Source organism: Cibotium barometz, chromosome 47 (assembly GCF_041138505.1).
Source record: "Cibotium barometz isolate CiBa-2024 chromosome 47, ASM4113850v1, whole genome shotgun sequence".
In the NCBI taxonomy this organism is placed as follows: Eukaryota; Viridiplantae; Streptophyta; class Polypodiopsida; order Cyatheales; family Cibotiaceae; genus Cibotium; species Cibotium barometz.
The window spans coordinates 41,440,030-41,512,118 of NC_141092.1; the positions used below are offsets into that span (position 1 = coordinate 41,440,030).

A 72,089-nucleotide genomic window follows, 5' to 3' on the forward strand; every position below is an offset into this window, starting at 1 on the left:
AGAGATAAAAATATCCTATTATTTTTTAGTTTAAAACTCATCCACACATGTGAAATAGGCACCTCCTTGAAGGGCCCCCTTTTCCTTACCCATGTGTCAAAAATGAATGATTACTCTAAAATATCTCTTTTTTTTATTAATACTTCATAATTTTTAACTAATAAACCTAGTACTTAGTCAACTCTTCATCTTATGTGGGCATTTACTCATTTTTGGGTATTTTCTTTTATTCTTTGGATTTATCTTGTCCCAACACTTGGATTAATCTTACTGGTCCATAGGAACCTTAATCCAAAATTTTTAAAAAATCTTGACCCTTTGGATAAGGTCTTCTAAATCATTTTTAATTAATTCCAATTGTACCTTGGAAAATCTATTTTTATTTTCTGTTTCAAGAAAACATTTTTTTGATATCTGTAGAATTTATTTATCCAAAAATATCCCAATATTGATTTACCACTCTCTAGAAATTTTTATCTCACTAGGCCAAACAAGGAAAAATACTATTTTCTTGTATTGAGAAACATAGAATGATTACAAGGGATTGAAGTAGAGGCTTAATCAATATTCAGCCTGAGGAGGAATCTTACATCCTCTCCCACTTGAAAAATGTGAGATGTCCTCATCTCGCAAAGTGGGGGTAGTCCTTCGCCAACTCTTCTTCTTTCTCCGAGGTGGCGTCTTCGGGAAGAACTTCCACTTTACTAGGAATTCTTTGAGGACTCTGCTCCTGAGAATCTTCTCCCGAGGTTGGAGTACCATCTGGCCTTGAGTCGGAGAGATCAATTGTTCATCATCAAGCATGTGACTCGGGCTAGGTACATACTGACATGGAATATATCATGTACCTTGAGATGGGGAGGCAAAAGAAGTTTGTAGGCTAGATCACCCACTTTCTTTATGACAGCATACGGCCCACAGTATCTGGGAGAGAGCTTCTTGTACTTCCCTAAGGATAAGGAACTTCTTTTTGGTCGTACTCGAATGAAGACCATATCTGATTCTTCGAACTCTCTCTCAGATCTCTTTTTATCTGCATAATGCTTTTGTCTGTCTTGGGCTACCTTTATATCTTTACAGATTGATTGCATCTAGTGGTCCATGTCGTCAAGCATTTGTCTGGACATTTCGACTCTGATCAATGGATCAGACCAAGTCAATGGTGTAAGGCAATCTTGTCCATACAAAGCTTTGAAAGGACTCATCCCAATGCTCCGATGATAAGAAGCATTGTAAGCGAATTTGACCAAATGCAGATGACAACCACTTCTTGGGTTCCCTGCTACAGCATGACCGAAGGATATCTTCAATTACTTGATTCACCCTTTCCATCTGGCCACCATCAGTTTCGGGGTGATAGGTTGTGCTGAGATCCAAGAAAGTTCCTATTGCTTTAAAGAACGCAGTCCAGAATTTTGATGTGAATTTGGGATCTCTGTCACTTACTATCCTCCTGGGTAAACTATGCAATCTGAAGATCTCCTTAAGGAAAACTCTAGCAACATCCACTGCAGAGTATGTTTCTCTCACTGGAATCAGATGGGTAACTTTGGTTAGCCTGTCAACTACCACAAAAATGGAGTTGTAACCTGATTGCACTGAAGGTAATCTAGTGTGACAAAGTCCATACTGATGCATTTCCACTTCATTTGTGGAATGTCTAGAGGCTGCAGTTTCCCTGGCATCTTGACTCTTTTGCACATCAAGAATTTTCGCACATGATCAAGTACATCCTTTTTGAGTCCTGGCTAGAAGAAGCTTTTCTTCACAGACATATAGGTTTTTATGAACCCTGGATGTCCACCTATCAGGCTATCATGGGCTTCTATCGGAATTCTTCCCTTTATTTTCTCATCATTGGGGATACATAGCTGATTATTATAATACATGCATCCTCCATCCAATTTGTACCCAAGAACTCGACTCATTTCCTAAGGAGTCTTGTTTTCCTACATCAGAAGGGTAGCAATAGGAGCAAAGAATTTGTCCTGCATGAATTTCTCCTTTGCTTCATTGATCAATGGATTTGACACCACTGTAATTGCAAGCAAGGAGGCTTTTCTGCTGAGCGCATCTGCAACCACATTTTCTTTCCCCGGTCGATACTTTATTTCAAAATCAAATTCCTGCAGGGTCTGCATCCCATCTCCTTTAACGTATGTTGAGATCCCTTTGGGTGAAGATCCACTTCAGACTTTGATGATCTGTCATCAAGGTGAACCTTTGTCCCAAGAGATAATGTCTCCACAACTTCAGAGCATACACTACTAAGAGTAACTCCAAGTCATGGACGGCATAATTCCTCTCATGTGTTCTGAGTTTTCTGGATTCATAGGCCACTGCATAACCTTCCTGCATTAGAGCACCACCTAAGGCAAATCCACTGGCTACCTCAAAGGGTTTGGTAAAATCTGGCAATTTAAGAACAGGGTTGGTTATTACTAAGGCTATCTTTAGCTTGTCAAAGGCACTCTAACACATTGCAGTCCATTGAAAAAGTATACTTTTCTTGAGAAGGTTAGTCAAAGGGGACGCTATCTGAGAATACCTAGGTATAAAGATCCTATACCATCCGGTTAACCCTAGGAATCCTCTGACTTCCTTCACTGACTTGGGTTCTGGCCATTCAACTACTACTTGGATCTTTGTTGCGGGGTCAGGAGAAATCCCATCCTTTGACACTATGAATCCTAAGTATTTAACCTGGTCAACAGAGAAGGAACACTTGCTCTTCTTTGCAAAGAGTTGGTGTTTCCTTAGGATTTCCAGGACTTTGCGCACATGATCTTCATGGTCTACAGCATTCTTTGAGTATACTAAGATATCGTCAAAGAAGATAAGAACAAAATCATCCAAGTATTCTCTGAGAATATCCTGCATAAGACGATTGAATGTCACTAGGGCATTAGTCAATCCAAACGGCATGACTGTGAACTCATAATGCCCATAGCAAGTATTGAATGATGTCTTTGGGATGTCTTGCTCCTTGATTTTGATCTGGTAGTAACCGGATTTGAGATCTATCTTTGTGAACATTGGGGTCCCACTTAACCGATCTAGAAGTTCATCAATCCTAGGAATAGGATAATTATTCTTAATTGTTAATTGATTCAATCCTCTGTAGTCAATATAGAGTCTTAACGTTCCATCTTTCTTCTTTTGAAAGAGAATGGGCACCCCCAAAGGTGAGACACTGGGTCTAACGAATCCTTGCTCTAATAGTTATCTTAACTATTCCTTAAGTTCTATGGCTTCAGGGACTGGCATTTTGTATGCACGCTGGGCTACTAGTAGCTGAGCTCCGGGGGTTAATTCGATCTCATGATCTACTTCATGAGACGGAGGCATCTCAGTCAGCTCTTCAGGAAATACATCTGCATACTCACTTAACCACTCTGGTTCTTTAGCCTTGCATTTTATGTCTACCGGATTCATTTTAACGACATACACAGCTTGCCTCTTTCTGAGCCCTTTTAATAATTTGGAAGCCTTGACTAATTGCAGCACTAGGGATCCAAAAATTCCGATTCCTTGAACTTTATTCCCGTGAAGGTCAAGGAAAGAGATGGTTCCTTTGTGACAATGAATGTCAGCCTAAATTCGTTTGGAGCCAATCCATTCCAAGGATTCCATTATATATTCCTAGGGGTAGAACGCTTAACTGGCACTCTGTTACGTTCCCATCTAAGCTCAAGTGAATAAGGTCAGTCTCAAGGTGAGTGAAAAGAATCTTCCCACTGGCTAATTACACTTGAATAGGTTTCCCTGATTTTTGATTTGGGACTAATTTACGCAGACATCCTAGGGAAATAAAAGAATGAGTACTGCCTGAATCAATCAAAAGCTTGAATTTCTTACCCTGGTACTTTGCTGGAGTCTAGAGGACTGAGAATTGATGGTTATTCCCCTAATGCTCTATTGCTGCATAGATCTGTCCTTTCTCTTCCTCCACTTCCTCAGCTATTGTGACTGCTCTGGTTGCTACAGTCTGAGAGGTGGAACTCTCTCTCTTTGGTTATTCCAATTCTGGGAGGGAGTTTGAAAATTGCTTTGCATGGAGGCTGCAGACTGAGCTGGCACTCTTCTTGGGTTACCCTGATTCTAGCGTGGGGGACCCTGAGTGGGGACTGATATGAAGGAGTCGGTCTCTGAACTTTGGGACCCTGGCTTCCTTGGCCTACCAAAGGAGATGGGCAATCCTTGAGCTGGTGCCCAAGTCCCTGACATCCGAAGCATCTGTTCTTGCTTCAAAACTCTTCCCTTTGCATTCTGGAGAGAGGCAGAGTTCCTGAGAATGTACTTCGGCGGGGGGTCTTCCTTCGTTTCTGAAGCTTCCTATCTCCACATTCTGGTTAGGACCTTGGTGTCTCTTTGGAGGCGGAAAGTTGGAAGAACTTTTTGGTGTCTAAAATCTCTTGAAGGACGAGGGAGCTGGCTTTGGCAGAACTTTTACGATGAAGGCTTTAGCAAAGTCCTTCGCCATTTTGACAGCTTCAGCCATGGACACTGGCTTGGCATTTTTGACCAGTGTGTCCAAGGGTTCGTTCATTCCTCACATGAATCTGGCCACGAGTTTCTCTTCATCTAGAGGTGGTGAATATTTAAGTAGAAGAGCAAAGGCCTGGTGATATTCCTCGATGGTTTTGCTCCCCTACTTTAGCTCTAAGAATTTGTTCATTTTGGTTTCCAAAAACCCAGGGGGACAAAATCTCTTCCTCAAATAGGTTTTAAGGTCGTTCTAGGACTAAGTATTTCTATCTAGACGGTTGGTGTCACAATGGTTCCTCCATGCCACCCTGGCTATTTCAACTATCTTCAGCTTGGCAAGAGCCATTTTGCTTCGCTCATTGTAGCCGGTGACGTCAAAATATTCTTCCATGGCTTCCACCCATTTCTCCACAATCTCACCTAGGTTCTCCCCTTCTCCTTTGAAGGGTCCTGGCTGAGTTCTATGAAGAGCCTTGCGAACGTCAGGGTCAAGCTCATCATCTTCAGAGAGAGGGTCTGGCTGACGGCCACAGTTTCCTCGTCTCATGATTCTGCCAAAAATGATATATTATTAAATTTTTATTTTTGATATTGTCCACGAGATCCTAAGACTTAAGAGGTTAGGAAAACAATTTCTTAAACAAGATAAATGATCTTATTGGAGATCTATGACATATGTTCGGTAACAGATTCTTCTTTATCAGTTCTTCCATAAACAATCACTTATACAACAGGGAATTTTTCTCCAAAAAACATTTCTTTATTTATGTAAAAGTTACAATATGTACATAGAGTAGCTCGACTCCAAAAATCAAAATCTCCGGGAGACGTATAAGACGACGGTACTGGGCCATAGCCATGCCCTGATATAAACGTTCACTTACTGCCAAGGAAGCTATTATCTTCTCCTTATTTTAGGAATAAAGAGACTAAGGAGTCTATAGATTTGGCATGAGATTCTGAAATTCCGAGGCGTTGAATGATATAGAATGACACCATGTACCACTTTTAACTTTATCAGAATCATGGCCAATGAGAGGTTTTGCCTTAGCGTTGCACGCCGATCGCAAGAGGCATGGATATACTGCCCTGCAAACCACTTATGCTATCGTCTCTCCACTGGGTTAGGAAAATATAAATCCTCGAAATGGCGTGCAAGTCTGACTCGGCTTGTTCGAGTTGCAGCAGTGGAAGAGATGAGATGCTCAAAGGCGAATGCAGTCATGTCTTGCAATGGGTGAGGTCAGGAATACCAGATAAGTACGAAACTTCCATCTATAAAAATAATTTCTTTGATTAAAAATTTCTTCATTAAAGAAGCTTATGGAATGAAAATACATTATGAAAATGCTTTTTTTTTAGTTTTTATTATCAAATTTTGATAAGAATTCGTTTATCCTTATTAGCTTTCAACAAAGCTCTGATACCAGCTGTGAGGTCTCCCGCCCGCTCCGGGGCTCCTGCCGGTACGGCAGAAGTGGCGTCGACCTCCCGCACGAGGCAGGGTCCACACACTCAGGGCCTTGCCCGCGGATGTCCGGTATGAGAGGCTAGCCCGGGCGGCCCCTTCGAGACCAAGCCCGGAAGAATCCCCTCACCCGGAAGGCACGGGCGATTCCACCAATTGGGAAAAATCTCTAACGGGGAAATTACTCTAACGAGTCAAGTCTTAACTAGAAAAACTGATCTGACGAAACCTGAAGTCACATGATCAAGAAGAGACTTGCACTTGGTCCATGGAATCACCGCTTTTTTCCTCATTTATGAGACACAGCCTCGATGATCCCCTCCCACAGAACAAGGTCTTCTCAGGATTTAAAACTAAATAACATAACTGATCGTATCTAGTTGTTTCTCAAGAATCCTCTGATCCAGCCCATTCGGCCCACGGGTTAGCCAACCACCCGACCACTAAATTGGTGGGATTCCTTTATAAAGATTTGGTTGGATTTTTGCTCGGGTATCGAGGAAAACAGTTCCCAGGTCCCCTAGCCGGCGATTCATTCAAAAATCAAGGTAGACATACCACGTACACACCCAATATGAACTTGCCATTTATAATAGATTTGACTGGCTTTAAAAATAATCCTTCAATAGAAATCATAATATTTCTGATCATCATTTTCCAATATTCCGAGTCCATTGTATTACAAAAATTTATCCTCTGAACTCTCCGTTGAAGACCAGCTGGCCAACCAACGAGATCCAGTATCAAAATTTAGTTCCCAAAAATCTTTCCTTTTTGTCCATCCGAAATTTTCCTCGATGTACGCATGGGTGTCCTAGCAACCGCGAGCCCGTGCATCGCCTGGTCAAAAACCTCTAGGATCCTCCTTAGGTGTCCTAGCACTTCACTCAGGGACCGCTTCGTCGGTCCTCGCCCACGGAAGCATACCATTTTAACCATACCGAGGCTGGTCAAGACCTCGGCAGACATCGGCAGGCTTTGCCACGAGCAACATCCCTTGACGACTCCCCGCCAGCAGCTGTTCCAACAAACCTCCTCTTAGAAAAACATAAGCCAAATGCTTCCTCTAGAATTCTGGCATAAAATAGTCCTTTGAATGAAAAAAAACATAGGTTCCAATGCAAGTAAAATTCCAGTTTGAGATCGGTTCCGAAAACCCTTTTTCCATAATTCCCAGTTTCAATAATGAGGATCCTTGATCTCTCATGAGGGTAATCTACCCATCATTTTGTCCATTTGTCCAACTAGATTCTTGTTGAGTTTGGTCAAGGAAAAACTAGATTAGTTTCGGTAGTCTATTCTTTGGATTCCTAAGATCATGTCACACCCCAGAAGAGGCGAGACAATGAAATCTCGTTGGAATGAGGCTTTTTGAACTTCAAAGGAAAACTGCTGTGCCTTCTGAGATATGTGGGTGCGGAGACCAGGTGTGAACCTGTCCACATCCAAATGATATGGCACTAATGCATCTTGTTAGCCAACTGGGGAGAGATGGTGTCCTCAGAACTGCCCATGTCGAATAGGACTACAAACTGTCGGCCCTTGGTAAATCAATATTGGGATATTTTTGGATAAATAAATTCTATAGATATCAAAAAAATATTTTCCTGAAACAAAAAATCAAAATAGATTTTCCAAGGTGCAATTGGAATTAATTAAAAACGATTTAGAAGACCTTATCCTAAGGATCAAGATTTTTAAAAATTTTTGGATTAAGGTTCCTATGGACCAATAAGGATAATCCAAGTGTTGGGACAAGATAAATCCAAAGAATAAAAGAAAATACCCAAAAATGAGTAAATGCCCACATAAGATAAAGAGTTGACTAAGTATTAGGTTTATTAGTTAAAAATTATGAAGTATTAACAAAAAAATGAGATATTTTGGAGTAATCATTCATTTTTGACACATGGGTAAGGTTAAGGGGGCCCTTCAAGGAGGTGCCTATTTCACATGTGTGGATGAGTTTTAAACTAAAAAATAATAGGATATTTTTATCTCTCCTCTCTTACTTCATTGGAGTACATGGATTTCCATTGTCATGAGGATTACTCTTTTAACATAAAAATGGATTACTAGAAATTTCTCTTTTTTCTAATTAACTATTTATGCATAAACATAAAAATTAATTTTCCATGATCATTTAATTAATCTAGGATGATTAATCCTAGAATATGGTAAGAAGTCCACTTTTCAAAATATAAATGAAAATGATTTATGTGTATATTTTTTAAAAATTTTACCATAGCTACTATTACTGATAATTCTCAATAAATTTGAAAGAATAAAGTTTAGTATTATTCATGTGATTAGAATAACCACTAATTGGATCATTATCCAATTATGGATTGATTCTTAATTTTACCATAAGTTAAATAGCATAAAAGTATTAAAAAGCCATTACTTTGGCCTCCAATTAGACAAGCATAGAAGTTACTTTTAGATTAGAGAAATGCTTCATGAGAAGCTTCATTCGAATTGAGAATAGGTCATAGGAATGACCATTCTTTGGGGGGGAGAGAGAAATGCATAAAAACCATTATAAATAAAGCATAAATGGAAATTTATGTGTTTCTTCATTACAATACATTAAAGAACTTCAATAGTATTCAAAAGCCATTCAAATTAATGCTTCTCAAGCTTGAGAGGGGTTGAGAAGAGAAACATTTGGAGATTTAAGAAAAAGAAGACAATAATGCACACTTTACCTCCTAAATTACTTGATTCTTTGATCACAGTAGAGGCCCCCAACCAATCAATTGGTTTGGTATGTTGTTGGAGTCTCTAAGGAAGATATCTCTTTAATTTATAGAGGGTTTTTAGAGGATAATAGAAAATAAGCTTAATTTAGAGTAATACCGGCATAGTTTAGTTCACAGATGAGAATGAGGGTCTATTTATAGGTGAGGGAGGCCACTAACTGAGTGCAACTGAGTTCTAGACTTTTCCAATTTCAGTTTGGTTGAATTTGGACAAGTTTTGGACCAGTTTGTCTTCCTTTTTTATTTGTTTTGATTGATGCTAAAATAATGCATATTTTCTTTAAAAATTAAAGAACAATTTTAGTTAAATTTATCTTTTTGCATAGATAAATTTTAAATAATGAAAGAGGAATTCCCACTATATTGGAATTCAAATGTTTAAATGAGAAAAGCAAAATTTTTAGCTTAATGGAATTAATGGATATTTTATGTAATTTTTTAAGAAGAATTTTAAGTAGATTTAATTTATGGTAAAAGAGGAATTCCCATGATAATTGGATTGCACTCATTGAAATGAGAAAAAGAAGGATTTAAAGTTTATTCAAAAAAAAGGTATTGATATTGTAGTTAAAAAAAGAATTTTTATAAAATTTAAGAAAAGATGGATTTGAATTAAATTTTTATTTTGGCTACTAGGACTGCCAATTAAGCAGTTGTATCTCTATGCTTTGTCTCTTTGAAGTATTATATGATGCACGCTATGTGCATGTTGACGTTCACTTATCTATCACTCCTTCAATGTGCACACCAAAGCTTCTTTGTTATTCTTATTATACTTTAAAATTTCCTTAAAGCTGCTCAGAAACGGTTTCCTATTCTAACCTCAAGAATGAAAAAGAGGAAACAAGGTTAAACTAATCAAATGTTAATGGCATAATTAAAACCTAAAAATATGAAACCTTAATCTCAATATCTTGCTAAGAACTAGCCCTATGGGGCTCTGATACCAACTAGAAATTTAGCATTACTAGATGATTGCACTAATCAAGATCCTCAAATGAGCCAAGGATAACATGATTTTATAGCCATCAAAAAGCCCCTATCCACAGAATAAATGCACCCTTGTGCCATCCATATATCAATAAATGCTCTTTGTGTGCCACCTTGTGCTTTCCATGTGCTACCTTTTTGGCCATTGAATTCACCTTTTACAAGTGACCATACAAATCAACCTTTGATCTAGGACCCTTAGTCTTTCTATTTCCTTTCTAATGTGCATGCTCTCCCCCATTGCTTTACACTTGTTGCACTCTCACACACTACTATTTCAACAAATTATGATGAAGTTAACACCAATGATGAAGCCTCTTCCTCTACATCAAGGTCCAAATGGTTGGAAAGAAGCTTATTAAGAGCAATCAGAGCCACAAGATGCAATGGCTTAGTTGGCGAAGAAGCTCATGATGATGATGAAACAATAATAAAAGGTAAGTAGTGCTAACCCTACTATATCACAACCATAAAGAGATCTTTTATGGCATTCTATTTAAAATGGAAACCAATGAGTGTACATGTTCTAAGTCTCAAAGTTTCTATTGTTAAATGGGTGATAGAGTGGGAGCCACAAAACCTAGAATTGGATGCATAGGGTAATAAGGCTAGTTACAACCTTGTACTATAAGGGTCACAACACAAGTGCAACACCAAGTGTGTTTTTACAAACCCTTACCAAGATCTTGTGAAATCTATCCAAGGGGAATGTTACCAATTCATCAAAGAACCCCACTTTTTCTCCCTGTCTTCCTTCAAAAATTAAACATAGCTCTAGTAACCAATATGGTTGAGGAATTGGTGAGAGAAGGTTTTGAAGGGTAAGATTAGGAGGCCATCAGGTGGATGTTTCTTAGTGTATATGGCAACCATAGTACATAGCAAGGAAACCAATGGAATGCTTTAAGTGTCAAGGCAACCATCCCATAAACAAATGACCAAAAAAGATTAAGTAGGGTCAATTTATACCCCTATTCCTAGGCATGGTCACATACACATGAATTTTTCTTTAAGGAGTTAACATTGTCACCCTCCCCACATCCACTAGACCCTTCTATGTCACTTAACATGGTAGGAGTGGATGCCAAAGAGGCATCAAGGATACCTAGATAGAAGAGTCCACATAAGAGATAAAAGAGCCCATGGAAGAGAGAAGGGAGCCCAAGAAGAAGGAAGGGGAACCCAAGAAACAGGTATAGTGGTTTGGTAATGACTTCCTCCTTGGCATAACATTAAGAGCTAAGCAAGGAGCAACTTCAAGAAGGAGATGAGGTCTAAGTCAAGGAAGATAAAGTTTGAGTTTTAATTAAAAAGAAGGTTACAACACTTCTATAGAGGCAAAAAGAAGGCAAAGTAGGTTACAACACTTCTATAGAGGCAAAAAGAAGGCAAAGAAGGCAAAGAAGGTGTGCTAGGAGAGAACTCAAGGCCCAGCTTGGAGAAGCATGACTATCGAAAGTGGGCTTGAACAAGAGCTGCGCCCTTTTGGAGACAGTGAGTGATATTTCGTTCTTCCCAAAGAAAGGAATCCTTTTGATTATGCAAATATCATTCCAAAGAAACTCGAAGAGTATTCCAACCTAGTGTTGTAGAAGGAACAAATGAAAGAAGCCCAAGAGCGTGTGAGGAGGGTGCAAGGCCCATACCTAACCAAGTGGTTGAGTACGAATCGTTGACCCCTCCTAAGCATATCGTAGACCCTATACCTAAGCCAATCGTAGAACCTAGTCCCTAAGCACTTCAAAAAGTTCACTAAAGGGAGTGTCACCAGTCACACAATAGCATTACCAAAGCATAAATCAGACACTTGAGAAGACTTGAGATGCAATCTTTGATGGACCATGTAAATACTATTTTATATGAAATCAATGCAGCAAAACCATTAAACTAAAAATAATTGGGGACACCAAAAAATAGTACCAATCCTCATTAGGGAAAAAGGGAGCTCATTTTGGGGCCTTTTACGGTTTGGAAAAATAAGCTCTCAACCAATGAACAGAGGGCCAACGTAACGTTGGAAATTCACAAAAATAAAAGAAAATAGATAAAAGAAACAATATTTTATGTAGGTACAAGCGTGCTACATTAATGTGGAGATTGGTTTTTTATTCTCACAAGATCTTTGGACATGAAGATAGAATCTAGTCTGACATTTTCTCTGACAAGGGCCTTCCCGCTTCCACCTCCCTTTGAACTTTGAATTGTTGTGCTGCCTTTCCTTCGAAAGGTCTACCATTCTACACCACTGCCTCATTGTGCAGCAACCTCTTCTTTTCCAAAACTGCTCCCTTGATCCAGTTTGGCTTAGAGTAAGATGTTTCTTGTCAACTATCTGTCTGCCTACTTTCTCTTTCTTGAAACTTCACTTTGTTATCTTGTTTACATTACTTTGCTGTGGTTACAGATTCACAAGGTATCAATGGTGAATAAAAACTATGGTCGTTCTTGTGGAAGACGCTCTGTGGATGATAATGCTATGAAGGCAGAATTATACCACACATCCTTACCCCGTCGACCTGCTTCTTCTATTTCTTCGGTAGAGAATTCAAGTACAGTCAAAACGGAAGGAACTTGGGAAAGGTTTACTGTTTCGAAAGGAGCATGGGTGCTCATGCAACCTAGTAAAAGAAAGAGACCCCAGACAAAAAATATTTTCTTGGCATCATGGAAGGGAAGAGTACGAGATTTTAAAATCACCAGAGGAAAGATATCGGTGAAAGAAGTTTTGATTCAGCATGTGTACATGCATAAAGAACTTGTCTTGCGAGACTATCCAAATGATCTTCCGCAACACAAGCCTAATTGTATATTTTTCTATTGTGGTTTTGTTCTTTATGAGGTGCATGGATTTTTAAGACAAAGCTTTCTTTCTTTGCTTATTGATATTCTTGTGTTATTTTATTTCAGATTTATACCCTTCATCGTATGAGACATGGCAAAACATCGATTGTATTCTGGGATTTATAGATGTTTTGCATGGATCGATAGGAGAACAACAATACGAAGGTCGATGTGCAACAGAGCTAGCTCAATCCGGTATATTTTTTACTGATCATTTTTATCAGTTGCTGGACAATGCAAACACACATGGTGTGTTAAGAAAACAAGACCTTCCAGCATGGAATTCAGTGGATTGGCCTCTCCCACATTTTAATGTTACAGAGGCATATAGAGCCAAGCTTTTCAAAGAAGTACAGAAAGCTCTGAGGCCCAATATTGCCACAAGGATAATAAAAATTTCTTTGTGCATGCCTCTCACAGTTTTTGTAGACTTGTTTAATACCTTTCCAGTGAAGGTTTCAAAAACAATGTTCACAGTTAAAGCAACAAGTCTGGCATGCATGCCACAATTTTTGGATAAAGGTTGGGATAAGAAGACATGTAGTTCAGTGTTTTGTGAGGTTGTCCAACCTTCTATGCAACTGAAGTACATGGTTGCATCACAAAATTTCATTTTTTCTTTTTATTATAAGCGCAGTCGAATGCTAGGTACAAAACTAGTCCCAATGGATCAAGATGAAGATTCTTTTGGTGCAGAAAATAAACTTCTTGATATTGATGTTGTTGAGAATGGTGATGTGCTAGTCAATATCACATTAAGACAATGTTGCTCCCTAGCTCAATTGCGCAATGACATTCTATTTGAGACAGAAGGTTCTATTTCAAAGGACTTTTTATTTATCTACAACAATAAGAAGGTATACCATGTGACTTATCCTAGTCTCATTAAGCACTGCTATTAGTTTCCTTTACCCTATTGTTTCATATTGCTTTTTTGCAGGTGCTCAAAAGAAGAGAGAGATCAATAAAATGCAAAGACATTGAAAATTTAAAAATTGAGATAACACAGACTCCATAAACAAAGGTATTATATTCAGAAATGTAAAATTCTGTACAGAAGTGTTTAATTACATATGTAGAACATATTCTTGACAACAATTTTCTATTTATCTACAGGCTGATCTAGAGGCTGCTCTACATGGTCCAAGCTCACTGTATCATCTTTATTTGGAGAATCTACTTTCTGTTGCTCCATCTTGTCGTGTACAGTCTCTTGGTGCTGCTCCATTGTCTCCTCTACTGCCCCTGGAGCATCTGTTTGCTGCTGCTCCATCATTTCCTCAATAACATCAGCAGCAGGTCCTTGTTCTTGTGGCTTCTCCTCATCAGCACTAGGTCCTTGTTCTTGTGGCTTCTCCTCATCAGCAGCAGGTCCTTGTTCTTGTGGCTTCTCCTCATCAGCACTAGGTCCTTGTTCTTGTGGCACCACATCTGCATCATCTGTGTCATCAAGGTGTATGACACCTTCTCGGACTTTAGAGCTCTCACCTAACTCGACAGTAGCTGGTACAATAGGTTTGGGGAAGGCATACTTCAAAAACTTCCAAATTATATCAGCTCTGAAACTATACACATAGCTCGAGTTGAAGCTATCTTCTCTCATCTGCAATGAGATATGATGATTTAGAACACTTTGTACCAATATCAAATTTTTTGAAGCTAAATGAAAATTATTTTTTCTTACAAGCTCTGGCTGTCCTATCTCAAAATAGCTTGAAAGTATATATTTGGCACTAATCAGCACTCTCCAGCCACAGCTACTTGAATCATCTTGTTGTGGTGTCTGGATAGTTGGAAAGATATGTTAGAAACTGTTAATGTCTAAACAAAATAAAATTATTCAATAAGTTCAAAGGCATAGCATGAAATAGACATCAGTAGAGGGAACAACTTTCTACCTCTAAATCTATTGGCTCTATTGAATCCAAAAGATTGACATTAGAAGGACACTGATCCAATGCATCTAGAAGTCTTCTAATACAACTGCAATACATATAATTCAGTTAGTGTGCATTAAATCCAAATAATGAAGTTTAAAGTTAAAAATAGCACACAAACCACTTACAATTTAACCTCTCTGTGTGTGTTTCTAAGAGAGTTGAATAAAAAGCATTGCTTCTGCTGGATGTCAATAGAAGCAAAGCTCCAGTGGTCACTGCATAAGGAAAAAAGTATTAAGAAATCAAAGGCTACAAGAGTACTCAATCTTGAAGGAAAATCCCAAAAGAAGCAGCCACACACATACTTGTTATGGTATGGAAGTAGCAAAATATCAACATGATCAAAATCACAGTGTCTGAACCAATTGGAAATATCCATGGGAGTTTCCTTTGGATCTCTTAACTTGAAGGAAATTGCAGGATCAATAATATAAACTGTATGCTGTACAGCATGGTTCAGCCAGCTTCTCATCATGCTACATTGGACAAAGCAATAATTAAGGTAAGGTGTAAGGGAGGAGGTACAATAAGGATTGTTTTGCAAACAAATGTAAAATAAAAGACACTTACTAGAGCATTGCAAGAATGATAGTATCTGAGCAATACTCATTCTTATGAGCCAATGCTGCCAAGCATGCTTTTGTCAAGTCAAAATTATTCTCTGAAAAATCATCTTCAATATGGACAACTATGTTAGGGCCCAGCTCCTGCAACCTTCTCTATATCTGTAGATCCATCTGTACAGTCTCCACATCTATAGCAGATTTGGATTCTTCTATTTGCTGCTTCAGTGACTCCTCATAAGCAGCTTTCCCTCTGGTGCTCATTGAGTGGGTCACTTCAACAACCTTCACCTTGTCTGCCTTCAATTTCCTTGTAGGTGGAATTAATAATATATCTCTCGTTTTAATGTCCTGCCATTCCACAGGATGGACCAGCTTGTCATACCTCCACCTCACTCTAGACAATGTGTTGAAGTCCTTGGCCATCAGAGTTACCCTGTGAGCATGGGCTGCTACAAGCATTGCATCTTCAAAGTACTTCTCCAAGTAATCCTCTGCCATTTCCTATAAGGAAAGAATGGCAGTCCTGTTCCACCTGAAACCAAGGTGCCAGCTATCACAAATTTCTCTCACTAGCCTCTGAAAAGGTGCCTTGGGGATTGCAAAGCCTATAGCTTTTTGCTGTTTCCTGATCTCCTTTAGCACACCAGCAGAATGCTTTAACCTCTTGGACTTTTGCTGCAGCATGCTCATTGGCTTCCCCTTCCTGCCATGTGCAACTCTTCCTTTTGGAGGCACATTAGATTCCTTGACATCAGCCCCAGCTGCTGCTGCTGCAAGCCCTGGCCCCTTGCCAGACCTCCTTGCAGTTGCCTTGGTTCTTGCCATCACTCTGAAAAGGTCAATACAAAGTAATAGAAAAAGATTAGAAACATGGAGAACATAGAATGATAAAAGAAGGTGATGACAAAATGGATAAAGCAAAAATAAAAAATTTGCAACAAAACGCGATTATGATGATTTGAAATTTTTAACAGCTCAAAATCGCGTTTTTCTGCAAATATTTGAAACAACATGATATTGCATCCCTATAATGAATTCTCTATCTTTTCAACTATAAACAATATGTATTGAGTTTATAGAAGAACTATGCAGCCTTGAATAGCCTAGAAACTTACAAAATCACAATGAAATGGGTAGATGAAGAAGCATTTTAAAATTTGCAACAAAATGCGATTTGGACTATTTTGAGATTTCTAAAATCCTCTCCTCGCGTTTTGCTGCAAATTCTAGAGACAGCATACTTCAGCATGCCTTTAGTCATTTCAGTGTGTATACAACTTGGTGCAACATGGATTGAGCCTATGGACATCAAGAAGAGATCAAACTCTCATTCAACAGGCCCAAATAAAAAGTCTTCCTGCTTCTACATGCAGTGGAGAAAATCTAAAAAATGCATATAATATTTATCATAATATGTAACCTACATCACATCAATCAGTTCCTTACCCTAATATACTATTAAACAAGAAGGAAAGGAAAAAGATTTTCTTACTAACCTGGAAGCTATCTGCAAGTGTGCTGTGCTGATGATGAGTATCCTGTGCTGGGTATGAACCTCTGCTGCTGGTCTGGATGCTGATGGTGTAGAGTAGGGAGGTAGAGATGCAAGAGAACTGAGTTAGGAGAGTAGATTATTACAAAATACAAATAAAGGAGTTATTAAATACCACACGTGTGAAATATAGTCGTTTTTTAACACGTGTGGGTCCCACCAGATCTTTTGGAATTTGAAATTTGTGGGTCACTTTTTGCCTTGGAAATTGTGCCAATCATGATTTCATAATTAGATCCATTAACACTTTTCCCTCCCCGTATTCCATCCCTGCCAGCACCCTCCCATCATCCTTTTCTTTCCCACTTTGATCACTTTCTACCTAACACACTCCATCCACTCTGCAACCTGTCTGAAGACTACTACCATTACCAGATCTCCAGGTTACCAGTGCTACAGCTCAGTTTTGGAAGAGAGCAGGAGAATCTCTAGGGCTATTCCAACAGTATGGAAGAGGAAAAGAAAGGTCAGAGATCTATACCTTTTCTAATGTTCTCTGATATATATTTATTACATCTGTAGAATTCTTGAATCTCAGTGCCTAGAAATCTAGCAGATCACCCTAGGATTTGATTAGAGATGGATGTGAGTAGGATTTAGAATTTTGCAACAAAATGCGATTATAGTGGTTTACATTTTCCAAAAGCTATAAATCGCGTTTTCCTGCAAATTCTGATATTTGTTCTAGTTTTCATTTTTTCCTCCTTCTTTTAATCTCTTTTGCCCTGGGGAATTCCTCCTGGTATCATTTACTGTCCTGAACATTGTGAGATATCCCTAGCATTTGATTGGAAATGGATATCAATAGAAAGTTAGAATTTGCAACAAAATGCGAGGAGAGCACTTGACATTTTTCAAATGGATCTGCATCGCGTTTTGTTGCAAAGTCTTGTGTCTCTTTTGGTTTTTACTGTTTGCTCATTGTTTTGCTTTCTATGTCCATGGGGATGTCTTTCTTGATGATGAGAAAGGTTTTTGCTTTGGAACAGTTGATCCTCAGGCCCCTCCTTTCAAGAGGAAGCTGGACTTTTCTGCTGCTATACTCAGACCACAGCAATCACCAGGTGATTCATGTGTGCTTATGAAGAGTTTTGTTTGGTGATATCCTATACATTATCTGATTGCATATGTGAGCATATAGAATTCATGTTATATAAATTTTGGTTCAGGCAAAAGCAAGAGACTAGAGCAGAAAGGTGAGTCTTCCCTTTCAAAACAAAGGGAACCAGAAGAGGACAAATCTCCAGATTTGCTCCTATTTGACTTTCTTCACAAGTGCAAGGCTCAGAGGAACTTCCACATATACCACAGTATTTTCAACAGGGAGTTCACTATGAGCTCTCTTTTGGACCATCACAGAGATTTCCTTTCAGACCATTGGGATACCTTCAAACAACTGACAGAGGCAGGAAGGATTGTGGAAGGTGAAAAGGTTTTTGTGCATTTAAATCATATTGTCTCCATTGACAAGCTGAGGTACCATGTGAATAGAAGGTTTGACAGCCTGCCTGAGGAATATAAATTCAGCTGTAACTTGCACACCAGAAAGTGTAGAGTGCTTGAGGAAAACATGGCATTCCTTATGTACATTGTCTTTCAACAGCAATCTCTAGAAGAGCAAGGACAGGAGACTGAAGAAGAAGATATGTCTGTAGCGGAGGTAAAAGAGGATATTCCTATGGCAACAGATATGGCAGAGCAGGAAGAAGATATCAACCTCGAGGATGAGGGGCTGCAAGTGGCTGCTCTTGACCTTGTTCAACTGAGGACTGAAACTCTTAGGGCAGCACAGCCAGTTGAAGATTTTGATGTTCAGAGCAGCAACTATGCAGTGCCCATGCTTCCAGGTGTCTTGATTGGTGGTAAAGATTATGTTTTCCTCCATGATATAGAGTGTATGTTCAATTTGAGGGAGGACTATGCCATTTCCCTTATTGCCCAGGCTTCAAGGCTTGACAAGGAGGTTGGCATAGAGGATGACCATTCACTGCTAGCTTTGGAAACAACCTTTGATCCTGCAGAGGCCCTTACTATTTGTTTCAAAGAGGCTGAAAGTTTCCAAGAGCCAGATGAAGCTGCCTTCCAGCTCACCCAGGAAGCTATGAATCTCTCATCACTTCATAAGGAAAAACTTAAAGAAGAGGCTGGACTGGAGGGGAGAGGAATAAATCTTTGGAAAGATGAACTTCTTGTTGCTGATGAAAATGAGAGGGTATGATATTATTACTTCAAATCAAATACTTTATCTTGTGTTTAAATGTTTTGTAGTTATGTATCATTGTCTCACTATAATCTTTTGATACATGGCAGCTACAGATTGAGGATGACACATTCCTCCAGAGATCAAGTGGAAGCAGGCCGGCTGGGTTTGGCAAAATGTCAAGCCTAGCTCATTATATTCATGATCTAGGCAGTGCTAAGATCTTGATTTACCATAGGCAGTTGAGCAACAATGGAGAAGCCATTGTTTACTTCTTTAAATGTTTGTCTAGGGTTTTAGGTGGACATGATCTTCCATGGCAAAAGGAAAAGATCATTTTAATAGAGAGGTTGTCCGCCATAGATATATTTGGGGATTATGTGAATAAGTAGGCCTCTAGGACCTCTTACTTTTTGTCTTACACTTCTTATGCATTAGCATGTGGTGTTAAGGAGCCCAAATGTCTAGAGGGCTATGGAAAACACAAGCTCATAAGGTTTCGAGAGCCACCCATGATTGCATCAGGCCACACAATCCAAGAAGAAGAACACGCGGAGATAGCTGAAGACAAGGATACCCCTCTCAGACAAGCAACAGAGGCAAGCATTGATAAACAGAAAGTCGACATCAAGCCAATAAGGAAGAAAAAGAGTCCAATCAAGTTCAAAAAGAGAGTTCCGACTCGAAAGCCTTGGGAGTAATAGGATTTAGTCATCAAATATAGCACAAACATTATGTTGAAGTTGAACTGATTTGTACAAAGTCTTTGATCCTCATCAGTTCCTTGTCCGTACGGACGATCAGTACCCTTTTGCATTTGTCCCATCACCGTACGACACTTCAGTACTCTTCCCACACTCAAAAGCTTCTAAAAGTGTTTGACACTCAGTACTTTATTGGTAAGGATCAACAGTATGTCTAGCATAATTAAGTAGTATTGATTGAATTTTTTGTGTGTTATTATATGGATGTATTGATGCTTGTTAATATAGATCACATGTTTCACAAAAGAAATACTTTTGATGGAGTCTCAAAACATATAGGCATTACACCAAGAGTCACTTGTTCCACAGAATAAAAATCTATTGATTGAGTTTGAAAACATGTGGACATAACACCAATAAGTTACAAACTGCTATTCATGTTTACTTGTCCATTTATGGTTTCTAAATATCTTCGAATCCCTCCACTGTCTATGTCTCTCTGCTGCCATTGAATTGTCCAAAGTTTGTCTTCGTCTTTGCTTTTGGGCTAGAATAAAAGCAAGCTTGACTTTGGAGCTAGCAACTTTTCTTTTAGCATGCAGCCTTTGTAGAATGCCTCGGTAAAACCATTGGAAGACTTCCTTCAGACTATTTGCCTTTTGACTCCCTCCATAGTGTTGTGTGTGTCTGAAAAATGCATTACGTGCCATGTAGTGAGACTTCTCCATGCCTTGGGTAGACCAAATTGCTGGGCATCCATACTTTTTGACAAAATAGGGAAGGTGGTTGTAGATGATATGCTGTTTTCACAAAGACATAAGAATGCATAGTAAGTTATAAAAGAAAAGAGGATCACACTTAAGTAAAAGAAGAAGACATCACTTTACCATGTAGTGAGTTATATTGCAGGCTGTCCATGCGTCTTTCATTGACTTCCCAAAATGTTTTATTGCCTCTTCAAAGTTCTTGTAATCACTCTTTGTCCATGTTACATTGTCACAGAACATGAAGAGTTGATCAAGAGACCTCCACACCTCTGCCTTCACATTTCGTGCTTTCCCATCTGCCTCATGATCTTTCACGGCATTATGGACTTGCTTCCACAATCCATAACTAATCCTTGAAACTGTTCTACCTTGCCTTACTTGCTTACTATTGTGTTTGGGTCGAGACAAGAATCTTCTTGCCTTAACACCACCAATAGAGGGCTTGATTGGTACCTCCTTGCCATTGGTAGACTTTTTAAAATCCTTTGTGATATGAACATCACCTCCATGCAGACCTATATCGGATAACACTTTTTCCAATGCATGAAGAGCATCCTTTCTATTTCTTTCAGGACGGAGTTTCCAAGCAAATCCAATATACAAAAATACCAATTTCTCAATAATTCGACATAGAGCATGCAATGTGCATATGTGAACATTACATAGTGGAATGTCAAGAATGGCCTTGAAGTCAGGGTCAACTTTATCTCTATTAGGTGCTCTCTTCCACCATTTAGAATCCATTACTTGCGCTGATTCTTTGCAGTAAAGACAAGGAGACTTTGAGTTACCTCCTTTACTAACGTTATACATGCACTTAAGTGTTTTAAGATCCCCCGCCATGTGCCACTCTACTTGAAAATCACCTTTTCCTGCAACATGGAGATTCTCTCCTTGCACTTGTCTTTTAATTATTCTTGGTATTTTCGTGTGGTGAAACACCCAATCTAGTGTTTCATGGTCTTCTGTCTTTATCTGTGATTATACAAAACAAAAGTCTTACTATAAAAGATTTGAAAACATTGACTAAAATCAAGTACGAAATAAAAAAAGGGATAATACCTGGAATGAGCCCAACCACCATATGTGTTTCTCCGACTACACACTAAAATACTTCGAACTCGCTTCATTCAATGATGTATCAAGTGCTCCATTCATCAATGTGATAGTAATCCTTTCCATTTTCTTTTCCTTTACAACCTCACACTCATCCAGTTTGATAACAAATTTCAAAGTCCTCTACAACATTGCGTTTGATTGTTTTGTATTTTTTTTCTTCAATCAAACCTTTTGCTACACCACAAGAAAGCAATCCTTTCATTTGTTTAACTGGAAGAAGGTTGGGATCCATATTTTCTTTTGCAAGCTCCAATAATTTCTTATAGTAACAATATAGTAACAACACAATATGCCTATATTATTCAACACTTCCAATCCTGTTTTGCATTACTGGACAAAATAGATATAGTCATTTGAGAGCATTTTTGAGTTTAAAAAATAAAAAATTACAAACTAACCTTGCTTCCTGAATTCTTCGCTTGCATCCACCAGTCCCAGCCTTCAAATTTGCAATGTTTTTAATCTTCCTACTTCGTTGTCTGTCTCCAAGTATGGTTCTCTTCCTTCTTGATCTTGTTAACTCTTTTTTACTCTTTGAATGCTCCTCAATTTCATTCTGCAACTGCTGCTCCAATTTTGCACGAATAGCTATCTCTTGAATCCTGGCTCCCTTTTCTTGTAGGTACATTGTTTTATATGTTTCTGCAAATGCAGACTGTGCTGAAATATAACCAAGAAGTCCATTTTGTCCATCACCTGCAAACCTCAACAGTGTGGTTGGATTGACAAATGGAGGTGTAGAGTTTTGTACTAGACATTTTGGATATATACTTCCATCACACCATAAGTCAATATGTTGGAGCCCTTCTCTTCTCATATTTTCCCGTTGTTGAGCATTTAGCACCGTATCCTTTCGTCTTTTTTGTGCTGGAGCATATTGTTCTTCTAAGTCGATGTGAAGATGATATAATCGCTTCTTCTGAGATTGTAACTCACTAGTATCGGCCATTTTTGTGCTTCTGAGGTTGCAAAGTTGGCTTGTCAATCTCATAGTCTTTTTGTAAAATGAATTGTGGAAGTGTGGCGGTATCCATACAATCATTAAGTTCAGTGATGGATTCTTTATGAGAGGCATGCACACGTCGTCAAAAGAGATGCGAAATCTTCGAGAAACAAAAAAAATTAAGGAGATATTTAATGCAAAATCGTGTTAGTTAGACAAAAGATTATCTTATTCTTTTCTGAACTGACAGTTCAGTGGTCCTTACTGACAGTTCTGAGCCACGTTTCTATATTTTATTATTTTTGAGATCTTTTTGGAGAAAAATAAATCAAAAAATAGTGAATTTCTTACAGGGCCCCAAAATGAGCTCCGTTTTTTCCTAATGTTGAGTGTCCAGCTTAAAGGCAGGACAATAAGATTAAATTTTGCCCCCCATTGTTTTTGCCTGAAAGCTGAGTGTTCGATATGGCGTCCGCGTTTGCGAGGAGAGGCTTCGCCACGACGCGGGAGAGCTCAGCGAGTCTGCAAGAGGCGGAGCATCGCGCCATGTCCTTCTTCAAGGAGTGCTGCAGGGCGCTCCCCACTATCATGGACATCTACATCCTGCACGAGACCATATCCCTCGCCGAGTTGCGCTCCAAAGTTTCTGCCGAATTCCGCAAGCACCAACACGTCCAGAACCCCAAGGTACTCCCTCCATCCCCATCAGATCTCCACATTGTAAACCCTGCCCACCCCACCCCACCCCACCTCACCTACCCATACACATGCTTGACCTCTGCAGTTTGCTTGGATTTCGTCATAACAGGACATCATGTAAAACCATCAGGTGCATTGATGACTGCATGATGAGGCGGCCATAGGTGCTTAGGAATCGAAGTACCATTACGAGTATTCCACAAATTTTTTAGTTTTGGCATGACAAATCATTTTCTTTCAGGGCTTCCAAGGTAGGTGATCAGGCTTGTGTGTTTAAAGTGTAGAGTTGCGACTCTCCAAGGTTGCCTTGTGAGGTATGGAGGCTAGCAGCCTCATGATATGCATTGGGTTTTTTCATGTTGCTGGCCCCCCCAGCCATCACATTGTAGAGCTCTGCTAGGGTTTGGGCATGACAGGGCATTGTGTAAAGCTATCATTATATGAGTGGTGCGTAGGAATCAAAGTAGCAGATTATTTTAGAGTTGTGAGTCTCTAAAGTTGCTGTAGCAGATCTGGCGAGGTGTGACTTGGGGTTTCAAGTTTGGAGGAAGTTGGGCAGCATCTTAAGACTGTTATAAAGTCACATGATATGTATCTATAAGGGTTTTTTTCATGTTGCAGGCTGCCTGTAGAGCAAATTGGAAAGGGCTTTTCACAGAAATGGATACAATCCCTCCGCTTCAATTCTGCCTTTCACTACTTATCTCAAATCCTAGTTTTCTCTTATTCCCGAATTTGTCCCATTACTCGCAATTTCCTCAATTCCCAAGTTTCTCCAATCATTAATTGTCCCAATTTTTTTGATTTCTCCTGATTTTGCCTAATTACACAAGTCTGTTGAATTCTCCTGATTTTACCTAATTACACAAGTCTGTCGAATTTCTCATTTTCAGTTTTCCCAGTTTTATTAAGGAATAACGAGTGTGGAAGTTTGAGGTGATGTTCCTTTTTCTTGATATTTGTAACTTGCGGTCTTGTATCTTATGCAAGATCATATATTCATAATAATTGTTGGTCGTACATCCCTAAAGTTGTTATTGGGGATTAGCAGTCATATGTAGGAGGGAGAGCACTTTATTATTCCATGAAGATGCTGGGCTAATAATAGGGAAAATCACTACATAAGTGAACCAAGAGGCTCATAACCAGTGACATATGTCCTGTGTGCGGCCTAGGACCTAAAGGTCTAGCCTAGAGGCGGGTCAATGTTCATGAGTTGCTTGAGGCCTTTGGGATGGAGAACTGCAAGCCTATTACTTCGCCGATGGACCCGAACACTAAGTTAACTGTTAATGATCCTTGTGAGCCAGTTGATGCCTTGCTGTATCGGAAGTTGGTTGGTTCATTGATCTGGTTGCTGAACACCAGATTGGACTTGAGCTTCTCCGTGGGGCTGTTGAGCTCTTTTATGCAGACGCCATTGAAGTCTCATTGGGATGTAGGATTGCGGATCTTCCGGTATCTGCAGAGTACGAAGGATCTAGGACTCGAGGAGGGGATGGAGTCAGACTCCAAGGTTGGAGTGACTCAGATTGGGGAGGAGATCAAGACACGAGGAGATCCACTTTAGGTTACAGTTTTACCCTCGGCTCAGGAGCAGTTTCTTGGAGCAGTAAGAGGCAGCCAACTATTGCCCTATCTTCGACAGAGGCAGAGTACTGGGCTGCTTGTGGTGCTGCTTGCGAGGTTGTGTAGCTACGGAGGTTGCTAGGTGAGATTGGGTTTCCACAGAAGGAGCCCACAATCATCCAGTGTGATAACCAAAGTTGTATAGCTATTGCTCGGAACCCATGCCCGGACCAAGCACATAGAGATACAGTATCACTTTGTACGTGAGAAGATCTTGGCTGGTGACATCTTGCTACTTTATTGTTCGACGGAGGACAATGCGGTGGACCTCTTCACGAAGTCTCTACCTCAGGCTACGCTCAGGCGGCACTCCAGCTTCCTAGGGTTGATTTCACAGCCAGGAGCTGAGAGGGGGTGTTAGAAGTCATCTCCAGTCTTTATCAGACACCAGGGCCTCTGTTGTGGGTGTGCCCGCCCTTTGTAGGTGTTATCATTTTTCCTCATTTTTCCCTATTTTCCAGGGTGTGGGAGGCAGTGTAGGACCTGTCGTCTGTACCAGATGCTGGCCGACTGGTCACAGGCAGTCCCAGTTGCTCTCTACTGCTGGCTGACTCCACACGTGTGAGGGCCGACTCATGATATGCTAGCCGACTGATGTTTTTCTGGTCATGGGCATTTTCATGTCCTGTCGGCTGTCCATCTACTGGCCGACTGCACTCATGGGGCCATATAAAATGGCCCCATGGCCCCCCTCTTATTGTATCTTGTTTTCACTGCGGGATCTTGTGTATAGAGAAGAGTTACACGCCTATCTCTCTCCTTCTCTTGTGCTGTCTATTTTCTGCACTCTACTTGCTCTTGTGATCTCAGATTTTGTTATCATCTCCGCTGCGTATTTTGACACTGTGGAGATACTGGGGCACGTGTGAGTGTTAGCACAGTTTCTGCCCATTTCTTGTGTCCTTTTGGTCCCATTTGTATGGCCGTTGATTGTGGGCTGGCCACCCCTATTTTACATATTTTTTTGGGATTTTTCCCAGCCCTTTTGGTATTTTACCAGTCGGCCAGCTCCTCTGCTCCAGTCGGCCAGCTTATTGAGCTCTAGTCGGTCAGCCCTCCTAACCTATAAATAGGTGGGGCTAGCCTCTCATTATTCATTCAGTCTTGTACATATTTTGCTCCCTCACTTATGAGACTTGTAGTGTCTCTTGCTTGGGACTGTTTTGCTTTAGTATATTCAGCATAGTTCTCTCCATATCTCTCTCTCTCTTGCACTCTCTGTTCAGCACATTCTAGTGCCACTTTGCTTCCGCTCTGTGCACTCTTTCATCGTATCATCGCTCCCGGTTTAGCAACCTCTTTGCTGCCCCAGATTCAGCTCTGTTTTCAGCACCTCCTTCTCTGCGTTGTCCTTCAGATCTGCAGCTCTTTCATGCTGCGTTTTCTGGACTGAACCTGGTCACTTTGCCTCTGCGTTTTTCTTTCAGATCTGGAGCTTCCTTTGCTGCGTTTTCTGGACTGAACCTGCTGGTTGCTGCGCCCTTCAGTTTGGCTTCATCAATTCAGCCTTCAGGTACTGTTTGACCAGTTTTCTTCTATTTCACATGGAGTTTGGGACATAGGCGGCTTGTTTTCTTCAGGACAGCAGCTTCCTTTGCTGCGTTTTTCCTCTCCCGTGGGTTTACTCCTTTGCAGAGGGGGCTTGTGGTGTTGTAGGCTTTGGTGGCACTCTTGGTACCTGTGGAGGACACTTCTTTTTCAGAGATTGTGCGTTTTCTTGAGGAGAGCCCAAGCTACTGTCCTTGTTGTTGCCTTTCCCTCTTACAGCATATTCTCGGGTGCTGTCTAGCCTCTTAGGGCTGCGTTTTGGTGGGAGGAAAGACCCTATATCAGCGTTTTTTTATTTGGACAGTTTATCTTATGAGGGTTGGTTCTCTTGATAGGATCAATGATGAGAGCTTCAGATTTGGCTCCCGTACCACTCTCTTGTATCCTTGATGAGGCAGACAAGTTGGATGGTGGTAACTTTCAGTCATGGAAGTTGCAGGCTACTTCTATTCTCAAGGAGTATGGTTTGATGGAGTTTCTCTCGTTCAAGAATCGGTGGGTGCCGGACCTTGCCTCTGCAGAGGATGTGTGTCGGTGGAGGAAGACTGACGGACAGATCTTTGGCTTTCTCCTCCTGAATTGTCAGGATTCGGTTCTTCGACACTTCATCTATGCTCCTGATGATGCTTCTGCCTTCTCTGTGTGGCAGTTACTTTGTGACCTGTATGGTGATGCTAGTGATCGACAAACGGTTGCATTTGAGGAGTTTGTTTCTCCTGTTGCCTTGCCTTCAGTTTTTGTGCATACTTCTCCCTGCCAGGATAATATATCTGGTAATGTTTTTGAGGATGACTGTGGGCTATCTTTGCTCACAGCTTTTGAGGGGTATTTTTCTCCTATTGCTTCGCCTCAGATTCTTTCTTCGACACCCAGTGACCGGGATGTGTTGCTGGTCCCTTTGCCTTCTATGGAGGAGCCTGCTTCTAGGCTGTGTTATGCTATTGATGATGCTACTACTACTTCAGTTACCACTACAGTGAATGTTCCTCTTCTCCTTACTCTGTGTGAGGATTCTGGATTGTGGTCAGGTGTGTCGGTGATCGTGCCTGGGGCACAGTATTACTTCTAGGGATTGAAGGATTGGGATCTGGATTTGGATTTGGATTTGGATTTGGTTGGGCCTGTGGAGTCTCGACATCAGCTTTCAGAGAGGGAGTTGAGTTCTTACATCTGGCAATGCCGACCTTCGAGGAGGGTGCTATTATACAGCATTTGGCTACTTTGGGTGTTTATATTTGGGTTTGGCACCGATATTTGGAGCAGCATGACGCAACCTACATGGTTGTTCTCTTCTAGAAGAGCAGTGTACCTTGCAGCTTGTTCTGTTACTTTTGTAGCTGAGTTGCTGTGGAGATTGCTTGTGAAGCTTTCTTGGTACCTGTTGTTGCTGCTTTCTTTTGTCTTTGACAGAGGATGACTTCTTCGGCTTCTCAGAGTTATGTTCAGCATCTGGTGTTGAGAGGGGGTGTTAGCACATTCATCCCCAGTTTCTGCCCATTTCTGGTGTCCTTTTGGTCCCATTTGTATGGCCCTTGATTGTGGGCTGGCCACTCCTATTTTACATATTTTTCTAGGATTTTTCCCAGCCCTTTTGGTATTTTACAGTCGGCCAGCTCCTGTGCTCCAGTCAGCCAGCTTATTGAGCTCCAGTTGGCCAGCCCTTCTCACCTATAAATAGGTGGGGCTGGCCTCTCATTATTCATTCAGTCTTGTACATATTTTGCTCCCTCACTTATGAGACTTGTAGTGTCTCTTGCTTGGGACTGTTTTGCTTCAGTATATTCAGCATAGTTCTCTTCATATCTCTCTCTCTCTCTCTCTTGCACTCTTTGTTCAGCACATTCTAGTGCCATTTTGCTTCCGCTCTGTGCACTCTTTCAGTGAGGAGAGATCGAAAAAAGTCCGTGGCGATGGCTCTCACTTGGGAGGGATCTGAAACAATAGCTCCATCCCGACCACGCAACCTGCGAATACCGTCTCTCCTCCTATGGGGGCCAGCTATCTCAAAGAAATCCCCTCTGACTTTGTCGCCGGCCTGAGTCCAGAAAGAGGCCCTGGCGTGATACATGTACTCCATCCTCCTCTCCTCTATGGATCTGATCTCTGTGCGAGCGGCAGCAAGCTAACTCTCGATCCACTGGCTATCAAGGGACCTCTCCTGTAGCCGCTGTAGAGAGGCAAGATGACTCCTCAGATTCCGCTCCTGCTCCCGGAAACCCTCCAATTGGCTTTGGGCTGCCTCCTGCAAGAAATTGTTGATCTCCCCTAATCCCTCATGAATACGAAAAGGAGCACCTCCAAGCTGGAGACTACCATCTCCCCGTCCTGGCCTCGATGGGCAGAGCCTCCAAGGTCCATCCTAGCCAAAGGCCAAAAATGGTTGAGAATGTTGGTGATGCGGAGATCGTGGGAGAGCTCGACTGCCTAACCCTGGATGGCAGTTGCCACCAAATCGGGATCCCACTCTGTCCCCGGGCTGCACTGAAGGGGAAAGAGAAGATCATCGTGCCATAATCTGGCGTAGAGGGCCTGGAGTGGTGAAAAACCACACTGACCCGAACAGGGGCTACTGTTCCTCAAACATATCGGTCCCTTTCGTCGGTAGACATCGGAAGAAAATGTAGTCCATAGGATGTCCCAGGATCTTGGGGACTCTGGGCAGGAGAGCCCTCACCGGGGAGGCAGCAATGGTCATCGCAACCGGCTCAGAAAATCGGTGAATCAAGTGGCGGATTGATCCGGCCGGCTGCCTCCGCTCTGGATCAGGGGCTGCTGGGGGGCGACGAGAGTGCTCAGGAGAGGTAGACGCGCGCGCGCGCCGGGGGGGGGGGGGGTGCAGAGTGAACTGCGGCGGGGGGCAGAGTGAACTGCGGCGAGTAATGTCGGTGTTGAAGCTCGGGGAGGAGAGGGGGGACAGAGGGGACGGAGGGCGGAGAGGCCGGGGAGGGGTGCTGCTGTGAGAGATCCATCGGAGAGGAAAGCTGTGGGGAGGGGGCTCTGCCGGGGGAGCAGAGAGGTCGGCCGATCTCTCAAAACACTGGGGGTCTCTCAGAACACTGGGGGTCGGGGGGGGGGGGGGGGGATCATGACGAGGGATCGAACACCATATTGGTGGGGCTGGAGGGGCCCGCTTCAAGGCTGGAGAGGGCTCATCACCAACGAGAACATGCTGAGATAAATGCTCATAACGGTCCTCTGATAGAACCGAATCCTCTTGAGATCTGCCAACCTGGCGCGCGCAGCGGTGGCGCTTGGCCCTGGTGGTTGTCTAGCGGCCCGGGCGCGGGCCAACCGCCCGCCACTCGCCGGCAGAGCTGGGTCATCTGGAAGCCTGATGCTCTGTTGCTTGAGGGCCTCTCTCTCTCCCTGCCCCTTGGGGAGGGGGTGTCTTGGCTTGCCGCCCAGGGCAAGCTCTGGCTAAGTGACCCATCTGCCTGCAAATGAAATACTGGCTTGGAAGGTCTGAATACTCCATGCGCTGCTTTATGGGGTCGCTTTGGAGGTCAGGAATAGATATACAATGTGGTACAGACTCCGGTGAGGCCACATAAATGCGGAGGGATGGAATCCCAGCTGCTCACGCGAGGGCCGAGGTGGTAGGGGGGTGGGGGTGGGGGTGGGGGTTCATAACTCTCCTGATGGCACTACCTATCATCGGGAGAAGAGGAAGCTACTCCTTCCTGAGGTCTAGGAAGCAGACTATCATTGGGAAGCCCGAAACGCCAGCCACTGGGTCAAACGTCGGATCGAAGCCGTGTTGCCACCGTGCAAAGAAAAACTGCGCCGTACGCAATGCAAGGGGACCCAGCTGCATGACTCGGTCTGACGCCAATGGCGAGTCGAACTCCACCTGGTAGTGTCCGTGTCCCAGAGAGTGAATATTAGTGATCTTTGCAGGGTCACCAATGAGGCTGGCCTGTAAAAGATCCCTGAGCTGTCCACGCGCAGGGCAGCTACCAACAATTTTGCAGACCAGGGTGGAGGCCTGGAGTGAGGCAACAGTCGGGGCGAGAACCTGAAGATCTGCTTCGGAGAAGGATATGCAAGCTGCGGCGGCCTCGGTCGGGGATGACGGAGCTGGAGTCCTCCTGAGGGCGAAGACCAGAATAGGTTGAAGCTTGCCGAATAAAGTAAAAACCCGAGAAGCCTGGAAACACCAACCTGCACGGGAGGGGAGAAAGGAGAGAGGCGGAGATGACAGAGAGGGGGGCGGAAAAAGGAAAAAGGAAAAAAGGAGAAAAAAAGGGGGAAAGGGGGGGCGGCTCTGAAGGGCGACGGGAGGGGGCGCTGAGGGAGGAGGGGGCAAGTTGGGGGGGGGGGGGGTGGGGGTGCGAAGAGACCAATAGGGGCGAAGGAGGTCTAAGGGAGGGGGGGTGGCGCTGGGCAGCGAAGAAGAGGGGGGGAGCGAAACCAGATGGGGGGAGGGGCGGAATTGTGTGAAGCGAGGGAGGGAGGGGGCAGGCGCAGCGGCGCGAAGAGAGGGGGGGAGGAAGCAGGCACAAGCAAAGGGGAGAGAAGGTGTCATGGCCCTGTGAAAATGGAGCAGGACAAGTGTGGGCATGGTGGTTGCAGAGTCAGAATATTCTATGATTCACATGGAGGGTGCCCGGACAGAGTTTAAGATGTGTGGACATCCCTAGGTGTGAAGGGGGGAACTAGAAACATTAAATTTTAATGTTTATAAAAGTTGCCCCTAGGCCTTAGTGGCCCTAGGAACTTATTAAAGTTGGGATTAATTTGGGGGAGGAGTGTTTCTCTCTCCTCTCTCTCTCTCTCTTCCCTTTTTGGGGAGTCGTGTAGCAAAAGTGGAGAGTTTCTCAAGCGCATGTACACAAGCGTGGAGAAGCTGAAGAGCAAGTCGACTGCTGATTTCTGGAGGGCTGTTGCTGTTTTTCTGAGTGGAATCAGCCGTACAGCACTGTACGGCCACAACTGTGCAAGTACTCTCTCTCTTTCTCCTCTGTTGCTGGCTGCGCATAGAAGCTGCTGCAAGGATTCCCTGCGCACAGGCCCTGTACAGGCTGTACCAGCAAGTACACAGCCAGTACAGCACTGTACGGCTGCCGTACAGTGTACGGACAGCTAGGTACAGCAAGTACAGTTGCTGCAGGCTGCTGCAGGTGGCGCAAACAGGTGCTGGACAGACTGTATACTCTGATTCAGGCAGGTACAAGAGTGGACAGCTGTGCAAGTACAACTCCTGGCACGTATCCCGAGGCGGTACAGACGGGTACAGTGCTGATTTTCAGATCTGTATTTTCAAGGACAGCATAAGAGTGAACATCAGGAGGAGGATACAGGCAAGTACAAGCACATGTGTGAAGCAGGGTTGTGAATACAAGTGCCTGCAAGTACAAATTGGTGCTGTTGCTTCCTCCAGTGCTGTTTCACGAGCTGAACTTGGTAAGCTCTGTTTCTGTTCATCTATCTCTCTTTTTACTGCTTGATGTCTGTTGCAGATATGTATTATCTGGCCCCTTGTGAGAGGAGGGGTATGGCAGATTGACAAGGGTTGAGACAGAGTTTGGACAGCACATGTATGTTTGAGCTGAGAAGATGTATCATGCACTTGAGTTATGCCAGATGTATGCCCATGGCTGGCCTGCTTTGTGATCTTGGCTGATCAGAGGGAGGCACAGTGTGTTGCTTGAGGACACAGATCTGTGTGCATAGATCCTCTGTGCTGAGAAGGATTTGTGGGCCGTCAGATTGGACTTACAGGTGTAAACTCTTGGCTGGTCTTTGTGTTGTACTCAGCCATTCATTTTATTATAATTGAATAAAGAAATACCGCAAGGGGCGCCAAGCTTTGGGGCCAACAGGTGTCACTGTGTTTTCAGATTTGGGCACTCTAGCTCCAATCTGTGTTTTGTTTCACATCTAGACTACAAGTGGACGGGTGATTGCTAATCTACCGCACTCTGGTTTTTCTATCAGAGGCCGGTTTCAAGGTTCCGTCGCCGGGACCAATCATCAACTTTCTGAAGGGGGTGAGCTCGTGGTTGCTTTGAAGAAAGCCATCGCTGAAAATTCAGCAATCATGTCTGATACAGAGGATGAGTACTTCTATCATGAAGAAGAAGAGCAAGAGACTTCTCCTGAAAGAGATGTATCTGAGGATATTTTTGCAGGAGAACAGGCTGCAGATGTTGAGCCTTATGAGGATGTAACACAGCCAGAAGATGTGCATGGTAAAGAGGATGATGATGCTCGGTTCAAAGATCGCTTGGCTAGTGTTATGGATACTTTTATGCAGCTCACACAGAGCGAGAGATTTGCTGAATTTATGAGATCTCGCACAGAGCCCCAGAAAAAGAAGGAGGAGGTTCGTTCGAAGAATCTTCCTCAAGGTCATAGTGGTGCCATCCCACAGGAACCATCTTTTGGCCAGTTTTCGAATATGCAGCATGCTTATGGTGCAAACTCTCAGAGTTCCTTCTATGGACAGCCACCTATTCCTCAGCAGAATATGCATCCAGGTTATTTTGGTGGTGGCTCGGTGTTTCAATCCATGACTGGGGGTTATCCTCAGGGAGGCATGGGTATGTATGGGCCTTTTGGAGCCAATTTTTAGCCTGGCATGCAAGGGAATATGTATGGTGGTATGCAGTCCGGTATGGCTGGAAATATGTTTGCAGGCATGCAACCTGGGATGCAAGGCAATATGTTTGGTGGCATGCAGCCAGGTATGCATAATGGAATGTATGGAAACATGGCTGGAATGTATGGTATGCCTGGCATGGGAATGGGAAATGTTGACCCAATGATGGGTATGAATGTTGGGGGTAGCAATCTTGCGAAGCCACTTCCATATGACAATCTAACGCCTATGGGAAAGGCGAAGGATTACAAGGAAGGGGGAGCTGCAGTGAAGTTTGACACTTTCAGTGGGGCCAAGGATAAATTGAAGGCACTTACCTTCTTACAGCAGTTTGATGCTGCTTTTTCTGGTGGGAATTACACAGAGTCCTCTAAGGTGAGGAAAGCTGCCACTTTTCTCAAGGGCAATGCTTTGCAGTGGTGGTCTACTCTTCTTTTGCAGGGCATAGCACCCACCACATGGGTCCAATTCAAACAGGTTTTCTCTTCCGTATGGCTCACATCTACATTTGAGGTGGATATTATGACCGCATGGCACAAGCTGGATGCTTCAAAGTGTGATAGTTTGGAGGATTATAACAAGAAGTTTTGGAAAGCTCTACTCCCAGTGACTTCTTATCGTGCCGTGCCATTATCTGAGCAGGTAGAGAAGTATTGTTGTGGGCTGCCCAAGGAGGTACGAGATTATTGTATAAAGACAAGAGTAACGAACATGTCACAGATGATTGAAAATGCTATGACAGCTAATGCGTTACTCACGGGTGGTTCATCTGGATTTAAAGGCAGTAAGAAATTGAGCAAGAAAGCTGAAAAATTTGGGCATGCTTCTCGTGATGCTAAAGGGTCTACAGAGACAAAGTATAAGAAGTTGCCAATGCCCAAGAGGACTTCTGAGGAAAGACAGGCTTTGAGAGATGCTCAAAAGTGTTTTTACTGTACTGAAGAGGGGCATATGTCATTCAATTGTCCCAAAAGAACGTCCAAAAAGGACCCTGACAATAAAGGAGAGCCCAAGCCAAAGAAACCAAAGCCTTCTGCAGGCTTAGTTCCTGATCTTGTGGGAGAGCAGCTAGGTGGTGAAGCTATAGAGTTGTGCAGGGCATGGGGCAAAGTGAGAGATCAGAATGCTTTGATCTTCTTTGACACAAGTGCTAGAGCCCACTTCATTTCACCAGATTTGGCTGGCCGATTGGGGATTCGCGCAGAGGAGATGGGGCCGTTACATGAGGCTAATATGGCTTGTCCAGGGTATGCAGAACCCGTTACTCCTATCATTGGGAATCTTCGGCTTCATATGCAGGGTTATGTGGACAGCGAAGAGTTCTTCATCATGCCTTTGGATGGCTGTGATGTTTTGTTGGGGATGCCATGGTGCCACAGGGTACATGCGGTGGTAGATACTTACAATAGGAAAATCACTTTGACTCATAGAGGGAAAGAGCATGTATTGGATGTAAAACTCAAAGGGGAATCTGTTCCTATTGTATCCGCTTCGGCGATTTCATCAGTAATGAAGAAGCATCTTTCCGCGTACTTGATTTATGTAAAGGATGCACAGCATGATGAGTCTAAGTCTAATTTGTCAATGTTAGATAAGGACAGGGCTGATTTCTTAAGTGGGTTTCAAGACTGTTTTTCCGAGTCATTGCCAGGAGAATTACCTCCTGAGAGGCCAGAAGATCATGCCATAGATCTGATTCCTGGTAGTACTCCACCGAATAGACCGCCGTATCGTGTTAGTGCAGCCCAACAGGAAGAGATTATGAGTCAGGTGCAGGAGCTAGTGAATAAGGGGTTGATTCAGCCTAGCTCATCACCCTTTTGCTCACCTGTGCTCTTAGTGCAGAAGAAGGATGGTTCTTGGCGCATGTGTATTGATTACAGGGCGCTGAATAAGAATACCATCAAGAATCGATTCCCCATACCGAGGATCGATGACATATTGGACCGCTTACAGGGCTCCACAGTTTTTAGTCGTATTGACTTGAAAAGCGGGTATCATCAGATACGCATTAGACCCGAGGATGTGCATAAGACAGCATTCCGAACCACGTTTGGGTTGTATGAGTTCTTGGTTATGCCCTTTGGTTTGACAAATGCGCCTGCCACTTTTAATAGAATGATGGACAGGATTTTCAGGCCTCATAGAGAGTTTGTGGGCACATTCTTTGATGATATGATTGTGCATTCACGAACTGAGGAAGAGCATAGAAGGCATTTGGCCATTGTGTTTGCAGAACTCAGAAACCATAGGTTGGTGGTTAATGGCAAGAAGAGTGAGTTCTTTTTGCAGGAGATACATTTTTTGGGGCATATTGTGTCTGGTCATGGAGTCCGTATGGATCCAGCCAAGGTGGAAGCAATACTTAATTGGCCAGCTTTGAGGACCGTGCATGATGTACGCAGCTTTCTAGGAATGTGTTCCTATTACAGGCGTTACATACGGCACTTTGCTGAAATTGCTTTGCCTCTTCATGCTTTGACGAAGAAAGCAACTCCGTTTAGATGGGCTGATCGGGAAATTACAGCATTCAAAAAGCTCAAAGAAAAGCTTACTTCGGACCCAGTATTGGTGTTACCGGACCTCCGAAAGGCTTTTGTTGTCCAGTGTGATGCATGTGGAAGTAGCATTGGTGCAGTTCTCATGCAAGAGGGACATGTGATAGCCTATGAGAGTAGAGTTTTGCAAGATGCCGAGAAGCATATGCGTTGGGCAAGCTTTTTGTCAATGTTTCACTTCCAGATTGTGCATGTGGAAGGCAAAAAGAATGTAGTGGCAGATGCTTTGTCACGCAAGCCACAGGTCTTTGCAATTTCACTTGCTTATCATCATGAGCTTGATGAAATGAAAGAGCAGTATGCCCATGATGAGGACTTTGAAAGGTTGTATGATCAGATGTCTGAGGGTCAGCGGCATGAGCATTACACTCTCAGAGATGGGTTTTTATTGATGCATGGCAGACTGTGTGTTACCAGGCCATTGCGACTCAAGGTTATGATTGAAAGTCATGCTCCACCGTATGCAGGTCATAGAGGTATTGACGCCACGGTAAAAGCAGTGGAGACTTTCTTTTATTGGCCAACCTTGAGAAGAGATGTTGATGCCTTTGTGAGGCAATGCATCGTATGTCAGAAGGTAAAGTTTGACCGTCAGAAGACACCAGGGTTATTACAGCCTTTACCTATTCCGGATAGACCTTGGGAGAGCATTGCCATGGATTTTGTATTCGATCTTCCACGGACACAAACGGGAAATGATGGCATCTGGACTATCATATGCAGGTTCAGTAAGCAGGCACATTTCATTCCCGTTCGGAAGACAATTAAAGTGGATCATATGGTGAAGTTGTTCATGGCGAACATCTTCAAGTATCATGGCTTGCCTACGTCTATCATTAGTGACCGTGATCCACGGATGACGAGTTTGTTTTGGAGAGGGTTGTTTGACAACATGGGTACAACTCTCAAGTTTTCATCGTCATTTCATCCACAGACAGATGGTCAGTCAGAAGAGGCTAACTCTACAATGTTGGATCTTCTCAAGTGTTATGTGTCAGAGCACAAGCAACAATGGGAAAAGTATCTTCCTTTGGTGGAGTTTGCATATAACAACACTGTACATAGCTCGACAGGCAAGGCGCCTTTTGAGATTGTAGAAGGAGGGAAGAAGGTACCACCCATTTTGCATACAAAGGATAAGATCTTTGAGGCTGATCAGTATGTGGAGAGCTTGGATGAAGCTTATCGGAGAGTTAAGTTGGCCCTCTAGAAAACTCAGCAAAAGCAAAAGAAAGCCGCAGACCGTCACACAGACGTGATTTACAGTTTGCATTGGGTGATTGGGTTCTTTTGCGCTTTGAAAAGGCTAGACTCAAGAAGATGAAGGGTAAAGAGCGCTTATTCCCTAAGTTGAGCATGCGATATTATGGGCCTTTTCAGGTTTTGGAAAAGATTGGTGAGGTAACCTATGGTTTGAAGTTACCAGATCACTGGAGGATTCACAATGCTTTTCACGTGAGTCTACTTAGACCTTTCCGTGGGGATGTGCCTGAGGATGTATCAGATGAGGCTCAGCCGGAAGTTGAGGAACTTGATGAGGTTCTGATTCCAGAGCAGATACTGGCACATAAAGAAAGGAAGGTACGAGGTAAAGTTTCCCGTCGCTATCTTGTGAAGTTCAAGAACTATTCACCGATGGATGCGAAGTGGATGGAGGAAGGTGACTTAACAGATTCACCTCAGGTTTTGCAGCTTTATCTCGATGCCTTTGAGTTAGAGCCGACTCTTATTGTGGCTCATTCAGGTTCAGCAGAGCATGGGTCTGGAGCATTACCTGATGCTCAAGAGGGGGGTAGCACCTCCACTCCCTTGATACAGACAGGCTCAGATGACATCTAGAGGTCGCTTGGTGCAGTTTTTCACTCACCCGAAGGTATTGAGGCTGACAGTACATCTGTTTATGGGACTTCTATGATATATGTGTACTAGTCACATGGAGATTTTTGTGGATATGTATGGTTCACAGTGGTATACAACTTGGACTATTACTATGCCATTGGTTTGCAGTGAATGATGATACATGTGTATGGCTTAGAGAGATTGGGACGCTGATCTTGCCATATTGTATATTTCACTTTGGATATTTTGATGCATCACCAGAATGCAATCGAGGACGCTTGCCATTTTTCAAGAGGGGGGTATGTCATGGCCCTGTGAAAATGGAGCAGGACAAGTGTGGGCATGGTGGTTGCAGAGTCAGAATATTCTATGATTCACATGGAGGGTGCCCGGACAGAGTTTAAGATGTGTGGACATCCCTAGGTGTGAAGGGGGGAACTAGAAACATTAAATTTTAATGTTTATAAAAGTTGCCCCTAGGCCTTAGTGGCCCTAGGAACTTATTAAAGTTTGGGGCCCTAGGGATTAATTTGGGGGAGGAGTGTTTCTCTCTCCTCTCTCTCTCTCTCTCTTCCCTTTTTGGGGAGTCGTGTAGCAAAAGTGGAGAGTTTCTCAAGCGCATGTACACAAGCGTGGAGAAGCTGAAGAGCAAGTCGACTGCTGATTTCTGGAGGGCTGTTGCTGTTTTTCTGAGTGGAATCAGCCGTACAGCACTGTACGGCCACAACTGTGCAAGTACTCTCTCTCTTTCTCCTCTGTTGCTGGCTGCACATAGAAGCTGCTGCAAGGATTCCCTGCGCACAGGCCCTGTATAGGCTGTACCAGCAAGTACACAGCCAGTACAGCATTGTACGGCTGCCGTACAGTGTACGGACAGCCAGGTACAGCAAGTACAATTGCTGCAGGCTGCTGCAGGTGGTGCAAACAGGTGCTGGACAGACTGTATACTCTGATTCAGGCAGGTACAAGAGTGGACAGCTGTGCAAGTACAACTCCTGGCACGTATCCCGAGGCGGTACAGACGGGTACAGTGCTGATTTTCAGATCTGTATTTTCAAGGACAGCATAAGAGTGAACATCAGGAGGAGGATACAGGCAAGTACAAGCACATGTGTGAAGCAGGGTTGTGAATACAAGTGCCTGCAAGTACAAATTGGTGCTGTTGCTTCCTCCAGTGCTGTTTCACGAGCTGAACTTGGTAAGCTCTGTTTCTGTTCATCTATCTCTCTTTTTACTGCTTGATGTCTGCTGCAGATATGTATTATCTGGCCCCTTGTGAGAGGAGGGGTATGGCAGATTGACAAGGGTTGAGACAGAGTTTGGACAGCACATGTATGTTTGAGCTGAGAAGATGTATCATGCACTTGAGTTATGCCAGATGTATGCCCATGGCTGGCCTGCTTTGTGATCTTGGCTGATCAGGGGGAGGCACAGTGTGTTGCTTGAGGACACAGATCTGTGTGCATAGATCCTTTGTGCTGAGAAGGATTTGTGGGCCGTCAGATTGGACTTACAGGTGTAAACTCTTGGCTGGCCTTTGTGTTGTACTCAGCCATTCATTTTATTATAATTGAATAAAGAAATACCGCAAGGGGCGCCAAGCTTTGGGGCCAACAGGTGTCACTGTGTTTTCAGATTTGGGCACTCTAGCTCCAATCTGTGTTTTGTTTCACATCTAGACTACAAGTGGACGGGTGATTGCTAATCTACCGCACTTTGGTTTTTCTATCAGAGGCCGGTTTCAGAAGGGCGCAGACAGAGAGAGCCAGACGGGGCGGCGGGCGGGGGGGGGGGGGTGGTGCGCACGAAGCCCTTTTGACAAACTAATCTGTTATATAGGCTCTGTAACCCCAACTGATGACATCGTTGATGATTGCATCACTGGTGACATCATAGATCAGTACGGCACTGACAACAGCATATGCACCTCCTAGGGGTGCATTCACACAGTGCAGCTTCTAAGGATACGTTCACGTGATAATGTCTACACCTATATTTTGATTACCTATTTTAATAAAAGTCACTAAAAGCAAGTCTATGATGGTCAAACATTGATAAAACACTTATAAAACATGGTTAAGCAAAGTTGAGCGCTTGTTATTACATGGTCAAAACCTGAGCAGACTGGTCAACGCTGATCAACCCTGTTAACTCAGTCAAAATGTACACTGAAACCGTCAAAAGCAGTGATAGCTAGTCCAAAATAATAGGAAACAGATGGATGTACTTTTATGGCTGTACATCTTTGATCACAGCTATTGAAGACTATGCTAGATGGGCGTTCTTTGTGTGTGTGCAGGTTATAGATATGCTTGTGTTTAAGGGACAGGAGGAATTTCAAAACATCTTGACGCAGTCAAAGCAACGGCATCATATTCTTTCGCAATATGTGGTGGGAGCAGAAGGCATGGTACAACCTTTAAAGTTGGGAATTGCAGATCATGGTGAATCTGAGTTCCTGAAGAAGTTTTACATAAGCAATAGCACATAGGCCTACTGCACAATGTCAAGTTAAGCATTGCTCTTCAAACTCCTTTTTTGTGTTTGACTCAAGCTCTGTGTCAAAGAGTCCATGTAACTGGCTTGTTTCAGATGCTCAGTTAAGGGTGTTTATCTTTCTTGAGTAAGACATGCCCAAATAATGTAACGTGAAGAGAACAAGGTGCTGGTAATTGTCTGTTCACAGGCAAATAAGTTAGCCAGGCACGTTGTCTAGATTTGAAGGGGGTTGCACTTTGTTTTTTAGAAACAAGAATGGCATGGACTTTCTGTTGGTTGATACGTGTGCGCGGTGCCTTCGCTTGCATAGTGCATCATACCTGAATGCCATGCCAGAAATGCCCTTTTGAGTTGATTTGTCATCTTCTGAGGAGATCATTTTATGAAGCTGCTTGTGATGATCAATTTGTGACATACCTTTGGAAGTGATTGTTGGAAACTTGCTTTTGATCAACACTCTTAAGCATTGTGGCTCATTTATGACATGCTTTTTCAGTTGATACTACCATGTGCATGATGCATGGGGATGGTAGCTGAACTAATATGACCAACTTCTAAATCATTTCTTGTCACCTGTAACACATGCATCATAGCTTTTATTATTATTATTATTTTTTTTTGGGAGGCGAGGGGCGGCAACAACAGCTGTATTGGGAGCTGAGCTGCTACAAAGACGAGGGCTACACAGGATCAGCTAGTTTCGCTACAAATGTAAAGTCAAGAAAGAGACCAAGATACACCTAGGCGCTACCTGCAAGAAAAAAAGCGTAGAGGCTGGCCTGTGCAAACACAAAAGCTGACCTGGCCCAATGAAGCTTTCAAAAGACATCCAATACCAGCTCTATCCGGCGCAATCTCACCAACCCTCTCAGCAGCTTGTACTTCTTAAAAGTGATTCCTGTAGTTTTTTTTGCAGAGAATTTGAGACACCTAGTAGTTTTTTTTGCAGAGAATTTGAGACACCTAGTAGTTTCTCTACAATAAAAAAGGCTCTCAAGGTAGCCTTGCTTTTGATAGGCCTTCTACTAAAATTTCTAGTTCATGGTATCTCTGTTGCTATTATAGACTGGCTTTACATAAATGTCACGCTCTAATGGCTGCCTGGTAGGTATTGTCAATTCAGCTATATTGTGTAGTGAACTGTGGAATCATGTATCAGCAAAACCAAAGATCATGAAGACTCGGCAACTTTACTTAAAAGTGCACAATCATTCTATATGCTATTAAAAGCACTATAATTTGGATATCCAAGTAAGTGCAAAAACTCAATACACAGACCTTGTATGAATGTATGCTCTTATGCGTGTGTATGGGTGCGTGTGGGGTGTGTGTGGGGGAGCATATATTGATACCAAGTTCTACACTCACTATGGGGCACTGCGTTAGTGGGAATGTCGTAGTATCTAGTCCATACTATGCATTATGGAGTTGATGGTTTATTATCTTGTGGACGACTACCATGGGGTTATAAATTGCACTTTCTTATAAGGTGAATTTGGGCATGTTCTTGGATTCATCTCGGTATATATATAAATCATTTTATATGTTATTAGAAGCACTAGATGTTGCATATCAATGCTCCACCCTCATGTCGTAGTGGATGTAATGTCTAGGTACGAGCTAGCTCATTTGTAAAGTTTCCCATATGTTGACCAATTGCATCAAAGGTGCCTTGGCATGAGACTTGGATTATTAAGGAGTAGCCATGGTTGTGTAGCGTAGGTCTCAGACATTCCTATACTCACATGATAGGGGCGTAAGAGATCAGATGGTGTAATATAGCTTAGATAAAATTTGGCACATGCCATATATGCTACATGCTAGAGCGAATTGTTATTCTCTAGGACGCTTTGTCCTAAGTTTGTGATGCCCAAGATGAGCCCAAAATGACACGAGTTGTGCACTATTAGTTGCTCCTCCACACAATTCATCAATTATTGTAAGTTTACTTCCTAGCTTCTATTACGATTTAGTCTCCATGTCATCATATTGAAGCTCCCTTCACACGAGCACATGGGTGTGGGGCTTTGCTATCAATATTCTTCTCTATCTCTATTATTGTGCAAGTGAGTTTGAAGTTTTGTGTTGTGAAAGATTCTACTTCTTGTGAGTGTTGCTTGCATACACTATTCACTATGTGCTTATACGCAAGAGGATAAAGCAAACCTTGCTATAAAAGAGATGACCAATGTATATGGTAGTGTCAATGAAGAACTTGAACAATCTAATAATACATAGACATCTGGTACTATTTTTTATGGTCAAACTACTCTCAGATAGAATTTGATAAATGCACTTTTTGCTTTGTCCAACTCTTTGGTTCGAGCTAAAGTTGTTAATGTTTGCATCATAAGGGACACACGAACAGACACACGAACATATACATATGAAAGGCTAGGGATCAAAATAGGGAGATTTGAATGCAAAACGTTAGGAGCCCAAATCGACCTCAACTATGGATCAAAATAGGGAGCTTCGAATGCAAAACATTAGGAACCCAACATCTCAAAGGAAAAACTTTGAAAGATGAGATGTTGCTTGCATTAAAGTGAGGGCCATGTTAAACGGGACTTGAAAATAATTTCCTTCAAGGTTAAACTTCAGATATGTATGTTTCTCAAGGTCAAAGCACTTTATTTTCCAAACATCTAGTGTAAAAGGCTAGTTTATGTGGGAGGCTCGAGCAAGGGCATCCTCATATGGCATGAACAAAAATTGTTGCTCTAGTTTTAGTGTTATCAGTCTTCGTGATGTATGAAGTGCAATAGTAGGCATTTGTGAAAGTTCAAAAATAACTTGAATGTCATTATTTACATATCATGGTATCAATGTCTTTAGATTCACCTTTTAAGAACATTGTTGATTTTTTTTTAATTTATGTTTTTTGACGTGATGGTATCACCATGAATTGTCATGTTTTTATAAGTCAACTATAAGAAGAAGGTGAGCATAGTTCTCCAACTTAAAAAATCTAGCTGAAACTTTATTGTTTTGGTAAAGAGTTTATATTGTTTTTTTCCTTTATAGCAAAACTTTTTTTTTTTTTTTTTTTTTGCTTCTAAAGGTGCTCCTAAGTTTGTGTATGGCATGGGTGGCTTTGAAGATCCATGTAAGAAGATACAACTTGTGGTGTATGCAAGACAATATTGTGGCAATGTGTGCTCTTTCTTTGAAAAAAAAAACTGAAATTGCACATTAGTAGAGCATGAGAATGTAATTGTGTTATTGATTCTTTTGAGAAAACACATGCTTTAAACTCTACACCTAGGTGCTATTGTGAAAGAAACTTTTGATGTTTGGATTGGAATCATTAGAAGGAAGGTTGTATATTAGGAGGAAGTTAGGGTGAAATACATAAATGGGTTGAGGCACCAAGCTATCTAAATAGCTTGTTTGCATGGCACGGCTTAGTGTGTGAGCCATTCTAAGTCATCTTCATACCATTTTGCCTTAATACAACACCATTTAGTGTTCAAAACTACGATGGGAGAGGGGTCCTCATCTGCGTATGCTCTCACCTCCACCCTTCCTTGGAGAGAGAGAGAGAGAGAGAGAGAGAGAGAGAGAGAGAGAGAGAGTATTAATGTGTATGGCCTCCTCATAAACTATGTACTTAGTCTCGCATTTGGAGCTGGTGAGTGGAGGGTTTGGGTCATTGGGATCGGAAGCATCTAGCTCTCTTGAGAAATTGTGCTCTCGCTCGGAGTACTCCTCGGTCATGTGGTGGTCTGAGGGGTGCTCACTCAATGGGGATGTCTAGCTTTGTCCTTGTCCATCTGTCTCAGTCGATCTTGTATGGGCAAAGTACCAATCGAAGCTCTCTTGTAGGAGTCAAAGAAGATATTTGTGTAGTATCGCATGTTCGGGTGTCCGATTGACAAAAGGAGTCCCTGCTCCAAAAAGATGCCATACACATACTCGAGCACCTGTACAACAGCTGCATAAGGACTAAAGGCCGACCGCCCTAGTGTACGGTTCCCACTGGCCGCCATGTGGACACGTATATGACCACTGACCCAAAAGGTACATGCGTACTTACCCACGTACACGGACCGTCTCTTTTCCTAGACTCATGCAGCCACATACTGATGTACTTTCATCGTACACTGTCCTTTGCACCCCACTTTGCACTCCCTTTCCCTATACCCATACCCACTAGGCCCTATATAAACCCCTCAACTCTCCTCATGGCCAGTAACTCGACTCCCTACATTGCTTGTACCCGATACTATGTGCAGAGATTGTACTTGACACTCTATGCGGGATTGTACTCGATAGCCCTCTTTAGCCCCTCTCCCAACAACAACAAGCCCTTTTCAGTCCATCTCCAAGTAGGCTCTGCATTTTCTTTTTTCAACAATCTCACCCTTGTGTTGAGGAGAGGGTGTTCTTAGTTGCTCTTCTCTCTCCCCGTGTGAATAGACTTAAGGGAGGACTCCCCTTCTCTCTCTCTAGGTGTAGGCTTTTGTTGAAAATTCCAGTTTAAGAACACCTTCCCTCCCATTAGCGATGACTTTAGTAAGCACACTTTGGCTCTTAGAGGTGGTTTCCACATAAGAGTTTGATGCTCTTAAAGTGAGCAAACGAACTTCAATTCGCGATCTAACTTAAGCATTGAGTTCGCGACGGTGGCGTGGGCTACGAAAAGGTGGAAAGAATGGCACATCCACCAAGAAGATGCCAAAATATTACCTCGGGAAACGTGCATAATAACGACCCTAGAGGAAATTTCTCAGATGCGGTCCCAACTCTCCCCTTGGAAATCCCACAAGGAACTAATGGCCAAGTTAGCTTAATATTCGTTTGAAAAGAGGTTTTTTGATTTACTTTTAATGTTAGCATTAATTAAGCAAGAAAGAAGGTGCTACTTTTCTTTGCTTTGAAATACCAAAATTCTTGTAAAATTGTTGCTTTCTCGAGAAGATGATGTTGTTCTCATATCCTATGGTTTAATTAATTAAGCAATTGTATTGTTATCTTGATTAAGTTAAAGTACATGTACATCTTCTCCCTGCCTTGATTCTAATCCGGTTTTCGTGCTTGTGTAGCCAGGCAGTGACGTTAGCGACACTTGGAGTCGGCCCAAGGTATCCCTCCTACCATTGGGAAGATGAGACTCGCTAGTTTAGGCGAGTGTTATGAATGCTGCATAGTTCTACGTACCTACGCTAGTGCGGTGAATAAGTCCACCCTAGCATGTAGACATTCCTCCGAGAAACGGGAGGATCAAGCGATGGAGCCTGAGAGGGCAACAGGTCGGCTAGAGTTCTCGCTAGCTACCAAACAACAATGAGGTGTATGGTTCCATAGGGATTGCCAAGTAGAGGCTAGAAGGCCGAATTCTAGATCATCGGCAGAGTAAAGTAAAGGAATAAGAGCGTGGATCTAGCTATGGATAGAGTTTAACATTGTATTTATTTATTTATTAAATCTCTTGTTTGCTAACATTGTTGTATCATTGTTAAGGACTATTTAAACGAACACTATGTAAGGTCATTAATTAAGGAACTTATTTATATATGTCACATAGCATGGTAGGACTAATTAGAGAATAAAATTGATTCGTGAGTTGGGTGAAAAGTGGGAGGATGGTATGTCCCGACGGCACCATCCTACGGACGGGTGGATCCGATTAGTCGTATAGCTTTCCAACAGAATTAACTGAAAGCTCTACATTAGGTAAGTAGGCCCCTTAGCAACCCTACTCTCTAGAGGATTAGGCCAGCAGTTGTGCCTCGCATAGATGGGAAAAAAAGCCTTGTTTCTTTCCAGGAATCAAGAATAGAGGTTGCCCAAGTTAAGGTCAATCACTCTATGGGTGATTTGATTTTAAGAATCATTTAGGAGACCATGCTCTCCCTGCGGGATAGAACTAGATCTCACCTATTAGTCGTATCTTCACATCTTTACATAGTCGAGGTGTTGACGAGTAGGATATTGTTTCTCTTGTTAGATCTAGTAGACTATCTTAAGGCTTTTCCTATTTAGGATGAGAGGGACCATACAATTGGTATCAGAGCTGATGTTAGTTCCTAGAATTTGTTATTTAAGGTTGTGTCGGAATGTATATTTTACCTAAAATAAAGGCTAACTGAAACAATACCTTACTATGAAAATTTGAATTGGTGATTGAATGATTGTAGAAAGAGAGAGACACTTACTCTAGATTCCTAGTCTTCGAGTGCGTCTTACAGACAACGTGTTGCTCTTCGAATTTTGAATTCTGCGGTACCATGGCACATATACTCGAGAAATTGTCCCTCCCTCATCCCTCTCATATCCAAAGAGGATGGGGTAGAGATCACTTTTGAAATTGTGGGCCGAGGTACTTTATCATCCGAGTAGACCGAATCGAGAACCTCAGCACCGATTTAAAGCGGATTCGTTGGATCGAGAAAATGAAGATGGTTGGCTTATTTTGGTTCATGGGTACTCCTAGATCCGACAACTATGTGACCATAGAGGGGAACCGTATACCACATAATCGTTGGGTATATGACCAAGTAATGCAAGTATTACCTACTACCGACAAAGTAGCCGTTATGGAACACAGAATAATCTAGAGTCTACCTCCCCTACCATCAGTCTTCCGTATCTTAGAAACCACGGCGAAACCTCCATATTTCACCTATGTGGACCGCTCAAGACTTAATATGCTTTAGTTGAGCCTAGGATTCTCTTTTATGATGAATAAGACTAATTATATTAGTCTCAAATCTTTGTAATAAATCTTGTCGTTGTAAATATTTAAGAAATAAAGTGATTTCAAAGTTTTACTTAAAAAATAACATAAGCATAGTGTAAAGTATGAATCTCATGATCCTAAATTTAATCTTGGGGCGATGATGGTCAAGACAATCAGTCTCTTCTACACAATGCGCTATACATAGATACTCAGAAGAAGAAGCTCCTACTCAAACAAATGCAACCTCCCTCCTTTAAGGGGGAAGGATCAAAAATTGAGAAGGATGCCGAAGTATGGATTGAAGCAATGGATGAGTATTTCTCATCTGTCGGTATTGGAGCGGCAAACCAGTCCATGCTTGCACGATTTCGCCTCACTGGGAATGCTAAACTCTGATGGAAGCAATGGTGCTGCTACTAACAAGGGAGTCACCGAACACTCCCAAACATGGGATGACATCAAGCAAGCTATGAAGGAGTGGTATCTCCCTCCATATCATGAATCTATCAAGATGAATTGAGTTATTTAGCCTCAAGTAGTTCAATTTAACCCCTGAAAGAATACTACTCGAAGTTCATCACTCTCTGGAAGTATGCCCATCCATGGCCACCTCCCAAACAAGTAGCCCGCTTCTACCAAGGCTTGAATGAACCTTTGGATTCCCGCCTTGAAGCAATGAGGCCGAGCACATTGCAAGATACTTTCATACGAGCAAAACCTCTTGTGAAGGAGCTAAATTGTCTGGCAACAAAGCTAAGCCTTAGAAGAGATCTCACCCTAAACCAAACCCTAAGGATCAGTCTTACAAGAAGCCCTAGCAAAATACTCCCTACTTCACTCGAGAGGTCGGCAAACCAACTCCCTTGTTCCCCGCTCAGATGCTGCTTCTTCTAGAGACGCCCTTGTGTGTTTCAATTGCTTCCAAATGAGCCATGACACTTTAAGGCTAACTGCCCCAAGCTAGCAACATCCTTTCCTCAAAGTGCTCGAGCGAATTAGGGCCGTGGAATCCCCATTCACCAAGGTGCAAGAGGTGGTGGACGTGGCAGAGGTCGCAGAGCAGTTGCCCACACGGCCTGTGCTCTATAAATGAAGAATCAACTCTGAAATGGCTGAAGAAGAGCATGCCACCGTCCAATGCGGCAAAAGAACATAAAGAAATTTGGTGTTATTCAAACCCCAACCACTCATCATGGTAAGCCATTCCAGCTTTTGATTGATTGTTTGTCGACAGTACCCATTCATTTCTTTCTCCAAGGTGTTTACAAAAGTTAAACTTGGGTCAAAAACCAGCTAGGAAAATGATTGTAGAACTAGCTAGTAAAAAGGAAATAGTATCTCACCACTCTGTAGGAAACCTTGACTTTGAATTGGGTAGTGAACAAACTCATGGCCATTTTAGGGTCTTGCCATTAGGTATTTATTATGGGATCCTTGGGATAGACTGGTTAATCGTAAATAATGCTATGTAACTAGGGGAGTATCACCTTTAAAAATGAGCACGGCCAAGTAGTATTAGTTCAGGGGAAGACAGGTAAACCTAAGTCTAGGATAGACTGGTTAATCGTAAATAATGCTATGTAACTAGGGGAGTATCACCTTTAAAAATGAGCACGGCCAAGTAGTATTAGTTCAGGGGAAGACAGGTAAACCTAAGTCTAGGGTAGTTAAAGCAAAACATCTTCTCAAGGGAGCATGTAAGGGACAACAAGTTTTCCTAGTTAAGCTTAATAAAGCTGCTGAGAACCTAGTAAAGAATCATAACCCTCTTGGCTCCAAGAATTCTCTGACATCTTTCTTGATGAGCTTACACGGCTATCACCTCCTCGAGAAGACGATCATGAAATCGAGCTGATCCCTAGTGCTCAACCTATCTCAAAAATACCAATAAGATGTCTGTCCCCCTGAAGCCATAGAGCTCAAGGAGCAACTTTCCTAACTCATTGAGCAAGGATTTGTATGCGCCAGTAGCTCTCCTTGGGGAGCAACCGTTCTTTTCCAAAAGAAGAAGGACGATACTCTTCGTCTTTGCATTGATTATCGGGGGCTAAATCAAGTCACTGTTAAGAACAAGTATCATATCCCTCGCTTCAACGAACTTCTTGACAGGCTTCATGGGGCCAAGGTTTTCTCAAAAATAGATTTGAGGTCTGGTTACTATCAGATCAAAGTCAAGGAAACAGATATACCCAAGACAACTTTCAATACCCATTATGGCCACTATGAGTTTACTGTAATGTCATTCGGGTTAACCAATGCTCCTGCAACTTTCAACTGCCTAATGCAAGATATATTTCATCCCTACCTGGATGAATTTTTGCGTGTCTTTTTTGATGACATCTTTCTTGAGTGCAATTTCGATGCCAAATGATCCCATACTGGTCAAGGTGAAAGAAGTCTCATTCATTATCCTGATTACCTAAGGATGCTAAAATTAATCAAAGAAGGGGGAACTTCAGAGAACGAGAAAAGTCTAATCAAGGGTTACTTCACCCATGATGGGTGCCTCTACTTCAATCACAGGCTATGTATTCCTAAGGATCCTGCTCTAAAGAAGCCAATCCCCCACGAAGCTCATAATAGCCCCGCTGTTACTACAGGAGGGCACCCAGGCTATGCAAAGAACTTGAATGCTGTAAGGAGGATCTATCATTGGGTGGGCTTGAAAAATGATGCCCTTCAGTACTTGAAGCAATGTCTCTCATGTCAAAGGATCAAAGTTGAAAGAGTCAAGATGCCTGGGAAGCTTCAATCCTTAGATATCTACCAAATGAAGTGGGAATGCATTAGTATGGATTTTGTCACAAGTCTCCCTACTGTACAAGGAGGATATGATTCCATTTTTGTGGTGGTGGACTTGCTCACCAAAGCACCTCATCTTATACCCGGCAAAGAAAACCTTTAAGCTTCTAATGTTGCCCAGTTATTCATCAAGGAGGTCTTCAGGCTTCATGGTCTACTGAAGAGGATAGTCAATGAGATCAGGATTCTGACTTCACTTCAAAGTTATGGCAGTCCTTATTTCAGGCCCTGGGTACTCAACTTTGCTTCAGTACAGCTTATCATCCAGAGACTGATGGCCAGTCTAAGAGAATTAACCAAGTAATTGAAGAAATTCTCAAAGCCTATTGTGGACGACGGGAGCCAAGAAGATGGATTCAATACCTTTCTAGTAGAATTTGCCTGTAATACATCTTATTACCAGAGCATAGGAATGTCACCATTCAAAGTACTCGATGGGCAGGAATGTTTATCTCCTCTAAATTTCTTTGATCCAATCTTAAGAGTCGAAGCCTCCAGAAAAATGCTCAAGGAGATGAAAGAACAGACCAAGGCTATCCAGAAAGATATTAAAGCTGCTTAAGATAAGCTGCTTAAGATTGGCAAAATCATTATGTCGACACAAGGAGGTCTGAAAGGATCTTCAAGGAAGGAGATAAAGTTCTTCTGTGGGTGCGACCCAAGCGTAGCTCTCTGTCACTTGGGAAATATAAAAAGCTTGCCCAAGATATTACAGATCCTATATAATCATCAAGTGTCTGGGCAGAAGTGCTTATATGCTGCAACTCCCAGCCCATATTAAGGTCCACAATGTATTTCACATAAACTTGTTAAAGCCTTATGTGCCAATCTCGATCATATTCTTGATGATGAGCAAGTTGTAATCCCAAATCAAGGAATCCTTGAATTGCAACCTAGTAGGATCATAGACTCCAGAGAAAGGCAACTCCAAAATAGAACTCTTATAGAACATCTAGCACAATGGAAAGATTACCCTGAAGAGGATGTAACTTGGGAAGATGAAGCTACACTCTTAAAAGATCACCTTGAATTCATGACAAGATGAGGACATCTTGATTTCTTTAAGGAGGAAAGGATGTAACATGTCCATCTTCAATAATAATATATATCTATTTGACAGTTGAATTTATGGTCTTTTTATAGTGTAACAATCATCAATTTTAATAATTGAGCTATTTCCACTTGGAATCTTAAAATTTTGAGTCCAAAATTGGAATTTGCATGCGATTTTACCCAAATATAGTATTTTACAGGCCGCATAAGGACCAAAGGCCGACCGCCCTAGTGTACGGTTCCCATTGGCCACCACGGGGACACCCATGTGACACTGACCTAGAATGTACATGCGTATCTCACCTTTTGCCCGCGTACAGGCACCGTCCCTTTCCCTAGACTCATGCAGCCATAGATCGGTGTACTTTCATCATACACCGTCCTTTCCCTTTCCCTACACCCGTACCCGTACACTAGCCCCTATATAAACCCTCCCAAGTCCCCTCATGGCCGATACCCTGACACCCTGCATTATCCATACCCAGTACTTTTTTGTGCAGAGATTGTACTCGACACTCTGTGCGGGATTGTACCGGCTGACAACCCTCTGCAGCCTCTCTCCCAGTAAGCCCTTTTTAGCCTATCTTCAAGTAGGCTCTAGAGATGTTTTTTTTCAATAATCTCATGCTTGTGTTGAGGAGAGGGTGTCCTTAGCTGCTCCCCCCCCCCACCCGCGGCTCCCCCCTCCCCCCGTGTGAATAGACTTAAGGGAGGACTCTCCTTCTCTCCCTTTTGCCGAAAATTTCAATTTAAGGACGTCTTTCCTCCCCCCTCCCCCCAATAGCGGTGACTTTAGTAAGCACACTTTGGCTCTTAGAGGTGGTTCCCACATAAGAGTTTTACGCTCTTAAAGTGAGCAAACGAACTCCGATTCATGATCCTACTACTGAAGCATTGAGTTCGCGGCGATGTGGCCTACGAAAAGGTGGAAATAATGGCACCTCCTCGAAGATGCCAAAATACTGCCTCAAGAAGTGTGCATAATAACGACCCTAGATGAAATTCCCCGAATGCGGCCCCAACTCTCCCCTTGGGAATTCCACAAGGAACTAATGGCTAGGTTAGCTTAATAATCGTTTAAAAGAGTTTTTTTTAATGTACTTTTAATGTTAGCAAGCAAGAAAGAAGGTGCTACTTTTCTTTGCTTTGAAATACCAAAATTCTTGTAAAATTGTTGCTTTCTCAAGAAGATGATGTTGTTTCTCATATCCTATGGTTTAATTAAGCGGTTTAATTAAGCAATTGTATTGTTATCTTGATTAAGTTAAAGTATAGATATATCTTCTCCCTGCCTTGATGCCAATCTCGTTTCTGTGCCTAGATCTGGCTATGGATAGAGTTGAACATTGTATTTATTTTTTTATTAAATCCCTTCTTTGCTAGCATTGTTGTATCATTGTTAAGGGCTGTTTAAACAAACACTATGTAAGGTCATTAATTAAGGAACTTATTTATATATGTCACATAGGTTGGTAGGATTAATTAGAAAACAAAATTGATGCGTGAGTTGGGTGGAAAGTGGGAGGATGGTATGCCCGACGGCACCATCCTACGGGCAGGTGGACCCAATTAGTCGGGTAGCTTTCCAACAAAGTTAACCCAAAGCTCTATGTTAGGTGAGTAGGTCCCTGGGCAACCCTAATCTAGAGGGATTAGGCCAGCAGGTTGTGCCTTGCATAGATGAGGAAAAAAGTATTGTTTCTAGGAATCAAGAATAGAGGTTGCCTAAGTTAAGGTCAGTCACTCTATGGGTGATTTTTATTTTAAGAATCATTTAGGAGACCACGCTCCCCCTGCAGGATAGAACTAGGTCTTACCTATTGGTCGTATTAGATTAATTGATTCTTAAGGTTTAAAAACCTTATCTAATTAGTGGTCTATCAACCATGCTTTTATAGCTATAGACACATGTTGAATTAGTTTTATAATAGAGTTTTTGACACTGGGGATGAGATGAAACACAAAATGTCTACATTCCTTCTTTCTCCATACCAAAATTTTCCTAATAAGAGTAGAATTTGACAATATTGCTTGCATTGGACCTTGCAAATTGGATATTGATAATTACATTCTTAACCTAGCATGGTCTCCCACTCACAACTCATATGAACATAACATTACATTCATTTTTAAACATAAATTAGAGAGTATATCTTTCCTAAAAAGTGGTCAAGATCATGGAGCTACATTTTGTGCGGGTTAAGACATTTTTCAATTATGATAACACGGCAACTTGCCAAAGATCCTTGTCTAGACTATAAGCTCTAATACCATGCAAACACAAACTACATGGTCTTCACAAGGAACAAGATTTATCAAGATAGACAGATGGATAATAAATTTAATTACTATTGTAAATAAGGATTACAAGTGATGGAAAATGCTTCTCACACATGTGCTCCAGTAAAGGAACTTAGATAGCAATATGGCAATATACTAATATGGAGGTTTTATGTACTATGAAAGATCTGAAAGAGGTTGATATAGAAACTTCTAAATGTGTCTATATAGTGAATGTAGATCTCAAACAAATTGTGAAGCTCCCATATGCATAAAATAGTGAAGATAGATCTTAAAGACATTGATATATAAGCTCCCAAATGCATCTATATATATTATCCAAGGGTAATCGATAGGTCATCCCCCAAATGCATCTATATATATTATCCAAGGGTAATCGTATGATAGGTCGACTTAGGTGGGTCCAATTAAACCCAGCTAAATAGACTAAACATAAGACCTATAATCTTAGTGTAACTTCTAGACCCATTCAAGATCATCTAGGTACTACCCATTGTTGGGCCCTTACCTTGGGGACCATGTGTCCTTGGAAGATCTCCCTCTATGATTAATGTGGAACTTCTAGACCCATTCAAGATCATCTAGGTACTACCCATTCAAGATCATCTAGGTACTACCCATTGTTGGGCCCTTACCTTGGGGACCATGTGTCCTTGGAAGATCTCCCTCTATGATTAATGTGGTTTGATATGGGTATATAAATCCACCCTTACATGTAGCCTATTTGGTGTGATACTAAACCTATCTAAGATGTCTCTTAATTATCTAGTCACATGGCCCATCCTCAATTATTGAGCAACTTATTAACCTCTGTTGATTAACATGGTTTCTTCATCAATAATGTTCACGACGATGACATAAGAAGAGCATCTTTGTTATAGTGTAATCCCATCATTTGTATGTTGTAAGCACTCTTAAGATCCCCCCTCTGACTCATACACATTAAGCATGAATGGCTAAACAAAATCCTTAATATTAGTCATGGGTGCCTTGGGTCACTTACTCTCAAGCAACCGAATAATGAAAAAAGACTTTGTTAATCCAATTCTAGGATTAACAAGAGCTACCGCCATTATCTTACATCAAGGAGTCATGGTAGATACACCAAAGGGTCATACATTCATGGTATGAAGAAATAGTGTCCAAAGCTATAACTTGGACGAGCGCTCGCAATAGTGTGACGATAGAGTATTTATAGCGATTCCCGCTTCAAGAGCGTGTGGTAGCAAGTTAGGATAAAGTCGTAAGTGATGTAATTCATGGATATATTATGAGAGTAGTCATTGTAATAGCATTAGGTCTTTTATGAGCCTAAAGTACCTGGCTGGCCATAGTTTAAGTGAGTGTGAACACTTATGGCCATGTATATAAGTGAATTTCTCTCATAATACAACATACTCTCCCATTGTGCAATTGAGTCTTGATCTTGCTAACCCTACGAATCTCTCTCGCTAATGCATGCTAGTGAGTGTGTGTGAGTGAAGTGAGGTGAGAGGAGGGACAAGGACCCGTAGTGCAACACGGTGGTGTGATAACGGCTCACGGGGGAGATGCGGTGGAATTGCTTCTCAAGGAGTTGTAGAGCTTGGAGACCTCAAGGGTTACGAGCTCGGCCATTAGAAAGATCCTCAACACGACAATTGTGGTTCACCAGGTAATCTCTTTTTGGATGTGTTTCAAGGAGGGTTAGAGTGAGCCATAACATTTTTGGATGCTTGCTAATCCTACGACTCTCTCTCCCTAATGCATGCTAGTGAGTGTGTGTGTGTGTGAGTGAAGTGAGGTGAGAGGAGGGACGAGGATCCATAGTGCAACGCGGCGGTGTGATAACGGCTCGCGAGGGAGATGTGGTGGAATTGCTTCTCAAGGAGTTGTAGAGCTTGGAGACCTTAAGGGTTATGAGCTCGGTCCTCATTAGAAAGATCCTCAACACGACAATTGCGGTTCACTAGGTAATCTCTTTTTGGATGTGTTTCAAGGAGGGTTAGGGTGAGCCATAACATTTTTGGATGCTTGCTAATCCTACGAATCTCTCTCCCTAATGCATGCTAGTGAGTGTGTGTGAGTGAAGTCAAGTGAGAGGAGGGACGAGGACCCGTAGTGCAACGCGGCAGTGTGATAACGGCTCGCGAGGGAGTTGCAATGGAATTGCTTCTTCTCAAGGAGTTGTAGAGCTTGGAGACCTCAAGGGTTATGAGCTCGGTCATTAGAAAGATTCTCAACACGACAATTGCGGTTCACCAAGTAATATCTTTTTGGATGTGTTTCAAGGAGGGTTAGAGTGAGCCATAACATTTTTGGCGCCGCTGCTAGGGAGTCATCCCTTGGCTTTTTCCATCATTTTGCCTCTAATCTACGTATAACCCATTGCCCATTATCTTGATTAATGGTTTCCCATGAAAAAGATGTGGATTTGATGGTGATTTGTGTGAGATTTGGTGTAGAATAGCTCTCTTTTTTGTTTTTGAAAAGAATGCTTTTTGCTTAAATTTTAGATTAATTTGTTGTTTTTGTTGTTGTTTTGGTGGTTTTTCATGTTCTTAGGGCTTACACATAGTTTGTATTAGGCTTAGTTTGCATCCATTGCATCAAACAATGCAATAGAATGTAATTTTTAGTGAATGTTAGCTCTCTTTAGTTTAAACATAGAACTAAGATCATTAAATTTAGTTTAATTGTGTGTTTTTTGTTGAAATTGTTTGGATTAGAGTGTTAGCAAGCATTAGGAGTAGCTTAATCTTTTTTTTTAATTTAAAACCATAAAAAAAACCCTTGAATTTGACTAATTTCTCTTAATGGACTGGTTTTTGTCATTAAGAGTAATTACTCTTGTTCAAGAGGCCAAAAATTTAAAAAATGTGTTAATTGGGATCTAAATTGATTATATGAATAGTCAAAACTGGGGTTTTTGAGTGCTTTGAGAGCATCTAGATGCATCAAAACACCTAATAACTTTAATTTTTTCATCGATTTGAGAAATTTGACTCTCTTTGATTAATTTTACCTTAAAAGAGGAGACTATAATTAAGAGTCTAATTAATCTCCTATTTTAGATTAATTTACACCATTGTTGATGCACAAAGATTAGAATTTCCTTGATTTATCCAATGATATGCTCAATTGTGTGAATTAATTAGGGATTATTGTTAATTAGAGTCCTTGATTAGTGTAAAAGTGAAAAGATTACTGAAAAGATAAATCTTAGATTAATGCTTAATCACTTTTTTATATAACTCATTAAGGCTATCAATGAGTAGATGCTCATCAGTTTATCAATTTGTCCATTTTGTGGGTCATTTATGAAGCGTGTAAGGGGTGTCATTAAACGGTTGACTTTTTTGATTCCCACTTATCTTTTTGGAAAAATGCCCATATGCCTTTCATTTTAAATTCAAAAAATATTCCCCCCAAAGAGGAAAATTTGTATTTCCCATGACATTTAAAAAAAGTAAAAATTTAAAAAAACTAAAAACTAAAAAAATCCAGCCTGAAAGACAATTCCGGCAAAAATTTTCAGCCAATGAAAGACAATTCCGACAAAAAAATCGGCCGTGAAAGACAAATCCGACCAAAAAAATTCCGGCCATGAGGCAAATCCGGTGAATAATTTCGACCGTGAAATCCGACGAAAATTTCCTGCCCGTGAGTGAAAGGCAAATCCGACAAAAATTTCCATACATGAAAGGCAAATCCGGCGAAAATTTTCGGCTGTGAAAGGCAAATCCGATGAAAATTTTCGACCGTGAGAAAGGCAATTCTAGCAAAAATTTCTGGCCCGTAAATGAAAGGCAATTCCGACAAAAATTTTTGACCATGAAAGGCAAATCCGAGAAAAAAATTTGGCTGTGAAAGAAAATTCCGGTCGTGAAAGGAAATTTCAGTGAAAATTTTCAACCGTGGAAAGGTAATTCCGACGAAAATTTGCGACCGTGAAAGGTAAATTCGACGAAAAATTCCAGCCGTGAAAGGCAATTCTAGCGAAAATTTTCGGCTATGAAAAGAGGTCCATCGGCCACCAAAAAAAAACTCTAGAAACCACCCCTATTTGGAGGTTTGTATCTCCTAAACCGTATATCCGATGAAGACACTCTAGGGCTCATCGAAAAGCTGACATCGAGGTCTTCGACTTTGGAGTGGTCTTCCGAAGTCAAAATCGACCATTTTGGCCTCCGACCAGCAGCATCAAAATTCGACCCGAAAATCGAGGCAAGTCAACCATGAAAAATCGCAAAAGTTAGCACGAAAACGACGACGAGCCATATTCGGGCTACTTTTGGAGTGTCTAAACGACAAAATCATGGACGGCTCAAGGAAACAAAGTTGTAGTACTCCAAAAATAATACAAATCCCTCATATAGAGTTTTCAAATTTCCTTTTGGACACCCTAAAAAACGTGCTACGAAATAGGAAAAAAATTCTCAGATTTTTTTTTTGCCTTGAGATAGTGATGGAAAATAGGTTTTAGGACCTCCTCTTCCATCTGGGAAGTTCCTAGCATACGTTTTTTCTGGAAAAATATCTCAGGTCGTTCACGTGCGTATAGCGCCTAAGCTAATTAGGGCAAATGGACACCCATTTGATCCAACGAAGAGTACGCCAAGCCTCTTGAGGCTATAATAACGGGCTGTGGGAAAGTATAAAAAGCAAAAAATAAAATAAAATGTAATTGCTCATTAAGGAGCATTTAGGCACTTCGACATGGCCACGATAGAGGAAGTGCCAGCAGGGATCACACAAGGACTAAACCCAATGGCTATCATCTACGAGCCATTAAGATCTATGCTACCAATTCACCTCCCCATGCCATTGGCCATGCCTATAACAAGCGTGTCATCAGATTTTACATCCCCTATGACTTCGATCCCACCGGGCTTTGGTCCCTTGCTTAAACCCAATGGCTATCATCTTCGAGCCATTGAGATCTATGCTACCAATTCACCTCCCCATGCCATTGGCCATGCCTATAATAAGCGTGTCATTAGATTTTACATCCCCTATGACTTCGATCCCACCGGGCTTTGGTCCCTTGCTTAACATTCTCGCAAATCCTATAAGTACCAACCCTTTCCTGGATGCCCACACCTTGGACATACTGACTAGTCTAGAAAGGGGGGTGGCCCAAGGACTCACTGAGTCTCTTCCAACAAGAGCACTCACATACGGCCTCAATGATTCATACGACTTGATTGACCCACTTTGTATGCTGAGCATCAGTATCTGGGTGATAAGTTACGCTTAAATCAAGTGAATTTCCAACTACTTTAAAGAATGATGTCTGATATCTAGAGGTGAATTTGACATCTCAATCACTGATGATTTTGTGGCGCAATCCATGAAGTCAAAATATTTTGTGTAGAAATACCTTGGCTATATCCAATGCTATAAAGGTCTTCTTCTCTGGAATCAGATGTGTGAATTTAGTTAGTCTATCCAACACTACAAATATAGAATCACAGCAGCCTACACTTATTGATGGTAGATCAGTAATTAAGTCCATACTTATACATTCCCATTTCATCTGTTGAGGGATGCATTTTGACATGTAAGGCATTGTCATACGTGATTTAATACATCCCCTTTTAATCTGGGCCAAAAGTAGCTCCTCTTGACCACCATGAATGTCTTTACATATCCAGTAATAAGGTTGTTATGAACTTCAACTAGGGTCCTTCTTTTGAAATCACCCTTTTGTGAGGAACACACAAGCGATTATTAAAATATAAACAATTATCTTCAATCATGTATCTTGAACTTTCCTTAATTCTTAAGGAGTCTTGCTCTCTTGCTTTAACAATGCTATAACCAAGGCGAAGAACTCATCTATCCCGATCTCATCTTTCATCTCAGCAACAAGAAAAGGGTTGAGATCACAATTATTTGCTAACAAAGAAACCTTTCAACTAAGAGCATCAACAACTACATTCTCCTTCTCAGACTTGTACTTTATCTCAAAGTTAAACTCTTGCAAAGTCTACGTCTATCATCTTTGATGCATGTTGAGATCCTTCTGGGTCAATATCCATTTCAAAATGTTATGGTCTATTTACCAGAGTGAATCTTTGACCAAGCAAGTAGTGTCTCCAAAATTTCAATGCACTACTGAGCTCGAACACTCCCAAACCATGATGCTGACCAGAGAAGCCCATAAGATTTGAATCCGATAGTGGTACCAAAATCTAGGGAATTCGAACACTCCTGGCCCACATGCCAACTAGAGGAGCCCACAAGATTTGAATCCAACAGTTGTGCCAAAATTTAGGGAGCGGCTTTTGACAGCCATACCACTTGCAAGCCCCATGAACACTCCGGCCAACTGGTCACAGGAGCCACATGAAGCTGAGGCGCACATCTAGTCCCTTGATTTTCCATTCCTAGTACAACTAGAACCTCCCCTTGTCATCACATCAAGTGTGTCGAGAGCAACTAGAACCTCCCCTTGTCATCACATCCAGTGTGCCGAGAGCACACCCACCTTTGACCGAGATCGGTCAAGGTCATTGACAAGATGCACCACTCAAGTGATATCTGCACGACAAACCACACAGCTATGCGATACCTTTACATGTGTCCACAATAAATAATTTCAGAATGAATACAAGGAAAACATGATCAAATAGTCATGCATCCACAATCTCTAGTGAACCATCGCAAGTTCGACGAGACTTCCACAGTCCTCCAATTGCAACTTTGATTGAAGATTCTCTAGCCCGCAAAGTCTAGGCGAGGTCTCTGCCATTCCACGAGCAATATCCAATTCTTTGAGATTACTTAGATTTACAAAGAGTCCTTATAACTTTTCTAGCATTCTTAAGAGTTGAGACTAGGGTCAACACTAAGGTAAATCTTATAGTGACTTTGAGTCCTTTATTTCTTAAGTCATAACCATTGTTAGATCTCCATTGAGGGTTCTAATTTTCTTAGCATATCAAATGACTTAGGGCTTATGCCTTTCTTTGAAAGTCTTATCTAGAGGATAATTACTTTATAGATAGCTAAATATACTTATGAGTCTTTAAGGACTTACAAAATTCTCAACAAAAAATTCGTAGGTTCATTCTAGTGGCCAAAACTTTAGGACCTTAATACCTAGCTGGATCAATTAGATGGTTAGGTCTAACAATCTCTCTCTCTCTCTCTCATAGAACATATGTGAATTAAGTCTTTATCTTTAAGGTCTTCTTTGGTCTAATCTCTAGACTAAGGAGGAGAAATTCCAATTATGAATTTTCTCTAAGGGTCTGGTTACTTGACTTAAAAACATAAAAATCCCATATTACTTCTAGAAATCCTACTTTATGGATTGAATCTAAGGCTTTCTTTCTCTAAATGAGATCTTCGTCGTTTTCTTCCTTTGATTTGACTCATTTCTTTTAAAAAAATCTAAAGGAGAATTTAACATCAAGGATTAACCTTCTAAGCATAATATGAGATTGACCTTCTGAACATAAATGAGTTACACAATTTCTAGAGAAATATTCTCTCTCTAGAAAAATTTAACCATTTGTTTCGATAGCTCTAAGGGTTGTAAATATAATTACTTTCTAAATAAGTGTTATCCATATAAATTTAGCCTTAAATTTGTTAAGCTAGATATCACATTTAACATATTTAGTATATTTTCTCTCTAAATTAAGCTTTTCTCTCACTAAATTTTAGCCCATTCAATTACTTATAGAATCACTGAAACTTTCGAGAGTAATTTCTTAAATTCCTTCTAATTTCAAGGCTCAAGTCATCATCTTGGTTCACTAAGAGATCTACTTTTATTTAGGCTTAATTGTACACGGAGTTGGTGCACACTTTGTGCACATAAATACACATTTCATCTTCTTTCTTAAGATATCAATCGAGGCTTAATTGCAATGAAGGGACTTAGGGGTTTTCACTCAATAGCATGGAGTACACACATGTCCCACTCATCCTACGAGTAGCACCTAAACATGGAAAGACTGCCATGAATCCGCAAAAGCTTAGGCATAAGCTCCAAGAAGACAAGATGTCTACCATATCAAAATGATTGTAAAAGGTGAATGGAAAGAAATGTAGCGAAAAGTTGGTGATGAAGCTAACAATACGTCCTCCAAGTTGAAAGTAAAGCCAAGAAGTCATATGACCCACAAGGTCAAATGGAAAGGATAACAAACTCCCATCCATGATGAAGCTAATCGTGCAATTGCTTTGATCGAAGGGAAATATGGACCATCCAATCTCCAAAAGGATGGCCCTCCACCTAGATCAAAGGGTAAATATGGAAGACCAACGTCTATGTGATGGGGTTAGCTGCAAATCCTCCTATGTTAAAGGGAAGACCAACAACTAGCCCATCCTTACAGTCGTAATATGAGTCCAACACTAAATACATTCACACGATGAACTCGAAACTTGTGGCTCGAATGTCAAAATGTCCTTGCATAAAAGAACCATCCAATCTCCAAAAAAGGATGGCCCTCCACCCACCTAGATCAAAGGGTAAATATGGAAGACCAATGTCGATGTGATGAGGTTAGCCACAAATCCTCCTATGTCAAAGGGAAGACCAACAAATAGCCCATCCTTACAGTCATAATGTGAGTCCAATAACACTGAGAATACATCCACATGATGAACTCGAAGCTCGTGGCTCGAATGTCAAAATGTCCTTGCATAAAAGAACCATCGTGCATGCCAAGACTAGGATGTGCCATAGGTGCATCTGAATATCGAACCACATAATTAAAAACCAAATACTACAAATGGCAAATGATGCACTCAAAAGTAAATGTCTTGCAGCTTGCAAAAAATGTAGGATTATGTCGACAATCATCACAGGAACCAAATACACATAGCTCATAGTCAGCGCATCATGCAAAGTTAGATGAGAATCGATGTTGGCACAACTTGAAACATCCAAGGCATGACCCTCTATATCCATGTGTGTGTATGCATGACCCGAACTATGCATCACATCCTCATGTGCAAATCCCTCTATGTGTGCATGATCCTCCAAGATAAGAGTACAATCAATAGGATCATCATAAATATCACTAAGGACGACTGACAACGAATCCGCACATGAGAAATAAATGGAATTATCATCCATAAATGGAATTATCATCCATAAAATCCCTAACACTAGAATCTCCACGGTCACTGGGGTAATCCTCACAGGCAAGATCTATCTCCATCAATAATGGATCCAATAAAATATCTAAGTCAAATGTGAAACTCTCTAGATCCATATGAATAACTATGTGTCTCCTATCAGATCTCACCTGAGTAGTAAAATCAACACTACCCTTATTCACTATACATGACTACTCAAGCACATAGACTATACCCAAGTGAATAATGCCACGTACACTATGAAGGCTAGGAATAGTGGTACCATGAACATCTCCACATGATGCAAAAGCCCTACAAGAATAGCCTATCCATCTAAGTCTTATGCCCATAAGTATCACAAGAATCCACATGTGAAGTATCACTAGACTCGTGTGCTATACTAGATATATCACTAGTCAAATGCACAACATCCTTTAAAATACTCCAACTTTAACTAATGTATCCACATGATCTGTAGGAAGAAAGATAGGTATAAAAGTATCAATGCTCAATGTGCTCACTACCATCTCTACCCTTGAGATCATGCCCACATGATCTAACTCACACACATCACTATCATCATCATGTACATATGTGGCACAATAGGATCATATGCATGTGTATCATTATGATCATGTGCATGTGCATCATCACGTGCACGTGTACCAATATCATCATAAGTGTGTGTGTGGTACATCATTATGTGTATGTGTATGAGATTCATCATCATAGGTATGTAGGTGTGATACATGATCATCATCATCTGAATCTATGTGTCGGTGTAGTCCACGTCCTCAGGGACATAATCGTAACGGCTCAAGAGTGTAGGATAATCATGTAAGATACCAAACAAAGAATCATCCCATGTGGACAATACCAAACCATCTATGTGAAGGTATTCAAGCAATGACACAATGAAATCCTTGTGTGCAGACCATTTGGCACAAACATCCACCTCATCAAACAAATGTCTCAAGTAACTAGGCATCAACCCCTAGAGCTTGAAAAACCACATGTGGCATGAATAGGCTATCTCATCATAACCATGATGAAGTCGATGAATGAGAATCTGAAGGCCTAAACCTTGAAATGCCAAAAGTATGTGTGTATGCAACAAAAGAAATATAATCCGTGACATGAAATGGTACCTCACAATTCAGGGGGGGTCATTCATAAATATGTAAGGATAGCACATGGGTTCAACAGAAGGGATTTTAAAAATCCCTTTTTTAACACATTTTTTACATACCTAAGGGTACCATTTAAAGGGGGTATTCACAGGTTGAATAGAAAAAGGGTATGTTTTATTCATGAAAAATTCAAGGATAAGGGATTTTTAAAATAGGCCTTGAACGCATGTGATACAAGGGGTTTACTTATATAGTGAACCCCCCAAGCCTCACAATAACGAGTGTAGAGCCATGAAGATAATGCACAAGCATCCCTCCTAAGATTAGGATCTAAGATGGTAATATAGCAGTGTGATGACGATGATAGGGTGTAGAGTGTCGATCAAATGAAGGGTAAAAATAGTAGGAAAAATCCATAACTATGCATGAACAATCTCCACAAGGTACCCCCAAATGTGTGAGCACTAAGCATGTGAAAAATCCCCAAATAAAGCACCAATGTGTGTGAATGATGCCAATTGGAATGGTCATGTGTGAATAATCCTCACAAAATATAAGTGCTCCAAATGTGTGAACAAGGTGCAAAAAATTCCACCAAAGAGTACTCACGCATGAAAGAACTTTGAATGTGTAAACAACCCCTCACAAATGCTCAAGGCATGTAAAAAACTCCTATGACCCGCACGTAACATGTGAACACCTCAAATCATAACATGTGAATAGCCCAAAATAAAGGATTCATTGGTTACTCTTGATAAGTTTGATGTTAGCATCACAAAAAACACCAACGTGAAGAAGCGAGTTGGGTGTTGTTTTCTTCTTTTTTCAAAAAAAATAAAAAAAATAAAAAATATAAGAGACCATTGATTAAGCCAGGAACTTGCATTTAATTCCTTAGCATTGGCACAATCTAATTTGCATCATTTGGATAAGTATTATGCACCCAAGACTACAAATTACCGACACGCAAAAAACTCCACGTGAAAGTTGTTCAACGATGTGAACCATTTTCTTGCAATTTCACGACTCAAGTCGCTCACGAAATCAGTGCCGAGATTTTTGTCGAAAATCATGGGATTACATTCCAAAAATAGAAACCCTTATCCTGACACCTCTGACACGGTACAACCCGTCAAAAATTGGAGCACGTGAAAGTGCAATAGACTTTCACGATGTGAAACACTTTTTGTTTCACGACGTGAAAGAAATCTTGCTGTTTCACGTGAAGACCAAAACCGATGGATTGACAAAACTAAGGCTCTGAGGGTCGGCTAAAGAAGGGAAGTCGACTAAAAGAAGGAATTTAATCTTAAGGAGGGAAATTGTTGAGCACGTGAAAGTGCACGAAAACAATTCATGACGTGAACCATTTTCCTACAGTTTCACGACGTGAACCGAGTCCTGCTATTTCATGACGTGAAACATTCTCTACTAATTCACGTCCCCTGAACAGAGCGATAGAATCAAAAATTGAATCAAATTGGGTTGATTACTAGCTTATCAAATTATACATACATGCACTTAAGATCTGGAAAACTCATCGTCGGAGACAATCTTACCGCCTGACGATAGTGCATCAAATCATCCAGGAACTTCCTACCAAAGAAGTGTGGGATCAAGACATTCCGCAAGCACACACACTTGAGTGTTTTGAGAAACCTAACCACCGCAAAAACCAGTAGTGAAGAACCCATGGAAGAAGGGCTGAGATACGCTGGGTTTGGGGAAGGAGATAAACCACACTCCCCAACCAAGTCCAGTGGGATAATTGATATCGCCCGAGGATTTTTTGGTCTCCAAACTAGTCATGATGAAGAAGCACAATTTGCGGGCATGGGTCCGTCAACTAGCACTGGACTCAGTCCAAGACAAGAAGTGCCATTCCAAGTGTTGAATTCTAGGCTGTCAAATACTGGCACCCCTCAAATTAGACGAGATATGGAAAGTGCAATTAGGACGGGTCAAATATTCTTTCCCACCATCGAGGAAATGGAATTGGACCTCCAACGAAGTGAGGTAGAATGACAACTCCAAGAATTGAGCTTAAGGAAACAAGAGCTTGATACTTGTAGGGCAAGAATTGAGAGAAAGGAGACAGGAAGTGTTAACCCTCTCCAATCACAAGGAAAAGAACCTGAAATCGCTACAGGAAGAAGCGATGGAGAAATTCCAAACTTGGAACCCATCAACAAGGAATCTAGAATGGAGGAAGGGTTTACAACCAGAGAAGGGTTTACAACCAGAGAAGAAGAGGGTAACATAGCTAACTCGGCTATAGAAGTAGAGGACCGACTCTATACCGAGAAGGATATTGAGTTAATGATTAATCACCCTACATTCTTACAAGACATGGAGCTCTTAATTACACAAGGACGCGCATAGGCTACTATTGGGGAATCCCACCAGGGTACCACAACTGGACTAGTCCATGAACCTGAGATACTTAGAAGAGCCAATACAGGTAGGGAAAGAGGTTTAGGAAGGGGGGGAATTCCCCAGAGACCTAGAAACGATCTAGCCATGGACCTTAATGTAGCCACACACAAGGGCAGACTTGTTGAATATGGTAGCAGAGATGGGTAGGGGGATGGTCAGGGAGTTAGGTTCTACTTTAGAACCCCAACCTTCCCAGACGAAACCCAATATCATCTCAAAACTTGTCCAAAAATTCTCTGGGGATGGGGATCCTATCCAGCATGTAGAGATTTTTGAATCTACACGTGAAACCTATGGACTGATCAGTGATGTGACCATGATACATGCTTTCTTGCTGACCTTAGAGGGAAAAGCTCATCCGATGGTTCAAAATCCTTAAGCCTGAGGACAAGGTTAACTTCACCAGGTTAAAGAATGTTTTTGTGCCCCTAGCTTTGCACATAGTGTGGTGAGACAGATGGAGCCCTGTGGCACAACATCAAACAAAAGGAAGATGAGTCAATAAGAGACTATGTCTCTCGCATGAAACTCTCGAATTCAAGATGCAAACTTCAAGAAAGATTGACAGATGATCAATTGTTACCTTGTTTCAGGAGAGAGGTTTGAGACCATTAAATGTATGATTACCTGGTACTAGCCCAGCCGGCTACTCTTGATGCATGCTGCAAATTGGCAATCGAATATGAAAATAACATGCTAGAATTGCCACAACCCGAGGATGTTAGAACGTCTGCAGGGCAACCATGACTTCGTGTGTCTCGAGTCACCAAGAAATTGGAACTCGAAAAACAGGACATATGACTGTGGGTGAGCTCAGCAATGCCATATTGGAGAAATTAAAGGTCAAGGAAGGAAGAGAGATGTCGGGTCATGGGCATAGTCACCTTTACCCTCGCAAGGAATTGGTGTGGTGCTCCATGTGCATACTAAATCATACCACCACCGAATGTCCACAGTTAAGGGCAAGACCATTACTGTATTGTGCACATTATGTTAAATTGGGTAATCATGACATGTCAATGTGTAGATTTCCAAGGTTTCAAAACGTGGCACAACTACCAGCAAATAGAGCCCCATTGGCCTTGCCGGCACCACCTGTGCAAACCACTGCCACTGCGGACAACCCAACTCTTCTTACTTACCTAGGGGGATGTTCTGGGTACAAGACACTTCACCCTTACCACCACCAGTTCTACCACCCACAACCACCACAAGCTAAGATCAATCAAGTAATGATTGAAGAGCCAAATAGAAGATGTTGAGCTGATGGGAATTAGAATTTAGTGGGGAATACTATGAAGACATGGGTGAGGTCACACTAGATTACTGTCCTATAGAACAACACACCAATACCTGTGTTTCAAACCACGGTATAGTGGAAGGGTAAGGAAATAAACTCAAATCTGAGAAGAGGAGCTTTACAATGCTATGGCTGCGGTGGGCCGCATTGAGTAGCCGAATGCCCAAACAGGAATATGAATCATACACACCAACCACAACAAGTGGCAACCATGCCCAATGACATGCCAGTGCTCACATGCACTAAATGTGGAATTGATCATTTGATCAAAGATTGTCCCTACCGAGCAAGTGGTTCAACTTCTACTGCTAATCAGGCCACCATTTGTACCATTAGTGTGCAATCTGGGAAGATCACACCGCTCAATGTCCTAACACAAGCTCAAGCTCAATCAGGAGACAAGGGAAGGACATGGCGGATGCGACTATTTCCAGATCTGGCTGAGAGAAGAGTGAAAAAATTCAGAAAGGGGGACACATGGGTTACAATCCAAGACGGATCCAAAGAAGATACAATTGATACCGGATCCACACAATCAAAGGAAGAAGGGGGTCAAGGGATAAACCTTGGAGGCTTAGACCAGGGAAAGTAAGGAGAACAACCAGCAACCCCAAAGGGGATTGGCGAGTATCCCAATGCCAACAAAGAAATAAGGAAGCTAGAAGATGCCAAAGTCTTAGTCGAAGAGTACCAACAACTTCATGAAACTAAGCCAAGGGCCAGCCGAGTAAGGGATACCATCTATCCACGAGATGAACTACCTCGGAATAGGGTCTTGAACATGCCAACCCCGATTGCGGAAGGAACTGAAGAGGACTCCCAAACAAACACAATGACTAGAATGTTTGAGGAAAATGAGTTGGGGGGATCTATTCATTCCTTTCCCTTGGAAGAGTACGAGACCCCTCGATGGGAAGAACACTCTATATCCAAGGAGCCCACGGATATAGGAAGCCTCACGGCTGTACTATCCACACCTATCCAGATGCCCTTGGGGCAACTCTTATGCAACTCACCTACCTTATGGAGAGATGTAAAAGAATGGGTCGAGGGAGGACTAAGGCCAACTGATAATATTGATGAGGCTCTGCCACCCTTGGCAGAAGGACCCTTGAAGCATACAAAGGAAATGCGAGTCATTAAAATACCAGTTAACTAGCTGGGATGCTACTATGAGAGTGATGACACGAACGCTACCTCTCGATTCATCATAATGGATACCAAGCATTGGCTATCCTAGATGGTGGGGCAGGTGTCAGCATCATTACCAAACGTTTCTGGGAAAACTGGGGGAAACCTGATTTAAAAAGAGTAGATTTAATCGTTGATATGGCTGATGGAACATCTTCGAGACCCATTGGGCTCTTGGAAAATGTTAAGTTCAGACTTTTTACATTTTGCTATTGTCATACATTTGTGGTCATGGACTTCCTACACCAACCTGATACATATGACATAATATTGGGAATGACCCTTCATGAGGGAATCCAAATTGGTGCATGATTGGGCCTTGGACCATGTATATGTACACACGAACTCACAAATCTTGAAGATTGATCTAAGAGCATGGAAAGCACACCCCATGGAAGGGCAATGTTCGGTAATGACTCGATCACAACGGAGCAAACCACATCCTTACAAATATGCCAACCTACAGACGAGGAGACCAAGGATGAGGAGGAAACAAGAATGTACGCATCATTACCTCCCCCTGATTTCAGGAAAAATTGGATGCATGTGTTGGCTACCATTGATGTAATGCAACCCAAGGGAACCCAGTATTTGGAATCTGGAACTGTCCCCATGATTCTATCTGTATGGTTAATTGGAAAACCATGGAAGAGGAATCAGGAGGGGAGACATCGAGTACAGAAGATACTGTGGCACGAAGCCGTACCGGTGCTCAACGCCTTAGATGATGGCGGAGATAGAAATGATACCTAGCCTGACGAAATGCCCTACTACACGAAGCAGACCTACGGATGCCCAATGGTTGAGATACCTTGAGACTATAAAGGTACATGATGAATTCTCAAAGGATTGGGACGAAGAGTTGAGCAAAATATCATGGGAAGGGAGGCACCAAGAGAAAATCACCCTTCAAAGAAACCAATACACCCAAACTTACAAAAGCGGGGCGTCAAAAACGCAACAAAGCCTTGGCAAAGGTAGAGAATGAGGCCAAGAAAATCATGGCTAAAGCCAAAAAGGACAATGAGGATAAAATATATGGGCTTTCAGTGCTCGACCACTTCAAGAACTATATAGTAGATGATCGGAGAGTGGCCTACTAACAGCCACTAGGGTAAAAGAGGAAGGGATGTCGACATCATACGATGGCCCGGCAGAAGTCAAGGAGGTTAATATTGCGGGACCAGGGAAAGAAGCAAGGCCCGTATACATTGCTAAAGATTTGACTTCTCTAGAGGAAGAAGAGCTCATTGCTCTCCTCAAGGAATACAAGGATTGTTTGCCTGGAATTACAAAGGAATGAAAGGGGCACTGCCAGAAGTGGTACAACATACGATTCCAATTATGGAAGGCTCACGGCCTACCAGGCAGAAACCATACTAGATGAATCCACAGTATGTAGCAATTGTAAAGGACGATATTGATAAGCTCATTGCTGCTACCTTTATCTATGAGATCAAACATACAGATTGGTTGTCACCTATTGTGATAGTGCCTAAAAAGAATGGGAAACTGAGAGTATGTGTCAATGTCATTGAGCTACTACCTTTATCTATGAGATCGAACATATGGATTGGTTGTCACCTATTGTGATAGTGCCTAAAAAGAATGGGAAACTGAGAGTATGTGTCAATGTTAAAAAAGTAAATGTGGCCACTTGTAAGGACCATTACCCATTACCGTATGCCGAACATGTCTTGGAAAGAGTGGCTGACAGCTTCTTAGATGGGTTTTTTGGGTACAATCAGGTGTCCATAGCACCAGAAGACCAACACAAGACAGCCTTCAACATAATGTGGGAGACATTTGCTTACAAGATCATGCCGTTCGGTCTCACAAATGCCCTAGCGACCTTTCAACAATTGATGTGCACAGCTTTTAAGGACTACTTGCAAAAGTGGTTGGAAGTGTTTATTGATGATCTATGTGCACATTCTTGATGGGAAGATCATTTGACCTGCTTGAGAAAAGTGTTTATTGATGATCTATGTGCACATTCTTGATGGGAAGATCATTTGACCTGCTTGAGAAAAGTGTTTATTGATGATCTATGTGCACATTCTCGATGGGAAGATCATTTGACCTGCTTGAGAAAAGTGTATGAACGTTGTCGATTATATCAGATATCATTAAACCCCTTAAAGTGCCAATTCTGGGTCAAGCAGCATGGTGTGATACTGGGGCACAGTCTCAAAAAATGGTATATCCACAGATGATAGCAAGGTTAAAATGATCCTGGAGCTACCACCGCCTACCAACTACAAAGGAGTGCAAAGGTTTATGGGTCATGTGGGTTATTACTGACGCTTCATCATATTTTATGTTGAGATAGACAGACCCTTGTATAAACTTCTCATTGTCTTTGAGTGGACCAAGGAGTGTCAAGAGGCTTATGATCGTTGGATCTCATATTCCATGCGTCAAATTTTGCTATTGGTTACATGAAGATATTTTTGAAAAAAGTCAACTCTAAATTATTACAGCTGGTGCATTAAATTTTCTGACAGGAAGTAGGTGACAGCTGTCAGTGACTGTTGGAGGTTAATGCAACGCCCTAGAACACTAATGCAAGGTGCAAGAACTCTGACCCTATTTTTAACCTTTTGGCTCAATTTTTTTGGTTTTTTCTAATCTGTGATTTATGTACAATGTTCTGTGAGTGCTCTACTAACTATGTGAAGCATAAAAACAAGAAAAACAACAACTTTGAAAACTCGAAATGAAGGTGTTTGGTTTTTGACCACACAAGCCACTTCTTGGGTCAGATCTAGCCCAAAAGCTGACTGTGATAGGTCGTTTTAGATGAGGAGAAGCTACTTAACATGAATCTAAACATCTTTCAACAAAAACAATAACAAAACAACACGTTTTCACTTTTCCCAGCCCACTAGCCACTCTTTCACTCCTACTCTCCTGTGCAACCAACTAACAGTTTTTGAAGGGTATTAACAAGGAAAACAATAGCAAGAATCAAGCAAGGTTGCTTACCTCTCCGGCAACGGTGCCAAAATTGTTAAGTCTTCTTCGACGGAGACCAACGTGTCGTGGGGATCTTCAACCAAGCCACTTCGGAGAGCTCGTCCTCCAAGCTACTCCCTTGTGGGAGCTAATTCACTCGCGGTTGTGCGGTCCTAAATCAAGAAGTTCATGCAGTTGCATATGAGAGCCGTCGATTGCATGATACCGAGCTTCATATGGACATCTATGAAAAAGAGCTCTTGGCTATAATTCATGCCTTAAAGATATGGAAACATTATCTTCTTGGGGCTGAATTTGTAGTCAAGACAGATCATCAAAGCTTGAGATATTTTCTATCTCAAACAAAGCTCTCGGAGAAGCAGATGAGAATGTCAAACTTTCTTTCCATGTTTCATTTTTAGATTGTATACACTCCGGGAAAGAAGAATGTAGTGGCAGATGCGTTGTCCCGGAGGGCTTATGTGGCTGCAGTTTTAGTGGCCTCTCATGGGGACTTATCTGCCATGCGAGATTTGTATTATTTGGATGTTGATTTTTGCCATATATGGGCTGATTTGATGGCTGGTCACTCACACCCTAGCCCATGGACTGTACCAACATTTGGTATCAGAGCACCTGCATCTTGCCCATACATCTTTGGTCACCTCTTGCACATACTTCTCACAACACCAGCGCTACCGAGCACCCTTGTACCCGCACATTGCTATACCCTCATACAGGCACTTGCGCACACCACCTGCAGCCCAACCTAGTGAGTTCAAATTGGACTATTTAGTTTGCTTCGCTAGTCGTCGTTAGTTGAATGATGCAGAGGTGAACTATACCACTACAGAAAGAGAAGGATTGGCCATGGTCTATGCAGCCAAGAAATATCAACATTATCTCTTAGCAAACAAATTCATATTTTTTATAGACCATCAAGCCTTGCTATATCTAGTGAATAAGCCTTGCACCATGGGAAGAATCACACGTTGGCTACTATTATTGTTGGAATTTGACTTTATTGTCACGATAAGGGAACACAGCATGTGTTGGCTAACCACCTGTCTAGAGTTCCAAATGGAGAACCATCACAACTGGTGTCGATGATGGCCTTCCTGATGCTTGTCTATTCAAATTGGATATGGTACCTGAGTGGAGCGAAGAGATCTCAGAGTATTTGGCTTATGGCTTTTCGCAGGATGTACCCTTGAACAAGGATAAGATGCAAAGGATTATCAAGCTTGCGGCACCATATCAATTGATTGCCGGAGAATTGTATAGACTAGGCAATTGTATAGACTAGGCAATTGTATAGACTAGCAAAGAGAATTGTATAGACTAGGCAAAGACAATGTGCTTATATGATGCGTAAGAGAGGATGAATTCATGACCATACTGGAAAAATCTCATTCGGGAATAGCAGGCAAGCATTTTAC

General features: G+C 41.8%; 2 protein-coding genes across 2 annotated transcripts; both read left to right on the forward strand.

Moving 5' to 3' along the window:
* The first annotated feature begins 22,749 nt into the window (after positions 1 to 22,749).
* On the forward strand, positions 22,750 to 40,154 carry LOC147611694 (NADH dehydrogenase [ubiquinone] 1 alpha subcomplex subunit 6-like). Its single transcript, XM_086784750.1, has 2 exons — positions 22,750 to 23,027; positions 39,514 to 40,154. Exons 1-2 carry the CDS (start codon positions 22,806 to 22,808, stop codon positions 39,703 to 39,705), a joined length of 414 nt encoding a protein of 137 aa, XP_086640876.1. The 5' UTR covers positions 22,750 to 22,805; the 3' UTR covers positions 39,706 to 40,154.
* On the forward strand, positions 23,047 to 29,015 carry LOC147611695 (uncharacterized). Its single transcript, XM_086784749.1, has 2 exons — positions 23,047 to 23,353; positions 23,661 to 29,015. Exon 2 carries the CDS (start codon positions 26,557 to 26,559, stop codon positions 27,283 to 27,285), a length of 729 nt encoding a protein of 242 aa, XP_086640875.1. The 5' UTR covers positions 23,047 to 23,353; positions 23,661 to 26,556; the 3' UTR covers positions 27,286 to 29,015.
* Positions 40,155 to 72,089: the final 31,935 nt, after the last annotated feature.

Coding starts and splice junctions, on each gene's coding strand:
- LOC147611694 (XM_086784750.1), top strand. CDS start 22,806: ATGGCGTCCGCGTTTGCGAGGAGAGGCTTCGCCACGACGCGGGAGAGC. Junction 23,028..39,513: donor AACACGTCCAGAACCCCAAG/GTACTCCCTCCA, acceptor GTGTGTGTGCAG/GTTATAGATATGCTTGTGTT.
- LOC147611695 (XM_086784749.1), top strand. CDS start 26,557: ATGATGAGAGCTTCAGATTTGGCTCCCGTACCACTCTCTTGTATCCTT.